The sequence below is a fragment of the Sciurus vulgaris genome (assembly GCF_902686455.1).
Source record: "Sciurus vulgaris genome assembly, chromosome: 12".
NCBI lineage: Eukaryota > Metazoa > Chordata > Mammalia > Rodentia > Sciuridae > Sciurus > Sciurus vulgaris.
Window position 1 is genome coordinate 46068120 of NC_136473.1, and position 72089 is coordinate 46140208.

Below are 72089 nucleotides of genomic sequence, written 5' to 3' on the forward strand. Positions count from 1 at the left end.
ATGAATTACAAATCCATTCAGATGTTCTATTTCTTCTTTGGTCAATTTTGATGTTTTGTCTTGTGAGGAATTTAACCATTTTTCAGCAAAGTGGTCAATTGATTATTTTCTTATTCTTTTGATGTTTCTAGTGATGGTCCCTGTGGAATTCTTGATATTGGTAATTTGTATTATATCTGTTTTATCTTTTGATCAGTATGGCTAAAAGTTATGAATATTATTAAATCTTTCTTTCAAAGAACCAACTTTTGGTCTTTGGGATTTTCTCTGTTATTTCTCTAGTTCATTGATATCTGCTTTCTGTTGCTCCCTATTTGCCATCTACTCTAGGCTAAATATTCTTAAGGCAGTAGATTAAGCCGTTGATTTCAAACCTTTTTTATCTAAGAAAACTTTTAATGCTATAAATTTCCTTCTATACCTCTACACACATTTTTACATATAAATATTCATAATTATTTCAAAATAAATTTAAATTTCCCTTGTGTTTTTCTTTGACCCATGGATCAAAAGATACCTTTATTTTCTCCTCATTTTAGAAAAATTCTTTACCTCGATTCAGAACTTTGAGTTGAAAGGATTTTCTTAAGCACCTTTTAAGATGTCATTGCATTACCTTCTTTATACAATGCTTTGATTATACAGTGCTTTGATTAGAATTCAGCCTCATTCCTACATCATTTCTGTCTATGAAGTATACCTTCATTTTCCTCTAGCCACTTTGACAATATTCTTTATTACTAGTTTTCTGCAATTTGACTGTTTTTCTTTTCTATTTAAACTTCTTTAGTATCTTTGAATTTGTGGAATCTTTGACTTGATAATTTTCATCATTTTTGGAAATATTTCACCCTTCTGGGCATCCAATTGCAAGTATGTTGTTATTTTTACTCAATTCATACAACTGTAACATTCTTCATTAGCAAATTTGAATTATTGATGCATTGAGTAGATTCTGCTACAGCCCATATTTTATTGAAAAAATAATTTTTCTACAAGTGGCAAGATTACTGATAAGCAAAGAAAATTCTGCTATGTGACAGCTATTCATTATGGAATTTTTTGCATTTAAATATTTTAATCATTATGTTATTTTATTGTGATTATCATTTTAAGCAAACCCATCAAATGATTTCTTTTTCTGGATTATCTCAAATGTTTTGCTAAACCTAACAGTGATGCTATAAAAAAAAAATAGGCCTTTTCTAGTTCATTTTTCCTTTAGTACAGAATATAAACCTATTGTTAAAAGTCAAAACTTGGCCAAAAGCTTTCTCACAAGTTGAGAAATCACAAGACACAGTCATAAAATTTCAGAATTAAACTGTGTACAGTGTTTAAACTCTTGTTTAATTTGTTTTCTTCCTCTTTCACTTTTGTGGTGGTAAAAAATGACTGTCATGTAAGCAGATCTTTTCTCAGTAATTCCATTTTGCTGAAGACTTCAAAACTTTTAAGTCTGGTATTTTATCCAGTGACTACTTTGATTAAAGATTTATGATTGATGTAAAACTAGTTGCAACAAAAATGAATAGACGACTCATTTAAAAAACAGAATTCAAATCCATTTTTAAAAAGATTGATTTGCAATGTGATCCTTCAGAGCACTTCTAAAGTCTATTGTCAGACCGCAAAGAGAGAAAAATGCATGCTGCCACACTTAATATTTTAAAATTCAACATCAGCTTAATCCCCACATATTTGTAGTTCAGTTCTTCAAGTACTATATGAAATAATTTTTCTCCTCCCTTATATGTTCTTAATTTTCAATCTTTTGTATCCATTCATACTCACAAATGAAGGGCTCGTCTGCTTAGTATATGTTATTGGTAATTTTTAAATATAATCGTTAACTCTGTCTCCAGCAGCCAAAACCGGTTTTCTACTAATGTCCTGGTAAACAATCTAGATAAAATTTATTCTAGATGTCTTATTTTTAAATGCAGTGTTATTACTAATAGTGGAATTAAAATAAGCCTGGATTGGTTTGATATACCTCTGCTTTTTACTTTCAGATTCTGCCATGGTCTAGTCTAGTGATGTGGATGACACAAGTGCACTGAATTGAATTCTCACTTTAACAGTGGTTAACTCTGAAAACTCACCCACTGACAAACTGCCTTTCCTCTAGATCCTTTACAAATACTTTTTAACTAACACATCCCTTTCAATGTCAGTGGGCAGAGAGGTCACTGAATAAAATGAAGTATGCTCAGATATGGATGGTTAGGGACAAGCTATGTTTTCATTGGATCCTTTATTAGTAAAGCCATACTAGCCATTTTAATAAATTAGGCCCAACATTTAACTGGCTCAGATGATAGAATGTGTTTAGTCACTATACAGTTGTCTTATCCAGGTGATTCAGGAACCCAGGTTCCTGCCAATTTATGATACCACATTTCAAATTAGCTCTCTGTTACCTATTATCTAGGTGGTGGGATGGGACAGAAAACTTCTTAAAAGTTTTTCTCTGGAAGTGACACATCACATCCATTTATATTCTATAGCCAATTACTGGTCACATGGCCATGCAAGGAAACAAAGGACTAGAAAATATCATCTTTGGGTGGGCAGCCATAATTCAATTGAAATTTCATAGTATGGAAAGGGTAGCACAATTTTTGTTTGACAGCAAGCACTCATTATTGATTCTTAACTTCTGGTAATACACTAACATAAATTCCAGATGGGTCTATTATTAATGAAAAATGAGTGGAAAATTATAATCACAAAAAGGGAAAAGTTTGTATTTTATGACCCAAAATTTAGAACTCATGAAAGACAAACAGTAGCTAATATAACAAAAAATAAGCCATGACAACCAGCAAAAAAATGGGTGATGACATGTAACTGTAAAATTAGGAAAAGTGCCATTTTTTTAGTATATGAGTGGTTTCTATAAGTCAAGAAGAAAATCTCAGTGATTTTCCCAGTGATTTTTAATAGGAAAATGAGTAAAAGATATAATAGTTCATCCCAAAAAGAAATAGAATGATACTAAGCAATAAATTCAAAGGTAAACCAAAGTAAGATATCAATGGCACAAATCAAACACTTTGTTGACATCATGGGATATGCTATGGCAACACAAACTAAGATATTGCTTATGAAAATATAAGTTGATGTAAATTCTATGCATATTAATTTCTTTCTTTAATAATTTGTATTCTTTTTTTAATTTTTCACAATGCAGGAAGCACTGTTGTATATCTGTATTTATTTATTTGCATTGCTAAAGATCAAACCTAGAGCTTCATGCATGCCACGCAGACACACTACCACTAAGCCACATTCCCAGCCTGCATATTCATTTCTCAGTAACAACTTACGGGTCCATCAAGAGAATTCTGGCTAACTTGGGTTTCATCCATACATTGAGAAAGTGTGGAGCAATTGAAGAGAATAACATGAATCTGCATGCAGTGACACTTAAGATGCTCTGACATGTTGGATGGAAAATGTAATCTGCATAAAAAGCTTCTGTACTAGTATTTATGAAAAAATTATGTTTGCAATTATCTTTGACGTGCATGTAAATGCATAGAAAAGTATCGGTACAAAGACCCATATTTCACCCTTTGAGAAGTGTTGTGGGATAGAAAGGTTTAGACTTTTGTGCTTTCCATTCCTTGTACTCACTTCTTATTTTTATAAGGACAATGCATATACACATTATATTTGAAACCAGATAATAGTGATGGTAGCTAAGTCAAATGTATCAAGTTACTAGATGAAACCCAGGAAAGGTAAAAGGTGAAGGTGTCACTTAAGTCACTTATCATATCTTTGCCATTTATGTGTGTGTGTGTGTGTGTGTGTGTGTCTGTGAACCAGCCAAATTCTTTCAGTAAATTGTGAGTACTGAAGGTGAGGCATGCATTTGATCACCTTTGTGAAGTGTTTCTTGTATTTATTAAACTTCTAAGAGGATTAAGAAGCTGCAAACAAGATTCAGACCAGTTAGGCAAAGGATCAGACCACATGCTCCTGAATGATGCCTCCATCATCCAGCCACAAGCAGCCAGAACTCAAAGAGACTTCCTAGGATTTCTGCAGGTAACCTTCAAATGGGAAGAGATGGTAGCTCTGTGTTACTGAGCCATTCCAGCTGCTAACCCCTACCTCATAATTAAATCTAGAGATATGGCCTCTTTTTAGAATTTAAAATACCAGGCAAAGGGAGAGGAAGTTAAAGTATTAGGGAGGGGAAAACTTTGTAGAACTCTGCCAAAGACAACTCCCTAAAAGAGCTGCCCTGTTAAAAGTCCAGAAGCTATCTTTTAACCCGCTGTCCTGTGTGAGACTCTCACCTGTGCTTCCCAGGTGAGAAGGTTACTCCAGAGGCAAAGCCCGGGCTGCGGGGAGATTCCTCCTATTGGAGGCAGATCTTCCAATATGGGGCCTGCAGCTGGAAGTCAGCTGGACTTAAAACGAGAAGTGGGGGTAGTACAGGGACCTGCCTATAGCCCAGAGAGGGTTTGCCAGTGACTGTCAACACAAAGGTCAAAGCAGCTGGGATAGTCAGAGATGGAAGCTGCTGTAGCAGGTGCCACAGCCAAATTGTGAGTGTCCCTGAGTATAAGAAGAGGTCCTAACCTAAGTAAAGTCCAAGGTCAGGGTAGGAGCCTGAGATGTTGGAACCCAGGTCAGAACCTGGGCTAAGAAGGGAGTAAGACAGAGTTCCTGGGCTCTGAGAATAGATTTAAGGAAGGGAAAGAAGCTGAAGGTTAGCTGAAGGTGTTGAGTCCTTGGATAAAGAAGACTCCAGCTACTGGTGGTCCCAACAAGTCCCCAGGTATGGCCACTTGTTCCAATATGCCAATCAAAGAGAAAAGCAGCAGTGAAGGTCAAGGAAGGAAATTTCATCAGTGTGGCCACACTGGGGAAACAGATATAGTGATACAGTGACCAAAGGTCTGTCTTCAAGGAAGTGACAGAAACTTTGAGGTTTCTACCCTTTGATAGAAAGGAGAACAAAGGTGAGTACTGGGAGTTTACATGGCTATGGTGTTTGCACAACTGGTAGAGTAAGTCATCCTGGTCAAGCCATGGTTTGGTTCATCACTATCTCAGCACTGGTTTTGCAAGTTAGCCCTGGAGAAGTCAACTCACCTGAGCAGCAACCTGGTTCCCACGAGATGATTTCTCCTGCTTGGCAGGGAGGGCAGCACAAGTTTCTGTCACGGGGGTAATTGTTGCCATTTGGGGGGTGGTAATCTCATCCACGGGGTGATTGATGTGAGGCTCTGCTTTTCCTGGAATCTAAGGTGACTGCAGGTTTAGGGCAATGGCTGGAGACTTCCAGACAGTGGAGTTCTGGCCATTCAAAGTCCCTAGTTACTGTTATATTGGTGTCATCAGTCTTGAAGGGTAACAAGATATGTTAGATGATTTTAGTCTAATAAACCTTGTATTATGCTCCTTCAGTCATTAACACACCTATATACAGAGCTGAGCAGAAACCTGACCCATATTTAAGGTAATAAAAGGAGACAGACACAAAGTGAAGGCAGATATGCCAAGCTTTATCCTTTTTGTTTACCCATTGTGTGGGCCTATATGAGGAGTCTCTGCTTTTAGAAAAAGTAGCCTAAGTCCCTGTAATAAAGGGACTTGACAACAGTGAGTAATTCTGTTCAGTCAATCTCTTAGCTGGGATTTTGGTGCCTGGGACAACCTTTGCAGGGCCTCTCCTATGACTTTTCTTCCTCAATCTTGCTAAAGTGGTTTATGGGTTGGAATATACTCGAGTAGAAGAGAAAAAGGAGCAGGAAAATTAAGTCACAGATTAAGAGTGGTAGTCTAATAATGGATTCTCAGCTTGGATATAAATCTGATTCTCTTGCAGGTTCTTTTGTAGCCCCTGGGTACCTCTCTTTCCTTCTTTTCTTTTATCACCGAGGGTCTTTTATATTTGTTCTGGCAAGAGCTGCTTAGTCTGTAAGATTTTCTCAACCTGTATCTTACTCACACACATGTGAAGGTTGTACCCTACATATACATGCACTGACCTCATAGAGAACATTTATTTAAGCACATTTTAGGGTTCCATTTTATTATCTTGAGGGGAAGTTATTTAAATAATGGTAAGACCTTTTCAGAAGTTTATGCTCTAAATTGAATGTTACTCTATATCAAGTAGTAATATATTGATCTTTCAGAGTATTTCAACACTGATGTTTTGAAAATGATAAAACATACTAGATATTAAATCAGTTTCTAATAAAATCTGGAAAATAGATTATTGCACTTTCACTTTGTAACACTATTTACAACATGATTCAGAAAACAAATGCATAAAACAGTAGTACTGAATCTATGATAATATTTACATAATTTATAAAGATGTATAAAAACAAAGGGGCACAAATCTGGGTAGGTTCAGGGTTTTATATTCTTCTGAAGTTAACTTTGACTTACAATCAGTTCACACTACATTGCTATCAATGTAAGATTATGATGCTTATGATAATCACAAAAAACTATTTTTTAAAAATGTACACAAAAATAAATGAGAAGGGAATCACGAGAACACTACAAAGCCCCCAGTTGAGCCCCCAAAGTAGGCAGGAGTGAAAAGAGTTAGGGGTGGTATGTAGGATACTGAAAACACATGGGAAACTGCTATAAATCCTTATCAATAGTTTGAAGGTAAAAGTTTGAAGAATTAAAAAAATTCCATACAAATAGTAACCAAAAAAAAAAAAAAAAAAAACCTAAGACGGTTATACCAATAAGAGACCAAAGAGACTTTGAGTCAAAAACTATTCCAAAAACAGAATAACAATATGTTGGTGAAGGGTCAATTTGTCAAGAAAATAGAGATAACATATATCCAAAAAATAATAAATATATTCATCAAATATTGACAGAATTGAAGGCAGAAATAGCTCTATAATAATGATGAAAACTTTAATACTTACTTGTCAATGATGGATGGTGCCACATAGATTGAAGGCCAACAAGGAAGCAGAGGACCTAAACTACACAATAAACAAACTAGACCTAATGTATACAAACCACTCAACACAGCCAAAGTAGTTTACACATTCTTCTCAAGTATACATGGAACATTTTCCAGGACAGACCACATCAAAAGGCACAAAACAGGTTTTAATAAGTTTATGATCATTGAAATCATACAAGATAACTTCTGTGACCACAATGAACTAGAATTCAGTAACAGGATGAAAACTGGAAAACTGAAAATTGTATGCAAATTAAGAAGCACATTCTTTTTATTTTTTCAGTGCTGTGAATCAAACCCAGGGCATTTCACATGCTAGGCAAGTGTTCTATCACTGAACTACACCCCCAATCCAAAAGCAAATTCTTAATAATTAACCAATGGGTCAAAATAGAAATTACAAAGGAAATTAGAAAATAATTAGAGATGAATGAAAATGAAAGCACAATAAACCACAGTGGTTTAGTCAGCTTTTTCCTGCTGTGACCTAAATACCTAATAAGAACAACGTAAAGGAGAAAAAGTTTACTGGAAGCTCATAGTTTTCAGAGGTCTCAATCCATACATGGCCATCTCCATTGCTGTGGGGGAAGGGCATGGCAAAGGAAAGCAGCTCGAGATATAACAACAAGGCAGCAGAGAGAGCTCCACTTACCAGGAACATAACCCAAAGGTATGCCATCCCTCCACCTGCTGTAACCCTCCTCCTTCAGTCACTCCCCAGCTGCCTATAGTTACCATCCAGTTAATCCATATCAGAGGATTAATGCACTAATTAGGTTAAAACTCTCATATCCCAATTATTTAACTTCTAAGCTTTCTTGCATTATTTCATATATGAGCTTCTGAGGGACACCACATATTCAAATCATAACACATGGGATGCAGTAAAGTAGCTCTCAGAGGAAAATTATTACTACAATAACCCCCTTTATCTGTACTATCACATACCACAATTTGTTACCCAAGTAAACATTGTTTGAAAACATTAAATGGAAAGTTCCAACGATAATTCCAAGCTTTAAATAACTGTTGGTGCAACATGTCATTATAATTAGTCTACTGTTGGTTATATTTGTTCATCTCTCTATGTGTCTAACAAACTTACCATAGGTATGTATGTAAAGGAGAATACATAATATAAAAAGGGTTTAGCTCTATCCACAGTTAAGCACTGGGTCTTAGAATATATCCCCGAAGGATAAGAGTGGACCACTGTAGTAAGGCTTAAATTTTAAAAAGAAGGAGGGAAAAAAGGAGGAGGGAGAGTAAGAAGGACTTCAAATTAATAACTTGAATACCTTGTAGATTTTTAAAATGAAGAGGAGGAAAATAAATGTAGAAGAAGGGAGGAAATAATAAAAATTAGACTACAGAAATAAAAGTGAATAGGCAAATAATACATAATCAACACAACCAAAGGTTATTTCTTTAGTCAACACACCTGACCAAAAAAGAAGATGAAACTAAGTGGGACAATTAAGCTACATTTAAAGTCTTATGAGAGGGGCAATCCAAGATGGTGGACTAGAGGGTGACTGCAACTTCAGTCGCTCCAGAACCCAGGATTCAAGAAGGGGAGGCATTGAGAGACTCAGACTAAAATAGAGCCTCGGGGTGAGTCTCCCCCACCCGGTGAAGCACTGCCTGGGTGGCAGGCCCGGATTCGGGTGTCTTACTAGAGTAGGGTAGGTCAGCTAGAGTCTTCCGCAGGCGGCCCTACGCACTCCAGCGGTGGGCTCCTCCCACAGGGTCAGATTCTCCAGCATCTTGGAGCAGGCCCCCCAGTGAGAGCCTTCCTGTGCAGAACCAAGCTTCAAGTCCCTGAGGCAGCGCGGCGAGTTCCTGCCTGCAGGTTGCTTCAAGGACCAGGACAGGGCAGCCAGGGACTTCCCCAAGCAGCCTGCAGCCAGCCCCCTCCAGCGGGAAGCGCCTTTCCAAGCTAGCTTCTCGGAGCAGACCCCCCAGTGAGAGCCTTTCCACACAGAGCCAGCTCCAAGTCCTGGAACCAGTAGCGGGCTAGGGGCAGCTTTCCTTGGAAGCACTGCATTATCAAGTTACTCCAAGACTTCAGGCTACTGAAGGGAGGAAGGTTATACACTGGAAATCTACAGGGACACTATAAGCCAATAGAAGAATTCTGCAATATCACAAAGTCCCACTGACATCTGACCGATATGAGAAAACAAGGGAAGAAAATGTCCCAAACAAACCTAGATACTATATCAATAAAACCCAATGACAGCACAGCAGAAGAAATGTCAGAAAGGGAGTTCAGAATGTACATAATTAAAACAATCAGGGAAGCAAACGAGGAAATGAAAGAGCAAATGCAGGCATTAAATGATCGCACCAATCAACAGTTAAAAGAGCAAATACGGGAAGCAAGAGATCATTTCAATAAAGAGTTAGAGATATTGAAAAAAAACCAAACAGAAATCCTTGAAATGAAGGACACAATAAACCAAGTTAAAAACTCCATAGAAAGCATAACCAATAGGATAGAACACCTGGAAGACAGAACCTCAGATATTGAAGACACCATATTTAATCTTGAAAACAAAGTTGACCAAACAGAGAAGATGGTAAGAAATCATGAACAGAATCTACAAGAATTATGGGATATCATGAAAAGGCCAAATTTAAGAATTATTGGGATTGAGGAAGGCTTAGAGAAACAAACCAAAGGAATGAACAATCTATTCAATGAAATAATATCAGAAAATTTCCCCAATCTGAAGAATGAAATGGAAAACCAAGTACAAGAGGCTTATAGGACTCCAAATATACAAAATTACAACAGACCCACATCAAGGCACATTATTATGAAAACACCTAACATACAAAATAAAGACAGAATTTTAAAGGCTGTGTGAGAAAAGAATCAAATTACATTCAGGGGGAAACCGATAAAAATATCAGCAGATTTTTCAATCCAGACTCTAAAAGCTAGAAGGGCCTGGAACAACATTTACCAAGCCCTGAAAGGAAATGGATGCCAACCAAGAATCTTATACCCAGCAAAACTTACTTTCAGATTTGACGATGAAATAAGTTCCTCCCATGATAAACAAAAGCTAAAGGAATTTACAAAAAGAAAGCCAGCATTACAGAACATTCTCAGCAAAATATTCCATGAGGAAGAGATGAAAAACAACAATGCAAATCAGCAACGGGAGGAACTAGCCTAAAGGAATAACCAAATAAAGGGGAAACCAAATCATGTCAAAAAACAAAATGAGTCAAATGACTGGGAATACAAATCATATCACAATAATAACCCTGAATGTTAATGGCCTGAATTCATCAATCAAAAGACACAGACTGGCAGAATGGATTAAAAAGAAAAATCCAACAATTTGCTGCCTGCAAGAGACTCATCTCATAGAAAGAGATACCCATAGACTAAAGGTGAAAGGATGGGAAAAAACATACCATGCACGGACACAGCAAAAAAGCTGGAGTATCCATCCTCATTTCAGATAATGTGGACTTCAAGCCAAAACTAGTCAGAAGGGATAAAGAAGGACATTACATACTGCTTAAGGGAAGCATAAATCAGCAAGACATAACAATCATAAATATCTATGCCCTGACCATTGGCTCATCCATGTATGTCAAACAAATCCTTCTCAATTCCAGAAATCAAATAGACCACAACACAATAATACTAGGCGATTTTAACACACCTCTCTCACTGCTGGATAGATCGTCCCAACAAAAATTGAATAAAGAAACCATAGATCTCAATAACACAATCAAGAATTTAGTCTTAACTGACTTATATAGATTATACCATCCAATAAAGAACAAATACACTTTCTTCTCGGCAGCACCTGGATCCCTCTCTAAAATAGACCATGTTTATGCCACAAAGCTACTGTTAGCAAATACAAGAAGATAGAGATACTACCTTGTACTCTATCAGATCATAATGGATTGAAATTAGAAATAAATGACAGAATAAAAAACAGAAACTTCTCCAATACCTGGAAACTAAATAATACACTATTATATGATGAATGGATAACAGAAGACATCAGGAGGGAAATAAAAAAATTCTTAGAAGTAAACGAGAACAAAGACACATCATATCAAAATCTCTGGGACACTATGAAAGCAGTACTTAGAGGAAGATTTATTTCATGGGGCACACTCAACAAAAGAAGTAGAAATCAACAAATAAACAACTTAACACTACAGCTCAAAGCCCTAGGAAAAGAAGAGCAAACCAACCCCAAAAGTAGTAGAAGACAGGAAATAGTTAAACTCAGAGCCAAAATCAATGAAATTGAAACAAAAGAAACAATCGGGAAATTGTTGGTTCTTTGAAAAAATAAACAAAACTGATAAACCCTTAGCCACACTAACAAAGAGAAAGAAGGAGAAAACTCAAATTACTCAAATTTGGAATGAACAAGGAAATATCACAACAGACCTGATTGAAATACAAAACATAATTAGAAGCTATTTTGAAAATCTATACTCCAACAAAACAGAAAACCTCGAAGACATCAAGTTTCTGGAGACATATGAATTACCTAAACTGAACGAGGAGGACATACACAACTTAAATAAATCAATTTCAAGATCGGGTTTCAAGATGGCGGACTAGAGGGTGGCTGCATTTCATGTTGCTCCAGGACTCAGGATTCAAAATAGGAGAAATTGAGAGACTTGGGACCAACTCAAAGCAGCCGGGTGAGTCTCTCCTGTTGGGGAGGCATCCTGGATGGGGCGGTTGTCCCGGAATGCAGGGAACTTTGTGAAGTAGAGCTGCCTTGCGAGACACCCCCCCCTCGCTGGAGCAGTGAACTCGGACAACTGGGAGCGACGTAGAGGAGACGCTCAGCACAGCGCTGGGACTCGGAGCAACCACTGGGGCTCCGGGCGGCGGCCCAGAGGAGGGGCTGCGAGGAGAGCTGTTTGGACTCAGAGTGACCACTTCTGAACACTGGGGCCTGAGCAGAGGAGGAGGAGGAGGAGGAGGAGGAGGAGGAGGAGGAGTGCGGCGAGGCACTTGGACTTGGAGCGACTGCGCCAGAGCTACAGGCGGAGGAGGAGCTGCTCGGTGAGCTGTTTGGACTCTGAGCGACCATTCCTGAACACCAGGGCCTGCCCTGTGGAGGAGGAAGAGAAGCATGGCCGCTTGGATTCGGAGTGACTATACCAGAGCTACGGGCAGTTGCTGGAGGAGGAGCTGCATGGCAAGCTGTTTGGACTCAAAGCGACCTTTCCTGAACACCGGGGCCTGCCCGGAGGAGGAGGAAGGAGAGGAGGAGGAGAAGTGTGGTGGGTCGCTTGGACTCCCAGTGACTGCATAGGAGCTCCAGGCGGCTGCTCAGAGGAGGAGGCGAGTGGTGAGTTGTTTGGACTTAAAGCGAGCGCTCCTGAACACCGGGGGGCTGCCTGTAGGAGGAGCGCGGTGGGTCGCTTGGTCTCCAGTGGCCACACCAGAGCTCCGGGCAGCTGCCTGGAGGAGGCGTGCAGCGCGTCACGTGGACTCAGAGCGACTCAGAGTGACTCACAGTGACCGCTCCTGAACACCCGGGGTGCTACCTGGAGGAGGAGGAGGAACGGGGCAGGTCACATGGACTTGGAGTGACTGCCCAGGGCTACGGGCAGTTGATGGGAGGAGGAGGCTCACAGTGAGTTGCTTGGACTCCTAGTGACCGCATGGGAACACCGGGTGGCTGTCTGGAGGAAGAGGTGTGCGGTGGGTCTCTGGGACTTGGAGCGATTGTATGGGGCTCCAGGTGGCTGCTCAGAGGAGGGGCCGCATAGCCAGGCGATTAGGTGCAGAGCAGGGTCCCAGGACCTAGGAGGCTTCTTGGTGGAAGAGCCGCACAGAGACACGCTTAGGGCGGAGCAAAGGTTCCAGGACTGCGGGCAGATGCTCTGAGGAGAGGCAGCCTAAGGAGACTCATCTGCGAAGGGTGAGGCTCCCAGGCCCTGGAGGTAGGGCCGGGCCCCTGGGAACGTTGCAGAGAAAGGCAGCCCAGCCCAGGCAGTAGTTGTAGACTGAGGGGAACTTCTAGAAGGGGAACCGACCAGCGAGACCTCCCCACCAGGTGAGTCTTCCCTGCCGGGTGAGGTTTTCCCACAAGGACGATAAAACCAGAGACACAGGACCAAACAGGCCTTGCCTCAGCCTGCAGCCTAGTTACCCTTTGGATGACCATTGGTCAACAAGTGGAGACACCTCTGCCCACTAGCAGGGAATATACCCGACCTGAAGGCCACCACCCCTAGAGAGGCAGCTTCCTTGTGGAGCACCGCACTATCAACTTTCTCCAAGATTTCAGCCTACTGAAGGCTAAGAGGGGATATACTAGAAATCGTCAGGGACATTATAAGTCAATAGAAGAAATCTGCAATATCTCAGCGGTCCACTGATACCTGAACAAGATGAGAAAACAAGGGAAGAATATGCCCCAATCAAATCTAGATGTTACATCAATAAAACCCAATGACAACATGGCAGAAGAAATGACAGGAAAGGAGTTCAGAATGTACATAATTAAAGTGATCAGGGAAGCAAACAATGAGATGAAAGAGCAAATGCAGGCATTGAATGATCGCACCAATCGACAGTTAAAAGAGCAAATACAGGGAGCAAAAGATCATTTCAATAAAGAGTTAGAGATATTGAAAAAAAAACCAAACAGAAATCCTTGACATGAAGGAAACAATAAACCAAATTAAGAACTCCATAGAAAGCATAACCAATAGGATAGAACACCTGGAAGACAGAACCTCAGACATTGAAGCCAAAATGTTTAACCTTGAAAACAAAGTTGACCAAACAGAGAAGATGGTAAGAAATCATGAACAGAATCTACAAGAACTATGGAATATCATGAAAAGGCCAAATTTAAGAATTATTGGGATTGAGGAAGGCTTAGAGAAACAAACCAAAGGAATGAACAATCTATTCAATGAAATAATATCAGAAAATTTCCCCAATCTGAAGAATGAAATGGAAAATCAAGTTCAAGAGGCTTATAGGACTCCAAATACACAAAATTACAACAGACCCACACCAAGGCACATTATAATGAAAAACCTAACATATAAAATAAAGACAGAATTTTAAAGGCTGTGAGAGAAAAGAACCAAATTACATTCAGGGGGAAACCAATATGGATATCAGCAGATTTTTCAATCCAGACCCTAAAAGCTAGAAGGGCCTGGAACAACACTTTTCAAGCTCTGAAAGAAAATGGATGCCAACCAAGAATCTTATACCCAGCAAAACTTACCTTCAAATTTGACGATGAAATAAAATCCTTCCATGATAAACAAAAGCTAAAAGAATTTACAAAAAGAAAGCCAGCATTACAGAACATTCTCAGCAAAATATTCCATGAGGAAGAGATGAAAAACAAAGAAGCAAATCAGCAAAGGGAGGTATTATCCTAAAGGAATTGTCAAATAAACGAGGAACCAAGTTGTGTCAAATAAATAAATAAATAAATAAATAAATAAAATTTAAAAATGAACCAAACGACTGGGAAACCAAATCATATCTCAATAATAACCCTGAATGTTAATGGCCTGAATTCATCAATCAAAAGACATAGACTGGCAGATTGGATTAAAAAGAAAGATCCAACAATATGTTGCCTGCAAGAGACTCACCTCATAGAAAAAGATACTCATAGACTAAAGGTGAAAGGATGGGGAAAAACATACCATGCACATGGACTCAGCAAAAAAGCTGGAGTATCCATCCTCATTTCAGATAATGTGGACTTCAAGCCAAAGTTAGTCAGAAGGGATAAAGAAGGACATTTCATACTGCTTAAGGGAACCATAAATCAGCAAGATATAACAATCATAAACATCTATGCCCCAAACAGTGGCTCATCCATGTATGTCAAACAAATCCTTCTCAATTTCAGAAACGAAATAGACCATAACACAATAATACTAGGTGATTTTAACACACCTCTCTCACCACTGGACAGATCTTCCAAACAAAAATTGAACAAAGAAACCATAGATCTCAATAACACAATCAACAATTTAGACTTAATGGACATTTATAGAATATACCATCCAACTAAGAGCGAATACACTTTCTTCTCAGCAGCACATGGATCCTTCTCTAAAGTAGACCATATATTATGCCACAAAGCTAATGTTAGCAAATACAAGAGGATAGAGACACTACCTTGTATTCTATCAGATCATAATGGATTGAAGTTAGAAATAAATGAAAGAGTAAAAAACAGAAACTCTTCCAACACCTGGAGATTAAACAATATGCTATTATATGATGAATGGATAACAGAAGATATTAGGAAGGAAATTAAAAAATTCTTAGAGGTAAATGAGAACAAAGAAACATCATATCAAAATCTCTGGGACACTATGAAGCAGTACTTAGAGGGAAATTTATTTCATGGAGCGCATTTAATAAAAAAAGTAAAGCTCAACAAATAAACAACCTAACACTACAGCTCAAAGCCCTAGAAAAAGAAGAACAAACCAGCACTAAATGTAGTAGAAGACAGGAAATAGTTAAACTCAGAGCTGAAATGAATGAAATTGAAACAAAAGAAACAATACAAAAAAATTGACAAAATAAATAGTTGTTTCTTTGAAAAAATAAACAAAATTGATAAACCTTTAGCCACACTAACAAAGAGAAGACGAGAGAAAACCCAAATCACTAAAATTCGGAATGAACAAGGAAATATCACAACAGACCTGATTGAAATACAAAATATAATTAGAAGCTATTTTGAAAATCTATACTCCAACAAAATAGAAAATTTTGAAGACATCAACATGTTTCTAGAGACTTATGAATTGCCTAAACTGAACGAGGAGGACATACACAATTTAAATGGACCAATTTCAAGTAATGAAATAGAAGAGGTCATCAAAAGCCTACCAACAAAGAAAGGTTTGGGACCAGATGGGTTCTCAGCCGAGTTCTACAAAACCTTTAAAGAAGAGCTCATTCCAATACTTCTCAAATTATTCCATAAAATAGAAGAGGAAGGAACCCTCCCAAACTTATTCTATGAAGCCAATATCACCCTGATACCTAAACCAGACAGGGACACATCAAGGAAAGTAAATTTCAGACCAATATCCTTATTGAACATCAATGCAAAACTTCTCAACAAAATTTTAGCAAATCGCATACAAAAACATATTGAAAAGATAGTGCACCATGATCAAGTGGGTTTCATCCCAGGGATGCAAGGTTGGTTCAACATTAGGAAATCAATAAATGTAATTCACCATATCAATAGACTTAACGTCAAAAATCACATGATTATTTCAATCGATGCAGAAAAAGCATTTGATAAAATACAGTATCCCTTCATGCTCAAAACACTAGAAGAAATAGGGATAGTGGGATCATTCCTTAACATTGTAAAGGCCATCTATGCTAAGCCCATGGCTAATATCATTCTAAATGGTGAAAAACTGAAAGCATTCCCCCTAAAAACTGGAACAAGACAGGGATGCCCTCTTTCAACACTTCTATTCAATATCATCCTTGAAACTCTAGCCAGAGCAATTAGACAGACCAAAGAAATTAAAGGGATACGAATAGGAAAAGAAGAACTTAAACTATCCCTATTTGCTGATGATATGATTATATACTTAGAGGAACCAGGAAATTCCACCAGAAAACTTTTGGAACTCATAAGTGAATTCAGTAAAGTAGCGGGATATAAGATCAATGCACATAAATCTAATGCATTTTTATATATATGTGATGAATCTTTGGAAAGAATAATCAGGAAAACTACCCCATTCACAATAGCCTCGAAAAAAATAAAATACTTGGGAATCAATCTCACAAAAGAGGTGAAAGACCTCTACAATGAGAACTACAGAACACTAAAGAAAGAAATTAAAGAAAACCGTAGAAGATGGAAAGATCTCCCACGTTCTTGGATAGGCAGAATTAATATTGTCAAAATGGCCATACTACCAAAAGTGCTCTACAGATTCAATGCAATTCCAATTAAAATCCCAATGGTGTACCTTACAGAAATAGAGCAAGCAATTATGAAATTCATCTGGAAATATAAGAAACCCAGAATAGCTAAAGCAATTCTCAGTAGAAAGAGCGAAGCAGGGGGTATTGCAATACCAGATCTTCAACTCTATTACAAAGCAATAGTAACAAAAACGGCATGGTATTGGTACCAAAGTAGACAGGTAGGTCAATGGTACAGAATAGAGGACATGGACACAAACCCAAATAAATACAATTTTCTCATACTAGACAAAGGTGCCAAAAATATGCAATGGAGAAAAGATAGCCTCTTCAAAAATGGTGCTGGGAAAACTGGAAATCCATATGCAAAAGAATGAAACTAAAGCCCTATCTCTCACCCTGCACAAAACTCAACTCAAAATGGATCAAGGACCTCCATCTCCATCTGACCAGAGACCCTTCATCTTATAGAAGAAAAAGTAGGTCCAAACCTTAACTTGTTGGCTTAGGATCAGACTTCCTTAGCAGGACTCCCATAGCAGAAGAAATAAAAGCTAGAATCAACAACTGGGATAGATTCAAACTAAAAATCTTTCTCTCAGCAAAGGAAACTATCAGTAATGTGAAGAGAGAGCCTACAGAGTGGGAGAATATCTTTGCCACTCATACTTCAGATAGAGCACTAATTTCCAGAATCTATAAAGAACTCAAAAAACTCTACATCCATAATACAAATAATGCAATCAACAAATGGGCTAAGCAAATGAACAGACACTTCACAGAAGAAGATGTACAAGCAATCAACAGATATATGAAAAAATGTTCAACATCTCTAGTTAATAAGAGAAATACAAATCAAAACTACCCTAAGATTCCATCTCACCCCAATTAGAATGGCGAGTATCAAGAACACAAGCAACAATAGGTGTTGGAGAGGATGTGGGGAAAAAGGTACACTCATACATTGCTGGTGGGGTTGCAAATTAGTGCAGCCACTCTGGAAAGCAGTATGGAGATTCCTCAGAAAGCTTGAAATGGAACCACCATATGACCCAGCTATCCCACTCCTTGGCCTATACCCAAAGGACTTAAAATCAGCATACTACAGAGATACAACCACATCAATGTTCATAGCTGCTCAATTCACTATAGCCAGATTGTGGAACCAACCTAGATGCCCTTCAGTTGATGAATGGATAAAGAAACTGTGGCATATATATACAATGGAATATTGCTCCGCCATAAAGAATGACAAAATTAAGCATTTGCAGGCAAATGGATGAAATTGGAGGATATCATGCTAAGTGAGATAAGCCAATCTCAAAAAGCCAAAGGATGAATGATCTCGCTGATAAGCGGAGGAGGACATATAATGGGGGATAGAAGGGGTTAGCATTAGGGTTAGGGTTAGGTTTAGGGTTAGGGTTAAGGAGGGTGATAAGAATGGAGGAAGGAAGGACTGTATAGAGGGGGAAAAGGGGTGGGAGGGGTGGGGGGGAAGGGAAAAAAATAACAATGAATCAAACAAGATTGCCCTATGTAAGTTTATGATTTTTAATTAAAATAAATAAATAATAAAAAAATACATATCCAAAAAAATAAAATAATGTCTTATGAGAGAGTACTATTAACAACTACTCACCAACAAATTAGATAACCCAGATGAAATGCGTAATTCCTGGATTAGCTTTACCTTACTGCAACCAAAATATCCAACAAGAACAAAGTAGAAGAGGAAAATTTGTTTTGGCTCACAGGGATTCAGACCTTCCATGCATAGTTGGCCGACTGCAGTGCTGTGGGCTATAGGCGAAGCAGGTGGAAGGGCAATGGTGGAAGAAAGGCTGTCACCCCAGGGCAGCCAGAAAGTGGAGAGGGAGGAGTCTCAGAGACCAAGGTCTTCTGTCTCTACCAGAGTCAGGGGCCCTACACTCCTGTCAAGAAAAAAAAAAAAATGGTGGGGACAGGGCATTCAGATTTGGTTGGTGTTCTTGGACCTTGGAGCCCACATGACAATTTTTCCAGGACCCCTCAGGGAAAAGTTAAACTGATGACATCAGGAGAATTTGGGAATGGATGTGGTGACAACTCCTGGTATTTTTGATACTTGTGGGTGGGTCTTTTGGACCATTTTAGGTGCCAGTAACTATGATTCTCACAGCTGCATGAATTATAAAAGTGATATTCGGGCTCTTGTGGCATAGAACATTTACCACCTGAGGGAAGGTGCTCCCTCACAGCTAAGAACTGGAGCCGTAGCAGTGAGCCACATCCACTCCTGCCTGACACTTTAGCTACAGAAGCCTCAATGGAGTCTTCACCCAAAGCAGTACTGCATAAGTGGACAGCAGGACGTTTGTGCTAATTCCTAACTTGCTATAGATCAAAGTGTTGTAACTCATCCTGGAATAATGTAAAAGAGAAATTTGCCTAGTCAAACAGGCCTTTAGGGCATGGAAACTAACAACACCCTATCATAGGCTGAATGCCAAGGCCCCTTGGGCAGGAAGCTAAAGAAACCATTCCAGATTTGGTCAAACAAAAAAATTTAACCAATGATGACAGGAGGCTCACCAGCTGTTAGGCAGCTTTGGATGCTGGAGACAACATGCACCCCACCTAGCTGTACTTCTGGTTTTCTTACTGATGGTGACTGGCAAAGTCACCAACTCAGGACCTTTGCAGTAGAATTACTTGGAAATCATTCAACAATTCATGGCCTTGGCATTTCCTTTAAAATTTTTAGAACTCACTAGCCCAATGGAATTTCGTTCTCCTTAACTTCATGCACAGGGGTTGGTTTATGTAGCAGTGGAAAACTGCCACTGGGGTATTTGGACACATAAGTTGCCTGAGTTGGGAATTTTGGACACATAAGTTGCCTGAGTTGGGAATTTTGGACACATAAGTTGCCTGAGTTGGCTCCAGACATACCCACTTTGAATGGTAGCTCCTTGCTTGCTGTTGGGCACTGGTGTAGACCGAGACTCTAATAGCCTGAGCACTACATGTGATGCCATGACAAGAAGAGCCCATTCTCACTGCACATGCACAAACCCCACCACTAAAACTGGACAGGCTCAACAGAGTTCAGTTATCAAATACAAATGGTACATTCAAGATCAGGCCTAGCAGGAATCCCAAGGGACCAGTAGACTATGAACAAATGGCTAGCTCACCAGAAGGGACCCATCAATGCTTAGGCAATGCTTTGTATTATGATTTGGATGTGGTTTGAGCTTATATCCCAGGTTCATGTGCTGAAAACTTGGCCCCAAGTGTGGTAGTGAAGTTTTTAAAAGGTTATTCCTATGGGAAGGTAAATAGGTCACTATAATTCCAAGATAATGAATAGATTAATATTGTCTTGAGGGAGGGGGTCAAATTCCATGTGACTGGATTCCTTCTCACCTGAGTAGGTTATTATAAAATTAAACTACCTGACATACTTGGCTTCTCTGCACATGGATATTTCCTTTTCAACTTCTCTGCCATGTGATGCAGTCAGGGAGCCCCTTCCAGAATGCCAACACTATGCTGTTTAGACTTTGCAGCCACCAGAATCATGAGCCAAACAAGTTTCTTTTTATATACTACCCAGGGTGAGATACTCTTTTCCAGCCTCACAAAACAGAATAAGATTTTGGGTTCCTTTCATGACTAATCTGGGGCTCCAGAGTCAAAGATGTGTCTACCATCATCATGGCATGACTTACTGATGGCTCTGAAAAACTAAAAATGGACAGGGTCTCTGGACTGCATCTGCTATCAGGCCAGTGAATGACCATCTGTATTAGTCAGTTTTTTGTTGCTGGGACCAATACACCTGCCAAGAACAAGTCAGAAAAGGCAAAGTTCATTTTGGCTCATGGTTCCATACATTCAACCCATGTTCAGTCAACTCCACTGCTCAAGGCCTAAGGTGAGGCAGAGTATCATGGCATAAGTGTGTGATGGAGGAGCACTGTTGATGTCAGCCAGGAAGCAAAGAGGGAGAGTGAGGACCCAGGGACAATGAATAATCTCCAGGGGCATGCCCTCAGAAACTTACTTTCTCCAGCCATACCTACCTCCCTACAGTTAACCTCCAGTACAGTAAGTCTTTCAAATTATTAACCCATCCAATGGATTAATCCACTGATTAGGTTATAATTCTCATAATCTTAATTGTTTTGCCTCTAACATTCCTGCATTGTCTCATACATGAGCTTTCAGGGGACACTTCATTCAAAACATAACACAATTTTTTTGACTGAGACTGAACATGGATGTTCCTCCCAATGGGCCAAATTGCATGCAATGGCAATGAACATGTAGGCCACCTCTACCACCACATCCTGCTACATTTTCATCAACTCATGTGCCATTACCAACAGTCTAATCATCTGGTCAGAAAAATAGCAACTGATTAAAGGATTTCCTGTGCAGGGAGAAAGACTATGACAAGAGCTTGCTATCTAGAAGGAACAAATATGTGTCACTTATGTGGACAGTAGGAGTACTTGAGAAGTCACTTGAGAAGAACTTATTCCATGTTTTTGGATTCCCATGAGACTTCTCTCTAACCAAGAAACATGCTTCTCTGCCTAAGTCACCTGCCAATGGACCTACTCTGAGATTATGATGGACTACATGACATGTACCCTGTCACCCACAGGCCAAGGGAGCCTTGAATGATGGAACAGAAACTAAGGAAAGGACATCTAGACAGGCTGTAGTGGAGCAGTATTCCCATCCGACCTGGGCAATATGGACACTAAACACTGCACACTTGCAAGGAAAACAGCCCTGCAGCACCTGTTGAGCACACAAAACTTGGGGTGGAGGTGGGCCAGGCTGCCTGATTAGGCTGTGCAGCAAATTCACACTGTCCCCAACCATTCCTTTTCCTTTTTCCCTTTGTAGTGCATATCCTGTGGGTGACTTGCACTTCAGTCTGCCATAGTACCCAGATAGGAACCTCTGATGCTAATCTGGAAGTGGTATTCCTCTCTTTGGGTTCCCACAAGGGTAGGGAAATAGGACCAGAAAATACCAGAATCCCTCTAATGATGCTGGGGACATCCCAGGGACATTTTCAGACATGCCAAGTTTGTACAGGATTTAACCTCCCTTCCTAGACTGGACAATTGAGGACAACAGATCTAGGGCAGGTGACAAGAGCAACAAGTGCCTGCAGAGGTCATTGCCTTGAAATAGAGATAGCCTGTATTCAGTATAAACCTATCCAACAGGGAGGGGACAGCTGGGACAACTAGAATGGAAGGAGGGGAGCTCTAACCTGCCAATCTGCTTTTACCACAAGGGTGGGGTAGCAAAAGCATTGAAATATAATGTGGCTCTCCTAAACTATGGCTGTCACACAAGTAAAGTATTGGAAAATGCCACTCAGATCTCATTCTGCAACAGACCACAGCAACCTTCTTGTCCTACTGGTGTCGGACTATGGCAGTATTGTTAATGCCACACACAGTGTACACCAACAGAATATGAGCCATGGCTTACTAAGTGAGGATCTGGCACTCGCCATGTGTGTGAAAACCCATATAACACACAGCATGGAGTGAACCCTAATGGAAACTGAAATTTGGTTGATAAGGATATCCTAGCATAAACTCCTTGATCATAACAAATGTGTAATTGTAGTATGGAATGTTAATAGAGGTTGTGAGTATGTGGGATGAGATCTATATAAGAATTCTCTGAAATTTGAAACAGGTAATTCATCTTGCAGAGCTAGTTTTGCACATTTTGGGTTTTGCTGATTTTATCTATATTGCATTTAACATTTTCCTCTGACCCTTTTATAAAGATAAACTTAGTCAGAGGGGTGCTTGGTTCTGCATGTATGTGTTGTTTTTATTGTTGTTTTTACAAGGTAGGCTTGTGAATTTTCAATCTATATCAAGAGGTACTTAATGATTGACTCCTATTTTTTGTGATAGTAAAATTCACTAATGTGTTCAGAATTTGTTAACCTGGTCCACCCATTGCAAAATATTTAATCAGTGTTTTGCTCTTTCTTTTAAAGCTTTGATAGGCAGAATAATGTCCCCCAATATGCCCTCATCCTAAATGTCAGAGCCTGTGACAATATGCTCTCACCTTAATTGTTACAACCTGTGACTGAAAATGTGACTAAGGTAAAGGACTTAGATGTGGAGAGACTACTCTGGATTATCTGTGTGGGCACAGTCTAATCACAGGGTTTTAAAGCAGAGAACTTTCCTGGCTGTGGAGCAAGATATAGCAATGAAACAAATAGTAAGATAAGATACCCCTAGGCAGAAAGGTGGAGGAATGCAACCACCAGCCAAGGAATGGAGGCAGCCTCTGGAACCTGGGAAAGTCAAGAACCTCCAGAAAGGAGAGTAGCTCTGCCCTGCTTCTCCCAGGTGATCCAGAGCATCTGGCTGGGAACAACTCCAGCGCATCCTTCTGAGTGAGGTTGTTTTGAAGACTGATTCAAAGACACCATCACATTTAAAGTCTCAGTCTCTTGGCCTAAGCTTGATTTCTATGATCCTGGGCTCAAGATTCAGTCCAGTTTACATTTAAGCAGTAAGAAAAACAACACCCACCATAATTAACTATGTAAACTATATAACAAAACAGAAATTAAATGAGTTAAACACACTAATTTCATTTCTCTTTTCCAGTTGAGTGATTTTTTGTGTTCTGATACAAATCACTTATCAAATTTATGTCTTGCAAATATCTTCTCCCAGGTTTGTTGTTTTGTTTACAAACAGTACCTTTAGAATAGCAGAAGTTTTTATTTTCAAGTCCCATATATTATTTCTATTTTTATAAATCATGCATTTATGCCATGTGTAAGAAATCTTTGTGTACCCAAGGTCATGTAGATATTCTCCTATATTTCTTTTCTTTTTTTTCTTGAAATACAGAATTTTATTTAGAAACTGTTTAAAAGTAGAAAAAAACCCTGTCAAGAAAGACCAGGTGGAAAATGGGTTCCCGACAAAATGGAATTTTAGGGCAACAAAAGTCTAAAAGGCCACAAAAGAGAAATACCACCACTGTCATTTGAACAATGGCTAGTTACTTGCATTTTTGGCATCGTTAATCAATGAGTCTGGGTTTTCCTCTGAATTCCACACAGAGCATGCACTACACAGCAATTTTATCATAAAATACCTGTTTTCTACACACATTTTAGGACAAGCTACCACCATAAACAAATCAATACAAACACATCAGGGGGTTGAACAATCTCAGTAGTGGGTAACATACATTTTGCAGAATTCTGCCAAACAAGGGGACTGAATAGGCCATGGGCAAAGCAAATGAGGGAGAATTAAGGAATGAAATATTTTAAATATTAATTAATTCAGACATGGTACTGTATTTTCTGCAAAAGAAATTAACATTTAGTAACATACTAGTGAATTTTATCTCCAAAGAGATTAGTGTGCTGGCAAAGTATTCAGATAACAGTGGAGAGCCGTGGACAGCAGATACCGAAAACACCCCAGCCTTGTAGATCCCAAGATAACGATGACCTTCACTGATCACTCCCTTTACTAGAGGTCCAACAAGAGCTTGCAGCATGATCACCTGCCTGCTGTACTTCCAATGCTAACCAGCCAACTTAAGGAGCCAAAGAGGAGTTCCCAGTGGGCAAGGGGAGCAGAGAAGAGAAACATGTTAAATGTAAACTTAAGATAGTAAAACGGGACACAATCCCATCCAAATCCCAGGGCAATTCTCCAAAAGTAGTTATTAGATTAAAAAAAATGGACACACCTCATTTTTCAAAAACTCAATACACAGAAATTTCAGGAATAGATGGAAAAATCATCAGAGAAACACTCAATGAAATGCTCTTCACCTCAAACATCTCAGGGCTTAAACACCTTCTATTCATTCAGGCAACCAAGCTGTTTTTAGCGGGGATGTAATTGGTCAAGGACACCAAATGGCTTTACAGAGCAACTTCTTAAACTTTGCTTTTGGGACAAAGCCTCGGCCTGTGGGGATTTAAGCAACCCTTCAAGGCCTGTGACAGCAGTTTCCAAAGATTCTGAGGTCTAGTCCTTCCTTCCCAGATACAATGTCAGACACATAAAATCTCCTGTCATGTTACATTTTATATTTTGAAATATGAAAGCATATTTTAAGTACTCTAAAGGCATTCATTTATTAAAATGTTCTCTGCCAAGATTTCACATTAGCTTAAAACTCAATTCAGTCTTTACTGAAGTCGCCACCTTAGTGTATTACATAAAAATACCTTCTCCAGCAATCAGTGTGACCAGCAGCCACATGGGAGCCCCATGGTCAGCCTTTTTGTTCCCCAGGTGAACGAACCAGATGTTAATACTGCTCTGCTACAAGGTAAAAGTTCCTAACTCAAATTTATTGGTAAAGGAGTGAAACTTCTGCAAAGTGCACTTTTTTAAAAAGAGGTAGTTTTTGCTTATGAAAAGAAACCAGAGAATCCTCTAAGAATAATAAAAAGGAGTATTTTACAGTTAAGCACATGATTTGGAGTGAAGAATTCGGATGTTACTCTGCTGGTCCAGGCTGTTAATACTCTTCTTGTTCCTCCTGTGGGCCCCCTTCATCAGGTATCACAAAGCCTTTGTCTGTGGCATAGAGAATGTCTACAATCCTCTGCAATACAGGGTCGTTTTCCCCCTCATTCTCCTGGCAAATCAATTCAATGTTCTGTAGCTTTCCAAAGTAGAAATCTCTCTCCTTCTCCAAGTCTTGAACAGTAAGTTTCAACACGTTGACCTGCTGCATCAATTCAGCTGCTTCATCATCCCCATTGCCCACACCAGGATTCTTACGCACCACCCCTAGTCCAGCCTTAGGAGTTGCAGTAGTTCTCTGTGTTGAAATGGGTCTCTGTGGAGATGCAGTGCTCGAGCTGAGAGGTTTCTTTGGTTTATTCAGAGCTGGAGCAATAAGGGAGGGAGCAACTGCAGTTTCTTGACCTTGCCTGGCAGCTACAGCATCGTAGTCTTTTCCATCATAGTTTGCATCAAAAAACTTCTTGAACACTGCATGAATTCAAAATTATCCTGAAATTTTCCTTTTACTAATTTATCCACAGGAATTATTTTGTCAACTCCCATCCTTTTAAAACCTGCTTGTAGTATTTTGAAGTTCTGGATATATTCATGTTCTAGTTTAGCTTGGAACTTCACTTTCTTCAAGGCAACAGAGCCCAGAAACAACATGTCCATAAACTGACAATAGGCAGCTCCTGAGCACAACTGTTCGATCTTTGTCAGATTCAACTGGAGAGACTCATTGATCCAGGCCAGCATGTCATGTTGACTTAGGTTATCACTGGTGACTGATGTCGAGTATACGTTCACTGCCATCTTCAGCTCTTGTCGGAACCACTTCCACTGCCTGTGCCCGGCTCTGGTTCTTCTCCTATATTTCTATTAAAGGTTTTATAGTTTTAGATTTTTGTCTTTAGGTCAATAACTTATTTTAAGATAATATTTAGATATAGCATGAGATATGAATCAGGTAAGTTTTATTTTTGGAGTAAGGATATCTAATTTTTCCAGTGGTTTGTTTCTAAAGGTAATGCTTTTTTCCATTGAATGACCTTAGCATTTCTGTACCAAATTAGTGGTCTATATCAAATGAGCCTATTTCTGGGCAGCTTATTCTTTTTTTTTTTTTTTTTATCTATATATATCCTTTTTCCAATATTACACACTTTTATTATGGTAACTTTGCAGTAAGTCTTGAAATTGGTTAATTTGAATATGGCAATTTTTTCTTTTTCACAATTATTTTGTCTACTTCTTTTCCCTTCCCATGTATATTTTAGTTCACTTGTCAATTTCTATAAAAATCCTGCTTTTTTTTTTTTTTTTATTAGAATTACCTTGAAAGTAGATTGGGAAAAATTAGGGAAAAACTCAACACTTAACTTTTCAATCCATAGACACAGCATGTCTCTCCAACTATTTGGCTATGGTTCATGCCTTTCACTGAAACTTTGTAGTTTAAAATGCATGAATTTCACACATCTTTTATTTAGATTATATCTAAGTATTTCATATTTTATAGTACTGTTGTAAATGATGCTTTTCATTTCAATTTTCAATTGAGTATTGCTAGTATGTAAAACATATATATTTGATTTTTATATTTTAGTCATATAAAATTATTAAATTTACCTATTAATTCTAGTAGTGTTTCCTGTAGACACTTTTAGATTTCCTATGTAGAGAACCCTGTTTCTTTCTCTTTTATCCCCAATTTGCCTGTCTCATTTTTGCATTTTTATTGCACTGAGATTTCTAATACAACATGAAATTGGAGGGCATCTATTTTCCAGTTTTGAGGAGAGTGTGTTCAGCCATTTACCATTAAATGTGAGGTTCACAGCAGGTTTTGTATAGATGCTATTTATTAATTGAAAAATTTCCATTACAGTAGTAATTCCTGAGAATTTTTATCTTAAATAGATACTGAATTTGATTAAAGTTTTTCTTTCTTTGTTTTATTCTTTAAATGGTTATTCTTTCATTCAGTGAATTGCCCTGATTTGTATTTCCCATTCCTAGCGAAAAGAACCCCTTGATCATGAAGTATTATCAATTTTTGTATTCTGCAGGATTCCGTTTGCTATTATTTTGTTGAAGATTCTTGTGTCTGTGTTCTTGAGTGATATTGACAGTCAGTTTTCTTTTCTTGTAATATGTGTTTTTTGTTGCCAGCATAATGCTGCCTAGTAAGAGCTGGGAAAAGTTTTCCTCCTCCTATCTTGTAGGGAACATTCCTCAAACTTATTTGATAGCAGTTGCTGATACAATGATTTAAATAAATCCAACAGTCTGGATGGGGATACTGAGGAAGTGGTAAAGACTTGCCATGGACTGCAGGCCTTGGCAGTTACTGAGGCTGAGCTATGAGCTAAGGGAAAGCCTCACTCAACAGGCATCATGGCAAGCTGTGATGTGAGTTCGCCCGTACTGCCTCGCCTCATTCTGTGTGCTGGAGCCTTGCCCTTCCCCCAGTCTTTGTCTCAGACTTGTTGCTGGACAAGACCACCTAAGGATACTTGGTTTGTTTTTATCAATACGACATATAACTTACGATAGGTTGATTCTGTTATGTTTAAACAAGTGTCTTAACCTGATTGGATAATGTGCCTATACATGTCTTGTACAATCATAAGTAAAATTAGATCTATGCCTTCCGAGCCTGGTCTCCGATGTCTGCGTTCTTTGGGTGACATCGTCATTCTCACTCTCAGCTCCACCCGTGTTCGAAATAACTTCACTATCTGTGTAAACTTTCCTTACATGTTTGATATAATTCACCAATTAAACCATCTCTGGACCTAGATTGCTTTTTGGTACTATTTCAGTTTTTTAATATACATAGGACTAGTCTGTTATTTATTATTATATAGTTTTCAATTTCTTCTTGGTTGAACTTTGGCAGTTTGTGTTTTTTAAAAGACATTTGTCAGGTTGGGGACATAGCTCAGTGCTTGCCTACCATGAGCAAGGTGCTGGGTTTGATCCCCAGTACTGCAAAAGCAAAAAGTCATCCATGCCATAATTATCATTTTGACCTTATACTCAGTCCATGACTGTATTTGTTATTGTTTTTAAATATGTTATGGATAAAAAATAAAATACTATCTAATACTGTGCAGAGGGGAGCTGATGTTCCTGACAAGTCAAGTATAGATTTGAAATTATTTTTCTAATATCAGTAGAGAATAACAGTTCATTTAATGGAGATAAATGAAAATACTATATTCTTTTCTCTGTCAAGAAGTTTTTGAGAGATCAAAATTGAAGATTTTGTTAGAGGTTTTGATGGAACTCTAGTCACAGACCAGAAGCTCCTGCAGGTCTCATCACCTCCCCTCCATACAGATGATGCCCTGAGAAACAATCCGTCTGCCCAGGCTTTCTTCAAGAAAGGGGCAGAATAGGTGCTGGCAGATGAAGTCACCATCCACAAAGAGCCATTAAAACCATATTCCTTGCAGCCATTTCAGTCCTGCTAGGAAGAGTAGATTCTAAGAACACCCAACATGAGAAGAGGGAGGGCAGAAGCGGGCAGTTGGTAAGTTTTTAAGCATAGTAGTGGTAGTTATAAATATTCCTCAAGCATTTGCCTGGTGGCAGACTCTCTTCTAGGCACTGTCTATACAGCACTGAACAAATTAAAAAAAAAAAAAAAAACCTCTACTCCCAAGAAAGTTACTGCCTAGTGACTAAAGAATAAAATATACAAGATAAATAAATACAATTATATTATGTTAGGAGGTGATGACTATCCTGATGAACCATAACAACAATTAACCTGAAAGCCAGCAAGATAATGTAAATCCTTCCCACTGAATAGGAAAGTGTGTGCATGGACTTGTGCCAGTGTCCACCCATGGTCACTGCAGTATGTGACCACTGAGGAGAAATGCAAACATCTTCTCATAAGCAGTATTAACATTAACCTGGAGACTAAGGTAGGGTAAAGGCAGTAGAGCACTCATACATGTTATCAATCATGATTATTGTTTTATTTTCAGTACTAAAATGACTTGGGGTCAGCATCAACTTTCTGGGTATTAAGAGAATTGATTTTGAATCATAAAGTCTTAATTAATTTAACAGAATTTATTTTATTTCAGGTTTCACTGTAAGGATTTTCATTTTTAGTAAGTAGAAAATAATAAAGAGAACTGATATTCCAGGGGGTTGGTAATAAAAAGCCAGCACCTCGTTACTTTGCCATAACAGATTTCTTCACTCACCAGACAATCCAGCCAAGCCCTCTGGACCTTAGGCACACTTGCTGTGTTGGAAGATTTGCTTGTATGTGCAGAAATCATTAAACATGTTTTACAGAGAACTATCTTTTTGAAAGACCACAAAAGAGAAAAATGAAGGAATTCCACAATGTGAAACTAAAATCCAACTAAAGGGATATTTTTCTCAACCCCAATGTGCTCCCAACATTTTTAGGGAATCATTGTACCAGACACCACATATCACAGGGAAGTAGACTGACTTTTGGAATATACAAAATCAAATAGCTAGAAATAGATATACCTAGTAAAAAGTATAGGATTATGCTTTGAGGGACAATAAGTGATTACATTTTGCACAGGTGTGCCAGCTATCCAGAGGCTTCCTTAACATTCAGAATAGTGCAATTTATTCCTTTCTTTGTTGTAATGCTGATCCAACAAAAGGAAACACTTGATATTTCAGGCTGAGTAAGCCCATGGGACTGTCCAATCATTCAAATAACTATCTTCAGTAACAAGATGAGGAAAATCATAGAGGTCATGATTTGTAAAGATCTAGAAATAAATAAATGAAATGAAATAAATAATTGAGTCTTCCTTCTCCAAAACTAGAACTGCATTCCAGGTGTTAAACTGCCATGGAAATCATAAAAGAAATGTTAATAGGAAAAACATGCACTAGTCAATAAAAACCTAAAGCCAACTAAATTTTGAGCCAGGAATCAATTGTGGACCATGAAGAAGTTATTGAGGTTTTTTTAAAAAAATCATTCATTGAATAAGCAGACATTTGGAATAAAGCTGGTTGAGCCCAAGACACTCTTAGTAGGCATACATGGTTTTAAAATAGATGTTACCAAGTCAGGTGGCAGTTACTCTTCGTAGACACACACACATACAGAAGGATGCAATACCAGACCAGATTCCCAGATTTATTAAGTAATAAGATTAATGATTCCTTAAGATTTCACTTTACTCATTTCTCTTTTTACTGAGTTGTTTTTTCCTTATGATGCTTTCTCTATAAAGAATTCCTTTCTCTGACCTAGGTAACTGGTGAAATCATATCAATGTATGCCTACATAAACAAACACATTTTCCTTTCTCAGGTCCTGTCTTCTTCCCATGCTGAATATGTCTCTAAAGCAGGTTTTTAAAAATGATGTTATTCAAATAACAGGCTCCAGATATTTTTCCCTCTAAAAATGCACCTGTGTCTTTCATCAACCTGAACAGAAATTATGTGTGAGCAATCTCCCACTGCTAGGTTCAAGTGTCAAGGAGGGGACAGGGTATTATGAATTTTTCAGATTGCTTACCAAGAAATGTAGTTCATTTCCTCTATTATCAATATTATTTAAAAGGCATGTCATGATAGTTCTGAAATATACTCAAGAAATACTCAAGAAATATGGTAACAAGAAAATGAACAATAGCTTATTTCATAACTCAGGGTAAGGTATTTTAAAAAAAGGGGAACAAATTACTGAGGATTTTTTGCCAAAAATGTGTTAGAAATAAAATCAATTAAAGCTAAAAATTTGTAGTAAAAAAAAAAATAAACAAAAACTAGTAACAAAATCAATAGAATACAGTAATAAAATCAATAATTTATTTGCCTCCAAGTTATAAACAAGCATTATGTATAATTTCAATATTCTTTTCAATAATATTTGCAATTTCCCGCCCAGTCGATGGCTTGTTTCAAGCCGTGTTCCACCAGCTCTCTCTTGTCTCCTGGCTGAAATGTGATAATGTGCTTACAACTTCAGGTTAACTTCAGGAATGTTAACAAATATACTGCCCATTTGCTAAGAAAGAGCTTCATTATTTCCTTCATATGAATTCTGCTCCCAATTCATTCACCCTTGGAACATCATTCTGGGACCAAAAGCTTTTCAGCAGATTGCTTCCTAGGGGAAAGCTCAACACACCACACCTGTTTTTCTCACTGTTCCCATTGCCTCTGGCTGAAGGAAAAGGCAAGTTTTGAAGTTTACTGATTAATAATGGCTACTTGCCTTAGTTTGGATAAGTCATCCTCAATTGACCAAAGGAAGAAATCTTCAAATTATCCACGGTTGGCAACACAGAAGGGTGTATATGTGAAATCCAAGTTCAACTTAGGGCAAGTCATACTGAGTACAAATAGATTTCTGTCTTTTTAGAAATACTGAATAATATTACATTTTGTATGTGTGTGTATGTATATATCACATTTGTCTCACTGGTCAGCCCAGCTTGGGATTCTGGGAGCTAAATGGCAGGACCTGCTCTTGGAATCTCCAGGGTCTGTGATCAGGTGGGGCGATTTTGGTAACATCACCACTACCCAACTGACTTCTCATAAGACCCCTTTTGTGACTCACTCCACACAGTCTCTTTCCGTTGAGGTCCCCTTGCCCTCTAGAATAGAACCAGTCAAGTTCATTTAAGCCTAGCCTAGGTCCTCTTGGAAATATTTACTTGATCTGGGAGATCATGTATTTTTAACTCCCAAATGGTATAAATAAATCCTTCTGGTATTCTTCCTCCTGGCCTTGATAGTGAATAATTCCCATCAAAGTCCTGTCTTCTGAATTCTTAAGGCATTAGTCATGCATTAGTCTATGGTGGTTAACGAGTCAGATTCAAGTCTCTGCTCCACCTCAGCTCTGGTAGCAGCAGCATGGGGAAGACCCACCAAATTTGCACATCTTGGTTGGCCATCATCTAGTTAGGGAGTAAGGCACCAGGTCCTTCACTTGAAGACCATCAAGGTGCCTGTGACCATGGTCTCTGTGACCTTGTAATGGAAATCTCACACAGCAAGAGACCAAGCATCACTCTTGTAACTGAAAGCTGGGTTCTTGTCCCTGATGCCAATGTAATACAGAGGACACAGTTTTGAGAAAAAGGAAAAAGAAGTTTCACTGATTTGCTAGCAAAGGAGAAACACAGGGGATTCCTGTCCCAGAATCTGTGATTCTGCCCATTAGCAGGAACAGGGAGATTTTAAAGGAGCTATTCAAAGACCATGTTCCAGGTGTGCCTTGACAGGGGCAGGGGTTCCCAGGGCACCCTGATGCTGTTTTGACATTCACTTGTTAATTTGGAAGATATTCACTTCCAAGATCCTCTGGCAGATATCTCCTTCCTGTGGAGCACAGATAACTTAAGGTAATCTTGTTTTGCACCCAGGTTAGGGGGGGAAAGAGCAAGAAAAAGAAAAAACATGCCCCTTTTAAGAATAAGCCTCAGAACTATGTTCGAAAGGTGAAGTGGACCACTGTTAGACTCTGAGGGTTGGAGAACTCAGGTTTATTTATGCCTGTGTACCCAGTTGAGCTAGTGCTCTGATGTTCTGGACCCCAAGCTGAGGTTACATGGGGCTTTTATAGGAAATTTGACATTTCTTAATCATTAGAACATTGGTGGGTTTGAATTCGTGGCCTACATGACCAAAGACCATGCTTAGGGACTTTATGATAAGTAACTCACAGGTGTAGAACCAAGACAGTAAAATACTTGGGAGTGGTATTGTGAAGTGACTTTCACCACAAGCAGAAGTAACCCAAGATGACTTGAGTTTATCTCCCTAAGTGAAAGCACCCAGAAACCACTCCGGACTCGAGAACTCACACAAGAAACTTTATTAGCAGACAAAGTGTCTTCTCTTAAGGGTGAAAGAGACAGAGAGAAAGAGAGAAAGAGTGAGAGAGTGAGAGCGAGCAAGAGTGTGAGAGAGAAAAGAGAGGAAACAGCAGGGGAATTACCCTTAAATAGTGAAAGCCCACGAGCTAATTGGACCAATGACTGACAAGAAAGTTGACGATCTAGATTATAAAATGGTGTGTGGGGAGGGGCAGAATGAGGGGAGAAATAGCTACAGCCTTGTTCCTTACACTAAGCACTATATTTCTAATAACTAAGTCAACAAGGTTATAGTTTGAATGAATTTAATTGGCATAGCAATTAAGTGATGTAGCTACATTTCTACAGAGTTCAGAAAGTTTCAAAGTATAAGAAGAAAGGACTCTTTATCACAGGCACCTGTTGAATCTCTGGCCTTGAAAGCCTATCACAGGAATGTTTACATTTGAAAAGGGAGACTCTCAGAGACAGCTGTTTATAGTCCAATTGAGAGGGACCCATGGTTACTTAGGTTCCCTGAAGAGAGGCTGAAATAGGGGAGGGGAAAAAATTAACCCTTTTCCAGGCATTGGTTCTTCATTATAATGTTCATATGATTTCATTTTATAATCAGGTCTGATTCCTCCATCAATCTCATCTTGGCCCTTAAATAAAAGTGAGGTCTATTTTTAGAAAACAGTATTTAGGTTTAAGTATAAAATGACTTGGAATATAAGGAAGGCAGCTGAAGGGGAGAAAAACATGAAAAGTTACAAGCAGTTAACACTGGAGTGTAAAAATGAACAGCCCCTTGACAAAAAGGAGATGGGAAAGAAGGCTCCCCCACCCCCACCTGACCAACAGAAATAAACTGTGTATGTGCCAAAAGGCTCTCAACCCAGTGAGACTTTCCTGCCACAGGAGAGCAAAGGGAGATAGAGACAAGTAAAGGTATTTATTTAAATAACCCAATAGGAGACAGTAAAACCTAAGTGACATTTGGGAAGATTGTATAACCCATAGTACTCAGCCAATGAAGAACTGGGGGAGGGAATTTGCACTTTAGGGAATAAAACACTGGTTGTACCCAAGCTGGTGGTTCCTGACCATCAAGAACCCAATCTTTCAAAACTGTCATTACAATCTTGCTTTTTGCTAGTCCTTGTGTCTCTCAGTCCATTCTTTGGACTTGGACAGGTGAGTGTGTTTCTCACAGCTCCAATGAATGAGAAGAGTGAATGGTCAGCACCCGGAAGTTATGGGCCCCAATTGAGATCTTGTTCAAATGCAGAAACCATACCTGGAGGCTACTGGTAGACATATTCATGAACACCATCAAGGCCTATTTCAAATGTGAAAGACCTTGAGACTCCCCTGTGAGACCACCTCCAGCCAGCTCTTCTGTCCCAGAAGTGGGGAAAAAATGAAGGTAGGCCTTGATACTTTTTCAATGCCTGTTTTACATAGATTTTGCTCCATGTTCTACTCAGAACCATATATAAACTCCTAAGCTAGCACACCAAAATGTGTTTTTCTGCTAACAGGCACCCCCCTGCATAGCGGGAATTCTCTTTCTTCTCTTCTCAAATATATCCTACTGCAAGTATTCTTTCCTTCCATGATTGTTCATGGATTTTATTCTTCAAAATTTGTGAAACAAGAATCCAGAAGGAAATTGGTTAAGCGGGGAATCTAGTCTCACCCCAAAACTTCCATTTCACCAAGACATGGAGATGATACCGCCAGTTACCAGTTACCTTGACAAGTGTTGCTTCCTCAAATATTGACGTATAACACCAGAAAAGCCTGCCAAAGGCAAGTGTAGAGCAAAAAGTAAAAAGCTGCCTTAGAGGATAGTAAAACAGATGTCTTCCTGGTGGAAGAAGGGGACCCAAAGGTGGAATCTGTGGGGCGAGGAAGTCCTGTTCCATTTATACATCTAAAGTTTCCTTTGTTCTGCATCCTTCTCCCTTATTTTGTTTATTTCCCCCCATACTGCATGATGACTGGGAGATGTCAGTGGAATGGGCAGGGAGTGAGTGGTGGGCTGGAAGGGCCAAAGTGGAGTGCTAGACAGGAAGGGAGCGGCAGCCGAGGGGTCATTGATTAGTAGCTCTCTGCTCTGGAGCTGCTTCATTAACCACCTTTTTGGAAGGGGTGGTATCAAAGGGCTCTGGAGAAAGGAACATTCCAATCTCCCAGGGGTGGTTTCCAAGTTCCCAGAATTGGCTTCCATTTTCTCCATTTCACCTGATTACCTATTCTACACTAACTGCCTGTCTTGAATTCTGGCTTCAGAGAGAAGACTCGGCACAGCACTCATTACACCCCTTCAAAGAGTACTTCAATAAATCTCTAAGTTTCTCTTCTTACACTGTTGTAGTTGACAGTCAATGAAACTTGTGATTGCAAGAAGGGTTTGGTCATCTCGAATATTGGAAAAGTAAGAAAATTAAAATTTTCATATTATCACCCTACCTTTCTAGTTTTGTGTCTGGGTGTAACTTTACTTCCGTAAACTTCCAGTTACTTATCTATAAAATAAACACACACACACACACACACACACACACACACATAACAACTCACATAACTGGAATTTCTGGAGCAGAATAGAATGTATAGGACATTTAATTTATTAGGTGATTGCATTAAATTGAATGCCACAAACTATGACATTTTATGAGAAAGATGACTATATTGAGACAAGGAAATAATAGGATTGCTACAGTTGTGTGTTATGTAGTAATAATAAGCTGTATTTGGTATTTTCCTGAACTTGTAAAACTAAAATCATAAAAGGTGCCGGGTGACAAACTTGCTGTGTGGCAGGATGACACTCTGGAACAATGCTGATATGAATCTTTATCTAAGAATTGAGTGGTGGATCCTAGTATAGTCGTGCTCTGTTCTTTCTCAATGAAGATCAGAGCATGACTGGGCTGAAAATCACTACTTAAACCCCTGGACTTTTGGAGCAAACTGTCAGCAGCACCCTGACCAGAGGACTCCACATCACTGTCTCTTGACTGCCCCCACTGCTGTCCACACTATCGCTGATCGACCGTTGTCACGGAGGCCAGATGACTGACCACCACTCCCACGATGACGACTGCCATCCAGTCTCCGACTCATTGGACACCAGAGGACATCTGAAGACACCTGAGGAGCTGAGAGAGGCTACGGCTGAGAAGAATCCCCTTGGTCTTATTGACTCACGTCTTGGCTAAGAGACATTGCATTAAGTCCATGGGGATTGGACTCAAGGTGAATTAGGGGGTGAATCTTCAATGTATTTATGACTTGCTATTATTAGGAATGTTAAGTTGAGTGTGTATTGCATGAATAAAATCCACTTGTTGGAACCAAACTTGATTCCTCTCTTACTCACTGCTTGTGACACTAAATTATCAGTTTCTTAAGTGCAGGGATCATGTCTTATTTATATATTGATAGCAAGTGCTCACATACTTATTAAGTGCACAAACCTATGAATTAATTTAAAGTGAAAGTGGTGTGATGGAAATATGAAGACCACAGGTAATTGTGATAGGTAGAATGGTCCTGCAAAGATTTCTACATTTGCACCCCTGGAACTTGGAAATACATTATTTTACATGATTCAGGGAAATTATAATTGCAGACAAAATTAAGAATGTTCCTCAGCTGACCTTGAAATAGAGTATCCTAAATTATCCAGGTGGATCTAATATAATCACAAAATTCTTAAAAGTGAAATAAAAAAGAAGAAGAGGGACAACCAGAGACATGGCAGCATGAAAACTGCTCTGCTTGATGTTGTTTCCTTTGAAGATGGAGAAATGGGGCCAGAAACTAAGGCGTGCAGGTGTCCCCCAGAAGGTAAACAAGGTAACAGGTTCTTCCTGAGTGTCCAAGAGAAATGTTGCTTTGCCAGAACCTTGAGTTTGTCCAGTGAGAGCCACTTCAAATTTCTGATTTCCAGAAGTAAAAGATAAAAAATGTTGTTTTAGCTACAAAATTTGGGTAATTTGTCATAGCATAAATTGGAAACTAACACAGTATATAAAATTAACCATTTGTAAAGATGTCAGATCTAAGCTGGCATTATAAGCACAAGCTGATATCAAACTTATATAATTATTACAAAAAGAAAGAAAGAAAGAAAAAGAATATAAATGTAAAATGAAGAACTCAATATCTCTACTATTAATAAAAGAAACATCAGTAAACCAGTGTCTATTAATTTATACAATCATTTAAGTTGTCATAGTTAAAATTCTTTTGACTTTGTTACCAAAAGCCAGTCCTTGTCCCTGATGTCAATCCAATAATGAGGACACAGATTTGAGAAAAAGGAAAAAGAAGGTTTATTGCTTTGCTAGCAAAGGAGAAACACAGGGACTCCTGTCCCTGAGGCTGTGGCTTTGCCCATCAAGAGAAACAGGGATTTTAAAGAAACTTCAAGGGTTGCATTCCCGGTGTGCCCTGGTAGGGGGGTCCCAGGGTGTCCTAATAATGTGTAAGGGTTCACTTGTCAATTTGGGACATATTCACTTCCTAGATCCCCTGGCACACCTTCCTGTGGTAGGCGTGTTCCAGGACAATTTACTAGGGGAAAAAAAGATAATGCTGTCTCCCTAATCTTGTTAGGGAAGAGGAGAGGGGAGAAGAGAGGAAAAAAAGATAGCCTTTTAAAAATAAGCCTCAGAGCAAGGAGGGCTATATTCAAAGGGTAAAGAGGACCACTGTTACAACTTTACATTCTGTATAGCAAGTCAGAGAGAGTGACAGAGATATAAAGAGAATGAAGATCTTCTCTGGGTGGGGAAGCAGTAAGACTAAAATGATGACATTTTTTAACTTTCTGAGCATGAAATTAGAAATCCCTGCATATTTTCTTTTTTCCCCTCTCCTTCTACCCATCCCCCTACATCTCTCTGTCTGTTTCTTGATCTTGGTTTACTTTTTTGTGTGTGTACCCAAGACCCAAAAGTCATTCATGTTTTACTTTTCAGAGTATCAGAGAATGCTGAAGCCACAAGTCAATCTGGGTACAGCAGTAAGTCTGTTACACAGATTTGGGAGAAGCTCTGAGCAACAGCAGAAACTATGACTGCTATCTGTTGGTCTGAAGAGCAGAGAATAGTGAAAGGTGCTTTCAAGTATACTCATAGCAAATTTATTCATAATAGCTTAAAAGCAAAAACCATACAAATCCATCCACTGATGAATGGATAAACAAAATGTGTTATACTAATACAATAAAATATTATTCAGCCATGAAAGTAATGAAGTATTATTACATGTAAAGCAAGAGTGAAAGAACTCAGTCACAGGAACATATATTAAATGATTCAATTTATACAAAATGTCCAGAATAGATTAATCCATATAGGCAGTGGATTGGTGGTTTCCAGGGTCTTGGGTTTGGGGAGGTCAGGAGCAAATAGGGAGTGACTGTTAATGGCCCTGATGTTTCTTTGGGTTGAACAAAATGTTCTATGATTTATTTTGGCAGTGGTTACACAATCCTGTAAAGATACTATAAATATTAAATTTTACATTTTAAATGGATACAGCGTGAAGCTGTTTTTTAAAAAAGGCCATTAAAACTGCCATGGGGACATCCATCTTGGGGAAAAATGACACCTCAGCATAGTAAGAGAGTAGAATGTCCAACCAGTACCCTGGAGTGTGGCAAACATAAACAGACATGAGGAGTAAAAGAAAAGAACAGAAAAAACTTATACTGCTGAGAATGGTAATTACAAGTCACATCTGGTTTGCAATTTGAAGCAGTTTCACTTAAATAAGTTAAATCAGTTCCTCAGTAACACTAGCCACACTCAGTGATCAATTACCACATATGGCTGGTGGCTACCATATTCAACAGGGCAAATGTAGAACACTTCCACCATAGAAAAAAATGGTGGACTAGACAAACCCACTGTATGGTTGCTGCTGTCTGCGAATGAATCAAAACAATAGTTCTGCAGTGCCACAATGAGGTAAGAAAGCAACTCAGAGAGCTATCAACCAGGTGAAAACCAGAAGCAAAAGTTTGTAGAATAGAAAGAAGATTAATAAAAGAAGTAGACTGTGGTAGCACCAGGCATCTGGTGGCTCAGTGGGAGATGGGAAACTCCAACAACTAGGGAGAATTTTTTCCAGTGAGAATAAGAAAAGCGGACTCTGCTGTCCAGCAAATTCACAATCTGAGCAGGGAAAACAGATACTGTGAAGTGAGTCAAGGTGTTAAGAGAATCCTGGGACTTCCTGCTGGATTTAGTAAAAGGAGGAAGAAGTTCCAGCCTAAAAACATGCTTGCTTTGAGTTTTCTGAGCAGATTAGAAATTCCCCCAGTTTTCCTTGTCTCCCACTCTGTGCCCCACTGCATCTTGTTCTTGGTTTGCTTTCTTTTCTTGTACTCAAGACCCCAAAGCCACTTACATTTTGCTTTTCAGTGGATTGGTGGGTGCCCAAATCATGAGTCAATATGGACACAGGAGTGAGACTAACACAGATTTAGGGGAAACATTGGGCAATGTGGGTCTGTAGAGAGCATAGTGGGGGCGCTTTCACTTGAAATTTGAGATCTGAACTCTTTGGTAAGGAGCAAGGCTGACAGCAAGTAAAAGTGGTTTGGGTCAGCGTTGGGTGGAAAGCTACTACCTGCAGCTTTCTACTATGGGCCTGGTCACCTCCCCCATACTAGAAGTGTCTGGAGGATCTGCTATTGTGACCTGAATGCTTCTGGTTTAGTCAGCTTTTTTGCTGCTGTAATCAAATGATCTGACCAGCACAATTATAGAGGAGGAAAGGTTTATTTGAGGGCTCAAGGTTTCAGAGGTCTTAGTCCATAAAAGGTCAGCTCCATTCCTCAGGGCTCAAGGTGAGGCAGAACATCATGGCAGAAAAGCATGGCAGAGGGAAGCAGGTGGCATCACCAGGTAGCAGAGAAAGACTCCACTCTCCAGATGCAAAATAAATACTCCATAGCCACACCTCCAATGAACAACTCCCTCCAGCCACACCCTAGCTGCCTCCAGTTACCACTCAGTTAATCCCATCAGGGATTAATTCACTGATTAGGCTAAGTTTCTCACAACCCAATCATTTCTCCTCTGAACCTTCTTGCATTGTCTCACATGTTGGCTTTTGGGGAGGACCTCACATCCAAGCCATACGAACTTCCCACACACCTACTCCCATCATATGAACTGAAGTGTTCTGTGTTAGTTAGCTTTTCATTGCTGTGACCAAAATACCTGACAAGGACAATTTAGAGGAGGAAAGCCTTATTTTGGTTCATGGTTTCAGAGATTAAGTCCATGGTTAACTGGGTCCAAGGCAGAAACCTCTGGCAGGAAGGCATGATGGAGTAAAGCCACTTAGCTCATGGCAACTAGAAGAAGAGAAAGAGACAGAATGGGGCTGGAGAGAAGACAGACTCTTCCAGGTCATGCCCTCAACAACCTATTTCCTTCAACTAGGTTCCACCCCCAGTATTCCTTAAGTCATCAATCTACTTGGTGGACAAATCACTGAAGAGATCAGAATATTTACTATCCAACAAGTGCCTGGAAGTCCCATCTAGTATCACTGAAACTTCTGTATGCTTCCCAGTGTGTAAGGAACAATATCAACTATTTTTCCATAGTTAATCTTAGATTATTTAAACCATCCTCTAATGCTATCCTGGTTCCATGTTTAGTGTGTCATTCTACCTGAAAATGTTCTAGATTTATTTCACTTAATCTTCTTTTCAACTTTTTATGGAGTAAAGGAAGTGGAAGCAACTATCTATTCTGGGAAATTAGACAGTTGTCTTCAAAACCTCCTCTAATAGAACACACACCATGGCCTGCTATTCTTCCTTCCTCCTGTGCCATGAGTTTCTGCCATCCATTTCACAATGACTCCCAAGTCTAAAAGTAACTGTGCATGACTTGGAAAATGACTATAAAGCAATATAAGCAAGATTTTAGTTAACAAATATTTACTATGTTTTTTGCCTTGGCATTGAAGTTTAATTATTAGCAAAAGTGACATAATTCATGACCTTATGGGGCTTATGGCCAATAGGAAAGAGATATGTTGGCCAATATTAACAAATGCCAATGTAAAATTATAACAGTAATAAGTTCCAAGAAAGAGATGCAATCGGTGGGGGGGGGGCTTGTCAGGGAAGGATGGTCTGAGGAAGGGAGGTTTATGCTTATATTGAGCAACCCTAGTGAATACAAGGGACAGAAGATTGTACCAAACAAAAGATGAGAGAGGAAGAGAGAGAGATTCCTCCTGAGAGGAGGGAGTTCAGAGCTGAGTGAGGGTGTCTTATCCCTTTGTAGATTTTATATTTCCTTTCTTCCCATGCCTATATGACCAAAAGTGATCAAAATGTGGGAAGAGAGTCATCTGCATGGAGATGATTGCAAGCATTGGAAAGTGCAATCCTTTCCTTCACCAAGAGGCTGTTCCATGTGATGGGGAAGTGCTATCTTTGATAATCAGTTACCTATCCTTTGCTCTGGTCTCATTTCCTCCCCTAATTAGGAGAACAATTACTGCCATAAAGGGAAATGGACAATAATTGCCCTGGCTGCTTCAGGTTGAGAGGGGTGGGGCAGCAAACAGTTTGAGTTTTCCTTTGAGGAATGTTTTGGGTTGGTCAAGAGGTCTGTGGTAAAAGTCTAGTTTGAAAAGAAGTAGTTATTAAGTTACCTGAGAGGTGGGTGCTTCTATGAGAGAAGCGAAAGACATGAGTACTGGAATGAGATTTATACTAGCAAAGAGATCAAGTCTGATACAAATGCATATCTTAAGTTACATTAAAAAACTACTGTCTTTCCTTTTAAATGCTCAGATATGGCTCTGTTTTGGTCATAACCATTTTTGCTAACTGTTTTGCCAAGCTGGTCAAATTGAACTTGTTCCTATTGTTAAGAATCAGCTGAGTTTCCTCAGGGTGTCACTCTTGGGAACTTGAGAGATGCCTCTTAGCTCCTCTACTGTTATTTTCCCAGGATACATCAGGGTCTTGTTGACCATGTGACTTCCCTTGGAAGCATCAGGGACATTTCCCTCTCCAATGCCCATCCTCTTTGCAGCATGTGCACTGGTTGGTTTTCTGTCCTCTAGAGTCTCATTGATCCCCCTGTTTGGGAGGTCATGTGGTTCAGAGTTGCAAAGCCCTTAGAGACATGTCCTAGTTCCTTGGGTTCAAGCTGATTTCAGAGGGTAGGAGCAAAATACTATTTTCTTCCTTTTATTTCCTTAAATTTAGTCTCCGAATTTTGGTCTTAAGTATTCAGCAAGCCAGTTTTACCAGTATTAAAATAAGAGTACTGGATTTTAATTTTAATGTCTATAATTTTACAGTTATTTATCCATTTCATTTAATTGGGGTCAGTATTAGTACTTGAAGTTAGCCTTATATCCTGTCTGTCCTATGGGTGATGGCCTGTAATCTCAAATTAACTCAGGTTATTGTGTTAGAAATTGTACTTTAGTAAGGCCCTAACAGACAATAGTCATAAGGTTTACAAGAAAAATATAAAATATAAATATAAAATATAAATACATATAAATATAAATAAATATATATAATAAATAAATATAAAATATAAAAATATAGAATATAAAATGAAATTAATGGAGTAAAAACATATTAAATTTATATAATAGCTATGAACCAAGAAATGTAATTTTTGTAATCCCAAATCTTACTTCAATCTTTAGTTTGACAAAATGTTCTTCTAAACCTTATAAAGATTTGTATATTTAGAAGAAATGAATACATCTAATATACACAGGAGCCAGTAACAGCACCACAATTAAACTTATAAAAGTTTAACTTTTAAAGACAAATTCAAAAAATGTAGTGTAATGTAATAGTAATTGTTTAAGCAGAGTTGTATAAACCCTGATTCCTTTAAGACTAGTTTTCTAAATAATAAAACTTAGCAGACATAGAAACTATCTTGATAGATAAGAGCAGATTAACATTTTTAGAAACTTTTATTACTTCAACACATAGAGGATTAAATTTTGGTTTATATCAATACATTAATATTTGACCTTAGGAAAAAAACCTGGAATAACTAACAGATTGTGCTAATTATAGCCAACTTAGTTACACACAAACTATTTGAAATGTACCCACCACAACCTTCTGCAACTTACTTAGACATTCTACAACTTTTTACTTTATCATACAAAGACATTCTCATCCAGAAACATTTTTCCTTCTCTTTTCCACACTAAAGTATATTTCCATACCTAGAACCTTCTTTTATCTCTTTCCTAGCTGTTGACCTCTTTTGAAATTCCCACTGCGAAACAATCCTTATGAAATTTCTTGGTGCATGGGGCTGCAACACTGGAGGCCTTAACTTGAACCTTTTAGGAGCATAGGGACAGAGACCACACCCTGAAATCCGAGGAGAAGAGCTTTATTTGGGAGAGATGGAGCACATGTTACATAGGAAGTTACTTCTGTCTTTTCTGTGTATAACAGTGTCCTTTATATGCTTGCACTTAAGCCTAGCCATGCATCTTAAAGGTCAAGCCTCGCATAAACAGTTATTAACCTATTTGGCAGTTGGTTGGTAACAGAAAGTAATAAGCAATTTTGTAAACCCAGGAGGTGACAGGCTCACAAGCCACAGAAGGGCTATTTTACTGACCACAGAACATCCTATTCACAGAACACAGGATAAGGGGTATAGGGCCCTAGTCCCCAAGTGGCCTGTTCAGCATGTCTGTCTCCCGACAGAATGTCACATAGGCCTCCTTCCAGGAGACAGGTCCCACAATTTCTGAAGTCAGGAGTACTTGATTTTATATTCAGCATTTGAAGTTTTAGCATTTTAAGTTTTTAAATTATCAGATATCTCTGCCAACAAATATGTTTATAAAGATTAATCACACTGATGTTAAATCTAATTTACTCATTTTTAACTGTAAAACCAAGATAATCAGACAAGTATAGTTAACAGCATTAGCCATCTCTTCCCTGTTTAAAAAAAATCCTAGAAGCAATGGATACTACATTCTAGACATTTTAAAGAAATCAACACTCTGTTAATTATCCGACCACCCAGAAAAACTTTTTAGTTAGTAATTTTAAAGACATCTTTACTCTCATCCATTTACCCAATTTAAATTGAATGTTTTTTGAAAGTTACTTGAACTAAAATGTATTTGGATTCATTTCTCTTTAAATTTTAATTTATGAGTGCTCATTTATCTACATGCTAATTTTGAGTCTATATACATGATATATGGACACAAGCACATATATAGACCCAATAATACAATGCACAGGCATGTACACATACATAAAACAGACAGGAAACAAAGTACTTGCAGCTTTTTGTAGATAGATCTCCACAGGTAGAAGACAATGCTACAGATGTTTATTAAAGCCTCTATGGAATTTAATCTGATAGAAATTAAAATAGAGCTGATCAGACTTTTACTTTATGACTTAAATATAGGGTAGGCCTGTACCATTAGAAATATTAGGTGTAAAGTCTAACAGTCAAGGTGGACACTGAAATTGAAGGTTCAGGTAGCCACTTGTCCTTGATGGTTATCAGATTTAGAGATGCCATGTCTCTGTCCCTCTTAGAATTTGGTGAAAGGATATTTTCCAATGTATTGAAACCCTTGAAAAATTGGCCTCTGAACAAAGACAGAGTGTAGAAACCTCTCTAGTTAGATAAAATAAGATGGATCAGAAAAATATATTAATTTAGGTGTGCAGGATCAAATATGAATTTACCATAAAACTATGAGCTGAAAAATATAGAAATTTAAAAATATAGGAGTTCTTAAAAAATGGCATGGCTATAATTTCTCTAGTAAGGGAGTCTGCAGAACATCTTTATCAGATCAGAGTGTACTTTTGGTTTGAATTAGAGGCAGTCCAGATATTTTAAGAATGTGAGAGTACTGAAATCTTCACATAAAGAAGACTTGTATATATGAGATCATTCCATTTTTCCTCCCTGTTCTGTAATATATAGGGAGAAACTTGTTAAGAAAGCAGGGTGGTAGAGTGTAAGAGCAAATAAACTAGCCAGCTATTTATGTTTCACAGTAGCCTGAATTTAAGTTTGCCTTTTTTCCTTTGGCCTCAAACCAGTTTGGGCTAATCATCTCTGCAATTTACATTTCAGATGCAAGCCTTGGAAAGATAAAAGAGATCTGGCAGAAGCTAAGAAGTAAGGGAAGCTACTGTTCTGAACTTGATAGGCATTTTAATCATTTTTTTCTTTTTGTAAAAGCAGTCTCTTAAGGTGTGGTGTTATAGTTTATGTTTCCTCTGGAGACCATTTTTTCAATCCCCCAGTTGGTAATCAGTCTAGATTTGGATGCAGAAAATTATGAGACACCATCTCCCATAAATACTTTTGAGTATGAGAGTACCATTTGAACAACAACAACAAAATGAAACAAATAAAAGAGAACAGAAGCCCTGAGGTACTGTCTCTGGCTAGGGGGTGTCTTCCCAATGTTGGAGCCTCTAACAGCCAGCAGTTTCTGACCCTCCTCCCATTCATGACTTCTGGATTTAGCTGCTGCATTACCAGTGTGGTAATTGCCCCTGTGCTTGTTCATGGGTGATCATGAAATGATGCAAGCCTCTGGATTTTCCAACCTTTCTATCTGACTTGTAACCCTGGGAGAACAGGGGACCTTTTTGGTAATGAATCCTGATCTGTCTGTGTTGAATAGCTAATAAACTTTGGGGTGGGGGTTGGGCCTCACTTAGAATGGAGGATCATAGCTCAATCTAATTTATATTTTGGCACAATTTGGGTTTTTTAAACAAGGTCCGAGAAGTCCATAGTCCTGCACATAGGAACCCTGGACTATTTCCTTCCTTTTTACAGAACAGGCTAAGTTGTAGAATGGTATTCAAATTTATATTTACCTCTGATGGCCATGATTCTCTATCAGAGAGTTTGTATTGAGACCATGTTTGGCAACAGAAGAACATTAGGGGTAAAGTCTGGAATAACGTTTGTGCTCAATATGGGCCAAAGGATTCCCCAGAGGGCAAAGAGGACATCTGTTCTTGTTGAATGTTTAGCACCTTTTTCCCAGAGGAAGCTAAGCCAAAGGTGAATTGAAAGGTTGTGGGTATAAATCTCCCTTTTTGCAGTCAAAGAAGCTAACACAGCCACACAGGTGCACAGAAACTACAATGGGGACAATTCCTAAAGGCTTGTAAAGGCTTAATATGTGAACAAAAGCACTTCCTTACAAACCACTCCATGTAAAATGTCCCTCTTTCAATGGTTAGAGTCTGATCAGTGAGGGGAAGGGAGTGCTTGGGAGGGGCAAACACAGGAAAGTGCACTTTGGCTCATCCAGAGGTATAAGTCACTGGGGCTTTGGCTCAGCACTATTAATTCAGTCAGTTACCACAGGATATCCTATTAGGGCTGTCAGAAGAGGAGGTCAGGGGAAAAACTTTTGAGATTCACCTAGGGAGTGGCCTCAACCGGAATCTTGCAGTTCTTTCAACCCCTTATTCCTCTTCATGCATCCGTAGGCAAACCAGGATTAAGGGTCATTGTCTACCAATGCCAGACATGTTCCAAACCTGGATAGGACAGTCAGAAATTGCCAGGGTCCAGCCCTAGCAGGGGTTGTAGTGGTCACAGGTGATGGAGTAGGCATCAGCGAGGTGGAGAACAAAGCAACACAAACTCAAGGAATGTATGCTAAGTTCTAAATTTTATTTCTCCCACCCAGCTTTTTATACATTAAAAGGTTGACAGTTACACATGTTTTTCCAGAACAGAAAAGGATCACAAGGAAAAATAACAAAAATATCTTGTATAATCATTACTCGAGCAGGCAATGAAGTATTCTAATTATTTTTAGTAATTGCTTACTCGGGATAACCTATAACTAAACAATAAGACATATTAATATTGCTTAACTAATCATAAAGGTTAAAGCAAGTTCAGCAGGGTTGAGTAAATGTCAGTTGTGTGGCTACTGCTGTGGTTAATAAGTGCTAGACAGTTTAAGCTAACAATAATATGACATCATCTTCTATTGTGTGAATTTAACATTAAGGAACTTTTTTTTTCCAGGGGATAGGTGGCCAATAATATTTACAGCATTTAGTAAATCCTAATCTTTAAGAAATGGAATATCTTGCACTCTTGTATGTATACTTTCAAACCAGATTATAACATGTCCTGATTTTACATCTAAATAGCCTGTGGGAGATAAAGGAGGGTCTAAATCCAGGGGCTTAAGAGGCATCCCTCTGTAGGGATGTCATGGCTTTCCATTAATTAAATAAGCATTGTCATAAGGTGTTTTAAATGTAGGAACTCTATTCTTTATTTCTTCTGTTCCTGTTAATCATTTCTGATGGGGTTGGAGTTATTTGCCTATATACTTCAGGTCATCTGAGAGTAGTCAACAGGGGATCAACAGCTAGAATCTATTTTTGCATTTTCTCATGACATTCTTGGTTACTCAAAGTTTCATAGCAAATGAGTAAGTCTGAAATCACTGTTCCATTAGAAGTCTGGTTTTTATGTTTTAACCCTGGTTCTGTTAAGACCCCTGTTTTCAGGGAAAACACATAAAATATTAACAGTAAACCTGCACATATTAAGCAAGCAAGGAATGAAAGTCCACAACTGAATTCCCAATATGATGAGACTTTGCAAATACCTTTATTACTCAGTGGAATCCTTGTCAAGCACTGAGGAGAATTGCAGGTAGCATAACAAGAAATGACTTTGGCAGAACCCAATATTCCTGACCTATAGGACAGGTGATTAGGAGCTGCCAAGACCACAAATCCTCTCACCCAAGTCTTATAGAATGGCACCTTGCACTAACTGCATTTAATTATCCAGCAGGTGCCAATTATTCTCTAAAAAGAAAGAGACAGAGGGGCACACCTCAGAAAGATGTGGGGTGTGGAGGAGCTTAACTGCCATGATGATCCCAGAGGAGCTCCCAGCTGATACTGGTCTTGAAAATCAAAATGAGGTCCTTGTTCCCCCAGCATTGAAGATTAAACACCTGAGAAACTCTGAAGCAAGAACGTGAATTTTATTTCAGAAACAGAACACATAAACAGAGCACAGACACACACACACACAAGAGAGAGAGAGAGAGAGAGAGAGAGAGAGAGACTCCTCTGGAGAGGAGGGGATCCAGAGCTGTTGCCTGAGGCAGTGGGGGTGTCTTGCCTTCTTTTAGATTTTAGGTTTCCTTTCTTCTCATACCTGCATGACCAAAAGTGGCCAAAAGGCAGGAAGAGAACTGTCCAGGGAGTGATTGCTTGTAGTGGAAAATGTGATCCTTCCTTTCCCCCAGAGGCTGTTAGAACTGGTTGATGGGGAAGTGCTGTCTACCCATTTCCTTTTCACTGATCATCAGTTACCTGTCCTTTGCCCTGGTCTCAGTGCTTGGCCAGTGTGGAGAGGTAGGAGGTGGGGGTGGGGCAGGAGAAGGTCAGTCTTCAGTAGGGACTAGAGTGGGCAGGCCTGGGATTGTTAAGTTTAGAATTTTTGTCTGAATTATGTGTGTAGAGGGGGCAACTGAAATGTTTTGTCTGGGGGATAGCATGATCAGATTTATTTGGAAGTGTCATTCTCCTAAGAAGTCAGATTGGATATAGGAAGACCCCTTTTTAAGACTGGTAGACTATATTACAGGTGAAATAGCCCTGTCTTGACTAGTATTAAAACTGAGAGACTACACTAATTCAAAGATAGTAAGGAGGTAAAAGTTCATAGATTCATAGAGGAGTAAGCTGGCATAGACAGATGAATGTTGGAACAAGTCCTTTGGAGAAGGGAACAAAGAAGTATAAATGGATTAGGGGCTAAATGATACGTTTTAAAACTGCAAATCTTAAGGTGCCACTGAGTCATCCAAGTGAAAATGTCAAGATAGCAATTGGATATATAGGTCAGGTTTCAGAGGATGAAAGAAGACATCTGTCTGTGAGTCATCCTAACATAGGTGGTTCTTGAAACATTGAATATCTGAAAATTTAATCAGGGGATGAACAAATCCAAACAATGGAAAGTGAAAATCCATGGGCTGAGTAGGAAAATAAATCTGCAAGTTAGATTGAGAAATGACAAAGAAAAAAGAATGGAATAAGAAGGTTAGGTCACAGAAGTCAAGGACAAAAAGGATGACTCAAGGACAGCGAGTGGTCTTCCACATTGGGTGACACTAAGAGCTCAAGCATGATTAGGGAGAGTGCTTTGGATTTAACCACTTGGAAGTAACAGTGACTGTAGTGAACAGTGTTGGGAATAGGCAGAGGCTTAATGGGAATGAATTTTATAGCAAATGGGAGATGGGGAAATGGTGCTGTGTCCAAATAATTTTGCAAGGAGTTTAGATATGGAGACGAGTAATACAGGAAGGAGTGTTGCTAGGGCAGGCTATGACAGTCAGAGTGCAAGTATCTTTAGTGGGACAGTCTTTAATATGCTTTTAAAAAAACCTAATGGAAAGATACAGGCACTAGTACAGATGAAGTTATAAAACAGAGAAGGGATTATTATTATTATTGCAAAATACTGAGGAAGGAAAAGGAAAAGAGAATCCAGAATCCAGAAACAGAGATTGACCATTAAGGAAAAGGGAAATCTAAACTGGGAATTGTAAACAAAGGAGAGGTCAATACACTGGAGCCTGCCAGTACTAGTGAGGTTGAGAACTGCAGGGAGTGATAACCATGTGATCTGGAACAGAGGGAACTTGTGGTCACAGGGTAGAATGCTAACTTTTGTGACCTTGAGAATAACATTATGGATGGTGGCAAGATGCAAGGTGTGATCCTGACAGTGACTACAAGGTACTGGGAAGGACAAGCTATATTGTTATATTGTGTGCAGGTGTAAATAGGTAACTGCCGGGAGCCAGCCCCAGCAACTTGCGGGTTCCCCGAAGGATAGGTGGAGTCGACACAGAGGAACAACATGAACCCCTGGAGCAACTTGAAGTAAGTGCTGCTCAGATTTATTTTAGCTCTTCTTTTATAGTATTAAGTAAAGTTGATTAAACAAGATACAAGTTATAGAGAAATTACCACGAGATTTGTCATTAACCACACTTTCTAGCAGGTGTCTAACACAGAGTGGGTACATTAAAGTCAACTTTCTATGTTTACTTAAATTTACTCACATAAGCATATTACAGTGAAAGATATTTTCCTCTTTTCATTCTACTGGCCTTTGTTTACCCTTTGGTGTCAGACCTATTGTCAGCATAATGACTCTATTTTGTTTTAAGCTAATTTTAACAAACTGCTAAGCAAAACATGCACTTACGCTTTAGCTCATATTATTATGTTTTTGATTTAACCTTAAAGGTCTACTTAACCTAAACAAGCTCAGTTAAGACTAAGTTAGGTTATTTACTGCCCAACAATCAGTGTGAGTACTTAATTTTATCCTATTATTCTTTATGTCATTGATTCATCCTCTACCTATTGTAATACATATGTAAGACCTAAGCCAGCATAAACTATTCATAACCAGTTAACATGCAATGAAGGTATTTGATCTTAAGATATTTTTCTAGTTGTTTGCATATGCTGTTTCTTTGTTCTTTAGTCCTACATTTCCAGGGTGGCCCTTGACATCCAAACCTTTGAAGGAAGGACAAATATTGGACATTTGTCCATTACCATTAATATTAATTATTCACTTACCATTTTCATTGTACACTCCTGTATAGGGAAAAGGTGGATCTCTGGGAGGTGGTACTTATTTGCTTGTTTCCCTCTAGGTGAATACCACGAATGTCCCCCAATCTTGTAAGCTAAGTAGGGTGGTCCTAGTACTGTGAGGAAAATAAGTCTCCTGTTCCATTTGTTAGGCTATTTACTGGTAAAGTGTTAACTGGGGCAGGTGTGGTCAGCATAGGAGCAAGCAATTTCGGTAACTGTAGTTTTCTGAAGAACTCCTCAAACTCTGTACTTTCAAACGTATGTGTGATATAGTACATTTTTTAAAGCATTCCTCATCCTCCCCCAAGCTCCACAGACTCATTGAGGCTAAATTCTTATCATAACAATCCAGGGAATACGATTTGCAGTTGCATAGTTATAAGTATGATAATTACAAGAAAACACCCAATTCCTAGGAGAGATGACTGTGGCCATTTCCTGGGATGGTGGCCTTGCCAAGGCCTTCCCCATGCTCAGACTTTGTCAAACAGCATGGCGGAAATGGTCCCCATCAGGTAACAAAAAATTTCAACCCTGATGTACCATTAAAACATATTTTACAGGCTGGGGAGATAGCTCAGCTGGTAGAGTGCTTGCTTTGCAAGCACAAGGCCCTGAGTTTGATCCCCAGTACTGCAAAAAACAAAACAAAACAAACAAACAAAAAAACCCATATTTTACCAATATGCTTTTTAAGGAACATTCCTTTGTCAATGTTCATAATTGTTTTTGTACTAGTCTGTTTTATGTTCTAATTGTATGAGACAGAAACAAATTTCCAATGATAGTAATAACTTTTCAGATATCTCTCTTCCTCCCCAAATGAGAATGGATTGCTCATTAGGGATTAAATTAAAACTACTCTGAGATTTTATCTCAGACCAGTCAGAATGGCAGTCATCAAGAACACAAACAACAATAAATGCTTGAGAGGATGTAGAGAAAAATGAACACTTTTACACTATTGGTGGAATTGTAAATTAATACAACCACTTTGGAAATCAGTATGAAGGTTCCCCAAAAGACTAGGAATGGAACCACCATATGACCCAGTTATATCACTCCAGAGTATTTATCCTTAATAATTAAAGTCATCATACAATAGTGATACATGACTATGGAACCAGACTAGGAGTCCATCAATGGATGAATGGATAAAAAAATGTAGTATATATACACAATGGAGTTTTATTCACCATAATGAAAAATAAAATGTTATTGCAGGAAGGTGGATAGAACTTGAAAACATTATGTTAAATGAAATAAACCAAACTCAGAAGGGTCATATGTTTTCTCTCCTATGTGAAATCTAGAAATGAAAAAGGAAAAGAAATGTGGAGGGGAGTAGTCTCATGATAATTGAAGGGAGATGAGGAAAGCAACCAGGAAGAGAGAAAGGGGAAATATTGGGGAATGATATTGGCCAAATTATATTGTCATGTTGTGTGTAGGTAAGAATATGCAACAATAAATCCCACCATTACATACAATTATAATGCACCAATAAAAAATACAGGGAAAAAAGAATGTAATGCTCTAAACAGGTACAGTGGCACACTTCTGTAATCCTAACTCCAAGGGAGGCTGAGGAGCACAAGTTTGAGGCTAGCCTGAGCAACCTAGCAAGATCTAGTTCCAAAAATAAATAAATAAATAAATAAATAAATAAATAAATAAATAAGAAGGGCTGGGGATGTAGGAGTGCTAGACCCTGGGTCCAATCCCCAGCATTATTTGTTGAAACAAATAAAACAACAATTATTTTCTATATAATTTCCCCACAAAAGAATTAGCAGGACAGAAATTATACCAAAAAGCCTGGATTCTAATCTGATACTTGGTTCAAAATCACTTAATCAGATAGAGCCTTTTTCTTTCCACATCTTTGTTTCTGAAGTAAAAATATCAAACTTCTTGAGAATAGGGTAGGAAATGTCCATGCAAGGTAGTAATAAACCGGATTTTCATTCTCTAAGAACTAAAACCAAAAAAGTTTTCAGAGTGGTAGGAGCAGATCTATCTTTAGTCTATTTCCCAAGTATTCCCAAAGAGAAGCAAAGTTCCTCTGTCAATACAATGGGCTTAATCTTTTTAAAAATACATTTGGAAATCCTGAAATATATAAGTATGTAAGTAAAATTTGCAGTATGCTGTTGAGTTCTATAGCAGCTTCCAATACCTGGCAGCAAGAAGTTTTTACCTATATCTCTTCTCTTCTCTATATATTTTTCTTTGACTAGAGCCATCTTGCTAGATGTTATGTGTTCATAGCATTTACTTTGTGAAACAGAAGTTAATGAAGGTCCAGTGTAAAGTAGATACATCTAGAGGTTTCACTATCAGCACAATTATTTGACCATACATCAGTATGAGCAGCATCCTCCATCCCCACTTTGAGCAGAGATTTTAGCCCTAAGATTTCTTTTGAATGCCCCATTTCAGGCTTCTGGGTAATACACACAATGGGTGAAGGACAATACAGTCATCTTTGGTGAGAAAGATGTAGGTCGAGAGACTAAACTCTGAAATTCTGAAGTAAACCTGTCAACCTTAAAGCTTAATCTCAGAAGTAGATGGAAAGAAGAAATGGGATACTGGAGGGAACAAAAGGTCAAGCATGCAATTATGTACATGAAACCTCCCCCACAAGTTGAAGATCTCTGGACTCTGAATCTAGCCCTTGTCTGTAGTTCCTATGCTGTGTATTTAGTAGAAGAGCTCTTACTGTATCCTGAAGCTGAGCCTGAGGACATGAGCAGTCCTGATCCTTTCTCAGAAAGATATAATGAACAGGGGTTTATATTTTCAATCTGCACAAAAATCTTTCCTATTGAAAATTGCAACCTCATGTGGTCCATGTGATGCTTATGGGACCATGCATGAGTCAAGTGGGCATATAACCCAGAACAAGAAATTAAGACCCTTTGCAGGAATACTGGAAGAGAGAGACTGATGAATTTGGAGACTGATGGTTATAAAAATCTGCTGGGGCCATCTTTCCTATCACATGAATAGATGAGGGTGAGAATGAAGACAAGAGAGGAAAACAGTGGAGCACCTATATGCAGCTGTTTGAAGTTATTCGAACACTGAACGTTTAGGCCTTGTGAGTTAATAAATTCCCTTTGACTTCCCCTAGTTTTCCCTGAGCTCTTGTCACTTGGAATCAAAAGAAATCTGACAAACAAGAAGAGGAAAGCAGGTGATACAGAGAAGAGCAGAGAAAGTTCTCATGGCTGTAGTTTAGCAAGCCTTAAAACAGCATTCATAATAGGAAGCTTTCTGTTTTCATATTAGCTCATTTCATTCAGCTTTTGAAGGCCCTGGACTGTTTGCCAAACCAGAATATGTTAATAGTCAGACCAAAGCTGAGAAGTAGGCAGAATCGTCTCTATTTTTTGGTTATGCTTTGGGCATACTGTAATATAAAGCTGATACTCTGCCTCCCAACCACTTGTCAATCTGCGCTCTGCCGGCCTCTTACCTTACAGGAATTTCCGGCTTATGCTGCTGCCATTTTCCTGCTTCCCACCTTACATCCTAACATGCTAAATAGCCATTGGTTCATCAGTCAGCTTGCAAGTATTCTCCTCCGCTATTGCTTCCTTCCAGCCCGTGAGATTCCAATATCTGGAAGAAGCTACATGCCATCTTTCTCTTTTTTCCTTTCTTTTCGCCCTGAGCAGACACGTTAGTCGTCCGCATAATAAAGTCTCTTGCGTGAGACCTTGTGTCTGCGGTGCATTTTTCTGGGAGCTATTGGCGAGCTGAGTGAGCGGCTGGCAGTTCAGCGGGATCGCGCAGCAGCGGCTATCGCCGCGGGTCCCAAGCTGCCTTACACATACTTCTCCTCCTCTATTCTCTATCTTTTCTCCTCAAACTCCCAGAGTATTTCCCTCATTTCAAAATACTGTTTCACAGAGACCCTAACTCTAACCATGGCTCTTTGACTTTTTACCTCCTCCCCTGTCTATAGGCTCAGCTGACTGACCTAGCCAGGGACCTGACCTACGCAGGGAACTCTGAGCCAAAGCCACTTTTACATTTGACTTCTCTCTGCAAAACCCTCTTCTGTTTGCTTGCAAAACTCTCACACATACCATTTTCTCTCCCATTGAGGTTCCATCCATTTCAATCCCACCCTTGTAACAAAGGATGCTTCTCTGTGCTCTACATTTGCCTTTACAGTATAATCTTTCTACACACATGAAGTAGACCAAAACATTTGCATGCTAAGAAAAATATAACAAAGAGATTATTATGACCCTTGGACATAGTTAAGAAAACAAAACTCATCTCTAAACACTTTGGTTGTGAGCTGGGGATTAGCTCATTGGTATGATGCTTGCATAGCATGCATGATGCCCTGGGTTCCATCTCTGGCACTGGGGAAAAAAAAAAAAAAACTTTTTGGATAAATTATAGACAACATTGACTATTCTATTTTGACGTGTTGTAAATTAATTCAGACACTTTCTATTAATTCAGTCATATGTCTTTTAGAATCAATCATACTTCACTTAAGTAACCCTCTGTTCTCTTTACCAGGCAGGAACCATTTAATGCCCACATTTACTAATAATCTTAGTCAATTAATTTTCAGCTGTGAAGCTCCTTTCTCCTTATGCAATAAAAGCAATTATTTGGTACTCTATTTCAGAGAAAGGCAAATGCAAAGATTATTACATATTGCTCTGTGTCAGATTATTTTTGTGAACAGCTAATGCTGTCTGTCCCCTCTGAAAAATGAACAGAAGACTTTAAAAGGGTTATCATGAATCTGGTAAGGAGATACCATTTGATAAGCAACAAACACAATACTTTCAGAACTACCTACCTCAGAAGGGCTACAGTATTGACCTTAACCATGGTAGTGAAGCAATAATTAGAGAGGCAGTCCATGTAGATAAGTAATGGGGTGGAGTGGAGGGCAGTTTGAGTTCCAGAAGTTGGAGGCAGCCCCTGAGAGATTGAAATATTAATGCCTCCAGAGTCCTTTGATTACCAAGATTACCTGCCTATACTGCCCCTCCCAGAAGGTTGTTAATGATCGGACAAGGAGCTGCTGATTAATGCCCCCTAGGCTGCTACCTGCCTGGATCACTCCATTTGGCCCTTCCCCCTGCCCATCTACTTCTCACCTCTTGGCCATCCCACTGGCATCTTTAGTCACATATGCAGGAAGGAGAGAGATAAGGGGGAAGAGAACAAAGAAAATCTAAAACATATAAAAGGGGCAGGATGTTCCCACTTCTTGGGATACCAGGACACCAGTTGTGGCCCACTTCTCCCTTCAGGGACAAGTCTGTGTTACTATCTTTAAAATAAAACTTGCTTACTACACTTGCCTCAGTGCACTTCTCTAAAGTTCAAACTTCAACATTTGAGAAAGCAGAACTCATTCCTGATAACCAGTGGTATCAATATGTGGTAATGTTTTAAAAGCTGTGATTAGGCAGGAAGATTAGAAATCTTTGTCAGAATAGGCAAATGAAAAGCTTATTCCATATGCCCTAAGTTTCAAATTTTTGCTGTTCATCCCCCCATTTTAAGAATATCTATCAAGAACTAAGTGTCATTCATAGAGATGAATAAAGCATGTTGAAGTACTCAATAAATTCATAGCATAATACATTATACTAGCAGACATAGAATTAATTAATTTTGCCAGTCATTCTCTGAATTAAAGGACTGAAAATTTAGTGGGTAATGTTGATACCGCCGTTTACCGGTGACGAGTTCTGCTCCTTCTAATGTTGAAGATTGAAAACTAGAGAAGCACGCCAAGGCAAGCAGATTAAGCAGGTTTTATTTAAAGATAATAATACAGACTTCTCCTGGCAGGAAGAAGAAGGCCATGGCTGATGTTCTGAAGTCCCAAGAAGTGAGCGCACCCTACATGTTTTATAGGTTAAAGTCTCTTTTGTTCTCCAGTTCTCTCCCCCTTTATCTCTCCTTCCTGCCTAGGTTTTACATTAAGTGTGACTAGGCCTGGTTTTGCATTAAGTGAGAAGCCATGGGCAGGGGGAGGGCCAAGATGATTCAGGCAGATAAGGGCCCAGGGGGCATTAATTAGCAGCTCCATGCTTGCAGTCCTTGATAAAGGCAGGTAAATTTGGTAATCAATGGGCTCTGGAGATCCTTGACATTCCATTCTTCCAGGAGCAGTCTCCAACTTCCAGAGGCAGATGGCTTCATGACTTCATTTCCTCGGTTTGACCCGATCCCCTATTTCTACACTAACTATCTGTCCTTAATTCTGGATTCAATGTCAAGCACTTCAATTACAACAAACTGAATGGTATTCAAAAAAGGTGGGTTTTGGGCTGGGAAGATATTGCTCAGTTGGTAGAGTGCTTGCCTGTCAAGCACAAAGCCCTGGGTTCAATCCCCAGCACTGCAAAAAAAAAAAAGGGTTTTGAGGCAGAGTATAAGAAAGTTCTGGAACACATGGGAATAAAGGAGAAAAACTGAAAAACCAGTATCTCGACAGAGAGGATACAGAAAAGATATGGGAGAGGGCAATAAAGGAGGTTCTGTCTTCATAATTTTATCAGTGTTTTCCTAAGAACGCAAGTAGATACCTAGTCACAAACTACTTCAATTTGCCATTTTCTAAAACTTTTTAAATGCTCATTCAAAAAAGAAAAGAAACATTTCAGAAGTACAGAGAATCCCTCTGAATCCAGTAGTCTTATTCTTAGGCCAAGGGCCATGTTAAAAGTTTTCTGTAGCAAGAGCCCTTTGCCACACCCATTCTCATATCAGCCTCCCTGTTTCAACTTGGTGATTACTCCTCCTCCATTCTAGTCCATGTGCTCCTGTGGGCTCTACAGCTGCTCTACCACATGTCTCAGGCCCACACCAATAAGCACAGTGCATTCTCCTGGATGTGGAGGTTGGTTCATGGGTGTGCATGTGTGAGTGGAAGGGCTCACTGGTGTAAGGCAACTTGGGACCCACGGGGATTCTAGCCGCCACAGAACAATCCCGCTGAACTGCCGCCTGTTCACTCGTCCCAGTTGCGGCTCGCCAATAGCTCACGGAAAAATGCACCGCAGACACGAGGTCCCACACAAGAGACTTTATTATGCGGACAACTAACATGTCTTCTCAGGGAGAAAAGAAAGGAAAAAAGAGAAAGACGGTGTGTAGCTTCTCCCAGATATTGGAATTTTGTGGGCTAGAAGGAACCAATAGTGGAGGAGAATACTTGCAAGCTGACTGATGAACCAATAGCTATTTAGCATGTTAGGACATAATGTGGGAAGCAGGAAAATGGTGGCAGCGTAAGCCAGAAATTCCTGTAATGTAAGAGGCGGGCAGAGCGCAGATTGACAACTGGTTGGGAGTCAGAGTATCGGCTTTATATTACAACTGGTTTCCACTGGGCTCGATTCAGACTCATCTTAGACCAGAACTTCTGTAGTTATTTGCCATTAAAGCACAGACAGCCTCAAAGTTCCAGGAGTTCTAATGAGAAGCTTTTACTTCAAAGCCTTTGGGAGGCAAAGAGGAGAAATGGAGAGGAAAAAAAAAAAAAAATCAAGCACTAATAATATTTTTTGAGTCCAGAATCTAACTATACTGGGAGTCAGATTACCTGTGAACTTTTTCAGTTAAATGAGAAAATAAATTCCATCTTTACCTTAAGTTCTTTGGGCAGATGTTCTGACATTTGTAAATACAGAAAAAATTATTATAACACATGCTTCATCTAATGCCATCTTATTTCCAGGCCCTGTCCCAAACTCACCAGGGGTTAAAGTCTCAGAACTATAAAACCGACACAGCAGGATTTCATGATTTCAAGTCAGTTTGTTACTGAAAGATTGGTCCTCATCCCTGATGCCAATTTATGCCATTTAATAATGAGGACACAGTTTTGAGAAAAAGGAAAAAGAAGGTTTATTGCTTTGCTAGCAAAGGAGAAACACAGGGACTCCTGTCCCTGAGGCTGTGGCTCTGCCCATCAGGAGAAACAGGGATTTTAAAGAAACTTCAAGTGTTGCATTCCAGGTGTGCTCTGGTGTGTGTGTGTGTGGGGGGGGGTCCCAGGGTGTTCTAACGATGTGTTAGGGTTCACTTGTCAATTTGGGAGATATTCACTTCCTAGATCCCCTGGCACACCTCCCTGTGGTAGGCGTGTTCCAGGACAATTTACTAGGGGAAAAAAAGATAATGCTGTCTCCCAATCTTGTTAGGGAAGAGGAGAGGGGAGAAGAGAGGAAAAAAAGATATCCTTTTAAAAATAAGCCTCAGAGCAAGGAGGGCTATATACAAAGGATGAAGTGGACTGCTGTTACTCATTCAAAACCAACATCACAGAAAGTGTAATCATAGAATGTTTAGCCAAATTCCATTCCATTTATAGAATAATCAAGAATAACCAGCAGGAGAGTAATTAGATGCAAATTTGCTTTGATTATTGGTCTTGGCTATCAAAACTCACAATGCATTAAAAATCATGCAAGAAAGCAAGACAAATAACCTGATCCTGAAAGAGCAAGTAGATATCCAAAGTATTTATTGCTTTTTATTGGCTGATTCATGAATAACTATAGTTACATAGCTCTTTTTTGTAATAAAATAAAATAAATTTGATGGATTTGTAAGAAAGAAGCCTCATAAAATTGCCAATGTGTGGATTTGAATTTGAAATTTACTTGGTAATTTATTTGTGAACAAAATTACTAAGTATTCTGATACTGCCAGTTATCAGTGATGAGTTCTGCTTCCTCAAATATTAAAGTTTGAACATTAGAGAAGCATGCTGAGGCAAGCATACGGAGCAGGTTTTATTTAAAAGTAGTAACACAGACTTCTTCTGGGAGGGAGAAGGGGGCCACAGATGGTATTCTGGTATCCCTGCCCCTTTTGTGGTGGGCTGACAGATCTGGCTCCATGAAAATGTTACAGGCCAGACTATGAGGGAATTGACTAAACAGACTCCATTTTGCTCTGAGACTCCATGTTATGTAGGAACTAAGTTTCTCCCATGGGAACACCCCGCCTCTGTCCCCATCATCAGTTACTTAGTGTGACATGTTTAACAACACTGAATGACAATTCCTATGTAAAGAAAAATTGCTCTCTTTTGATCCCTATTGCTCCTAAACACTGTACTATGTGAACAGTGATTGTGTGGATGTTAGTAACCATTCTTTAGTTTATACTGAAGAAAGGGTCATTTTGACCCGCTTCTTCCTCTGTTGATGATCTCATGATATTAGTTTGTAATTTCAAATCATAGCAACACACACTTATGATTGATGTGATTTTTGGTATAAGAACTCCTACAATGCGGCACCTAGGTTGTTACCATCACTGGTTGGTCGTAGTCGCAGAGTGTTGGGGGCTATGCCATACAAACTACACCAAGATGGTTCCTGGCAGCCAGCCAGAAGTTGTTTTGATCACATTGGTAGTGAGGTAGTCGGTTAACATAAACACACCCAGGTGCTTTATCATCGGCCGTATTCAAATAAGTCCACACACACAATGTGTGCACATGTGTTCCCAAGTGCTCCTGCTCATGCCTGCTTGTTTTGACCTTTACCATGATTGAACAGCTAGCTCCTCGCCTGATCTTCACTTAACTAGCGTTGGCCCTACTTTTCACCACCTGGAGGGAATATAAGCCGGCTCTTCTCGAGCACTGGTGTTCCCAGGTTCCTGAACCATCAATAAACCGCTTAAAATTCAAGAGTCTTGCTACCCGTTTGTCTCCCATGCCAAATTGACTCTGCTGGATGGCGTCAGTGGAACAAGCTGGTGGGTGAGTCAGGCCACCTACTTCGCAGAGGTAGGTGGCAGGCAGCTAACCCACCCAGCCAGCAGGCCAAGGACAGATGTCATAACTGAGCGACCCAGCCTGACCCCTGCACCTAGGTTGGTGCCATTCACTGGTTGGTCGCAGTCGCAGAGTGAGCTGGCAGGTGAGTCAAGCCATTTGCATAGCAGATGTAGCAGGTGGGCACCCAACCCACCTGCCTTGTGGAACTGGGTGGTGGGTAGCCAACCCACCCAACCACCAGGCCAAAGACAGACACAATCACTGAACACCCCCGCCCGACCACCACGCCCAGGTATGTCGCCATCATGGAGTTAGGCAGAGGCTTCTTTATAGGCTGGTGCAGGCATTTTGAATTACTCCTGAGGGCATGGCGATCATCATTGGAAGGGCAACTCCCTTCCTGAGATACCTACAGGAGGATAGAGGACCTTTGACAAGACCCAGGAGCCAAGAAGAGGAGGTATTGAGAGACTTGGGACCAACGCAGAGCCACCAGGGAATATACCCCACCTGAAGGGCACCACCCCAAGAAGGCCAGCTTCCTAGTGGAGCACTGCATCATCAAGTTCCTCCAAGACTTCAGGCTACTGAAGGCTAAGAGGTGAGTTATTGGAAATCTACAGAGACAATATTAGTCAATAGTGGAAATCTGCAATATCCCAGAGTTTCACTAGTAGAGGGGTAGATACATGAGCAATATGAGAAAACAAGGGAAGAAAATGTCACAAACAATAGCAATAATGGTATAGCAATAATATCCAATGACAGCATGGCAGAAGAAATGTCAGAAAGGGAGTTCAGAATGTACATAATCAAAACGATCAGGGAAGCAAGTGAGGAGATGAAAGAGCAAATGCAGGCATTAAATGATCGCACCAATCAAAAGTTAAAAGAGCAAATACAGGAAGCAAAAGATCATTTCAATAAAGAGTTAGAGATATTGAAAAAAAATCAAACAGAAATCCTTGAAGTGAAGGAAACAATAAACCAAATTAAAAACTCCATAGAAAGCATAACCAATAGGATAGAACACCTGGAAGACAGAACCTCAGATATCAAAGACAAAGTATTTATTGTTGAATACAAAGTTGACCAAATAGAGAAGATGGTAAAAAATTATAAACAGAATCTATAAGAACTATGGGATATCATGAAAAGGCCAAATTTAAGAATTATCAGTATTGAGGAAGGCTTAGAGAAACAAACCAAAGGAAGGAACAATCTATTCAATGAAAATTTCCCAAATCTGAAGAATGAAATGGAAAATCAAGTACAAGAGGCTTATAGGACTCCAAATACACAAAATTACAATAGATCCACACCAAGGCACATTATAATGAAAACACCTAACATACAAAATAAAGACAGAATTTTAAAGGCTGCGAGAGAAAACAATCAAATTACATTCAGGGGGAAACCAATACGGATATCAGCAGATTTTTCAATCCAGACCCTAAAAGCTAGAAAGGCCTGGAACAACATTTTTCAACCAAGAATCTTATACCCAGCAATATTTACCTTCAGATTTGATGATGAAATGAAATCCTTCCTTGATAAACAAAAGCTAAAAGAATTTTAAAAAAGAAAGCTGGCATTACAGAACATTCTCAGCAAAATATTCCATGAGGAAGAGATGAAAAACAACTGTAAACCAGCAAAGGGAGGAACTACACTAAAGGAACAACCAAATAAAGGAGAAATCAAGTCGTGTCAAAAAAAAAAAAAAAAAAAAAAAACTCCTACGATGCTATGGTCGGGGCTGTTCTCCCAACACCCATTTTTTGGGGGCATTGTGTGAGACAGTCAGCCGGTTGGCTTAATAAAGACTCTCAAATTTGGACTTCTCAGTGGTGATCGGTCTATTCTTAAGATGTGCCCCATAACACTTTTATATACTAGAGTTTCCTTTGTTCGTCTGCCCTCTCCCCCCTTATCTTTCTCCTTTCTGCCTATGTGACTAGGCCAGGAGATGCAGGTGGGATGGCCAAAAGGGAAGAGGATGGGCAGGGGGAAGGGTCAAAGGGCAGGTATCAGCCTGGGGGCATTAATTAACAACTCTCTGTCTGCAACCTTTTGGGAGGGGTAGTATAGGCAGATAATCTTGGTAATCAAAGGACTCTGGAGACATTGACATTCCAATCTCCCAAGTTGATCTCCAACTTCCAGGACCCAAACTGGCCTCCATTTTCTCAATTCAACCCAATCATCTATCTATCCTAACTGCCTGTCTTTAATTCTGGCTTTAATTCCACCTTACTTATTAGAGTTATTCTTCCCACATTGAACCCATGATAGAAACAATCCTAATAACAAATCTTATTCCTTCTATGGATTTTTATGTAAGGCAGTGACCCTACTTTTATAGTCCATGAGTCAACAATTAAGTCAAATTCTAAAGGCAATTCCAACTAAATGCCATGACCTACCCAGTTGGTTAAGACCAACATTAGTAATGTTCACTGCATAAAAGTGACCACTTGCCAAATTTCACCCTATAGTTTATGATCTTGAAAAAAGTGTAAAAAATGGAAAAGTGTATCAAACTTTAACAATGGGCAATTGGTGCCATCTTGTGGTTATGAAGAAGTAAAAATAAAAATTTCAACTTGTCATATTTTAAAAATCATGCCCAAATCAGAACCACTCCAAGCAATCATTTCATTTAGTGTTCTGAAACACCCAAATAGTCTCTTTATTCCTCCTTTAGAATATTGTTAAACTATAGACACCTTCCCCTGACAATCACACATACTGTTTTTTTGGAGAGGAAGTTTCAATTCCCTAAGAAAATGGTTTTCATGATTATACCTTTTTTTTTTTTTTGTATCTGAGATAAATCATAATTCCAAACACTAAGGTGATATATTCATGGAAAAAGCTCAAAACATTTTTTTTAGGAATTAACAAAGTCATCAGCAAATCTCTTTGAGACATGGCCCAGAACATTATAATCAGCATATATGTTGCCTTCCAGAAAGCACCGTGCTGTAAGAGAGACCAAACTTCTTAGAAATTGCTGGACTGATCAAAGAAATAAGCCCAGGTGAGCAAGAACTAAGATGTCATCCAAAATTTTTTCCATGTTATAGAAATTCTCCTACATAAACTACAAATGCAAACTTGACCAAAGGAAAATGCCAACAGCTGACTCATAAGGATCCTTAATGCAAATGCACACTGGTGGAATGTAAACAGCACAAAACAGGACTATCCAAACCACACCTGCACACACAATTTAAAGCTCACTTATTCACTAGTTCTTTGGTTTGTACATGGAATCCGTAGGCCTGGTTGAAAGTCTGATTATCAAATCCACAAATAATTACCCTGGTCCCATCTCCAACTAAGATGCTCATGTCCTTATAAGTGGATCCTTTTTTCAGCTGCACTTGTTACTGCACTAAGGGCCCATGTGAGGCTTGTCAAATATCAGTGTTGTTCAAAATAAAACTAGAAATACAAATTCTAAAGGCAGTTCCAACTAGATGCTATGACCGACCCAGTTAGCTAAAATCAGCATCAAAGTGACCACTTGCCTATGGTCAAAGAAGCTATAAATTACAGTGACTCACTAATGCCAAATCACATATTTTGGAAGGCTTATACCTGTATGGGTCACAAGAGTAGGAGCAACAAAAATCACCACAGTCACATTGTACAATATAGGTCACTGTGAATTTTTTAGGATATGAAACCATATGGCCTGGCACTAAAAAAGCCCCAGTCTATGAATATTATTTCTCTTTTGATGTGTAAATGTTAGGCAGTAGTTAACCATGAGCAGTGAAATGCATAACAAGGTCATAAGTGTTCTTTACTTCAGAGTCTTCTTTAAACTACTCTCAAAGTGGATCAGAAAGCAAATGGTGGCAGTTAATTTGTATAAAATAAACAGAAGCAAAAAGAGCTAACACCCACTACTGACCCCAATGCCTACACTAACTTGGGATTTACTTATAGATAAAACTCCTGTAAATAGGATGGGGTCGCCATGACAGGTCTGGAGAGGACTAACTAAGGCTGAAAACTCCTCCACCCAATGCAGAGGAGAAGTTGAACACTAAATTGGCAAAGAGTTCAGAAGGTGTTCCCCAGCTCTCAAGGCAAACATCAAATATTAATAAATTTGAAAGCAGCATTGTTTCCTTTTTTCATTCTCTGCTCAGAGATGATCCGGTTTCTCCTTTGAGAGTGCTCTCTGCTTGAACCTTACTTTATCTTTACATTACTTTCACTTTACTGTCTCCTATAATAAAATTCTCTTTCATGATTTTTAGTGTCTGACTTTAAATTTTCTTTGATAGGAATACAAGAACCGAATTTTGGAGTTTCAGCTCCTCACTCTCCTGTGACATGAACAGAAACAGGTTACTTGTAACTTTCTACATAATCTCAAATTCTCAAATGTTAACTTAATATAAAGCTCTTGTATGTAAAATGATATCAAAAGTTTTAAATATATATATAAATACCAAAACCTATACTTCAAAAACAATTTTTGCAAAAATGATAATAATAACTACCTTTGAGTGATAGAATAATGAATTATTTTTATCTTGTATTTTTTAATCTCCAAAATTTTTTCCCATAAATATTATAAACAACCAGGAAACTTCCCAACTGCCAACTGTATGTTAGGGAAGGTCACACTTCTTGTTCTTGTCTCCAGAGTCCAAGGGACGGTTCTAATTCTGACACACTTTCTAGTAATTTTTGCAGCCTCCTCACATTCAAATGAATCAAGATCTCACAGTTGTATCACCACTAGCCTAGGAGCCTCTATTTATCTTATAACAGAATTCCTGAAATGATCAGCAAAACAAAATACGACAAAGTGACTAAATACTATGTTTTTATCTTTGTGTACCAAATTGTAAGTTCAGAAAAACATTTGCTGTCTTCCAAAGAAAGTTGTAGAGAACATGCCACATTTGCAAAGAGCCCACCTTAAATAGCCACACAATGGAATATTATTCAACCATAAAGAAGAATAATATTATGGCATTTGCAAATAAGTGGATGGAATTAGAGAATATCATGCTAAGTGAAATAAATAAGCCAATCCCAAAAAACCAAAGACCGAATGTTTTCCCTGATAAGTGGAGAATGATGTATAATGGGGGTGGGTGTGGAGAGTGAGAAAAGAATGGAGGAACTTTGGATTATGTAGAAATGAGGGGGGGTATGAAAGATGGTGGAATGAGACTGACATCATTGACCTATGTACATGTATGATTGCATGAATGGTATGAGTCTACATCGTGTACAACCATGGAGATGAAATGATGTACCCCATTTGTGTACAATGAATCAAAATGCAGTCTGTAAAAAAATTAAAAAATAAATAAATATGATAGACAAAAATAAAGGAAAATAAAAAGAAATAGGTCACATTAAAAAGAAAAAAAAAATAGCCACACAAGTCCACCAAATGCAGCTATGACCTTTTTCAAATTAAAATATTCTCTGTACCAGGAAAATAAGTATATGCAGGTTAGACATTAAGCAGATATTTACTGTATGGTGAGTTCTAAACATTTTAAGTTAAAAGAATGTTTTCATGAAAAAAGTTGACCATCAGCATGATGGAAAACATGCCAACATATATAATTCCATACTCATAACTAGGTAGCTAGTTAGCCACCATCAGGGAAGAGACATTGAAGGTGCACTGAAAACCTCAGGGAGGCTTATCTGACAGAAAGTCACCTGGAAGATGGGGGCTTGGTATGTTAAAACCTCCCCCAGTCATACTGACATCCTCTTAAGAAAAACTATTGTTTCAAGATCATGTCACAGCTTCCAGGTGGCCTGGAACCTCCCTTATCGCTGAAACAATCACAACCACAATCACGTGGGCAAAGCATCAAGACCCTTTCAAAGAAAGCTTGCTGCAGGCTATTCAAAGGATAGTAAACCAGCAGGGCATGGTAGTGCATGCCAATAATCCTAGTGACTCTGGAGGATAAGACAGGAGGATCACAAGTTTGAGGCCAGCCCCAGCAACTTATTGAGGCCCTAAGCAACTTAGCAAGTCCCTATCTCAAAAATAAATAAATAAATAAAAAGGGCTGGGGATGTAGCTCAGTGGTTAAGCACTCCTGGGTTCAATACCTGGTACCCTCCCCACCAAAAATTTAAAGGGTAGTAAATTGATTTTGGGGACAGAAAATTGAGGCAAAAATGGAGATTCACATATGATCAAAATACAGCAGCCCTTCATGTTCAAAACACTAGAAAAAATAGGGATACTAGGAACATAATGCAACATTGTAAAAGCTATCTATGCTAAGCCCACAGACAACATCATTCTAAATGGAGAAAAACTGAAAGCATTCCCTCTAAAAATTGGAACAAGACAGGGATGTCCCCTCTCACCTCTTCTCTTTAACATCGTCTTTGAAACTCTAGCCAGAGCAATTAGATAAAAGAAATTAAAGGGATATGAATAGGAAAAGAAGAACTCAAACTATCACTATTTGCCAATGACCTGATTCCATATTTAGAGTATCAAAATAAAAAATTCCACCAGAAAACTTTTAGAACTAATAAATGAATTCAGCAAAGTAACAGAATATAAAATCAACACCCATAAATCAAATGCATTTCTGTATATCAGTGATGAGTCCTCTGAAAGAGAAATTAAGAAAGCTATTCCATTCACAATACTTTCAAAAAAATAAAATACTTGGGAATCAATCTAACAAAAAAAGATGAAAGACCTCTACAATGAAAACTACAGAACACTAGAGAAAGAAATTGAAGAAGACCTTAGAAATTGGAAAGATCTCCCATGTTCTTGGATAGGCAGAATTATTATTGTCAAAATGGCTCTACTATCAAAAACATTATACAGATTCAATACAATTCCAATTAAATTCCAACATCTTTCCTCATAGAAATAGAGAAAGCAATCATGAAATTCATTTGGAGAAATAAGAGATCCAGAATAGCCAAAGCAACCTTAGCAAGAGTGAAGCAGGAAGCATCACAATACCAGACATTAAAGTATACTACAGAACTATAGTAACAAAAGTGGCATGGCATTGGCACCAAAATAGACAGGTAGACCAATGGTACAGAATAGAAGACAGAGACAAACCCACATAAATACAGTTATCTCGTACTAGACAAAGGCGCCAAAAACATACTTTGGAGAAAAGATAGCCTCATCATCAAACGGTGCTGGGTAAACTGGAAATCCATATGCAGCAAAATGAAATTAAACCCCTGTCTTTCACACTACACAAAAATCAACTCAAAGTGGATCAAGAACCTAGGAATTATACCAGAGACCCTGTGCCTAATAGAAGAAAAAGTAGGTCTAAATCTTTATCATGTTGGCTTGGGACCTGACTTCCTTAACAAGACTCCTAAAGTGTGAGAAATAAAATCAAGAATCAATAAATGGGATGGATTCAAACTAAAAATCTTCTCAGCAAAGGAAACAATCAATAATGTGAGAAGAGAGTGGGAGAAAATCTTTACCACACACTTCAGATACAGCACTAATCTCCAGGATATGTAAAGTACTCAAAAAACTTAACACCAAAAAAAAAAAAAAAAATCAATAAATGGGCTAAGGAACTGAACAGACACTTCATAGAAGAAGAAATACAACCAATAAACAAACATATGAAAAATGTTCATCAACTCTAGTGATTAGAGAAATGCAAATCAAAACTACTCTAAGATTTCATCTCATTTCAGTCAGAATGGCAATTGTCAAGAATACAAACAACAATAAGTGTTGAAGAGGATGTGGGGAAAAAGGTACACTCAGAAATTGGTTGTGGGACTGCAAATTTGTGCAACCACTCTGGAAAGCTGTATGGAGATTCCTTAGAAAACTTGGACTGGGATGGTTTGACCCAGCTATCCCACTCCTTGGTCTATATCCAAAGGACTTAAAATCAGCATACCACAGTGAAGCAGTCACATCAAGGTTTACAGCAACTCAATTCACAATAGCTTAACTGTGGAACCAACCTTGATGCCCTTCAATCGATGAATGGATCAAGAAACTGTGACATATATACACAATGGAATATTACTCAGCCTTAAAGGAGAACAAAATTATGGCATTTTCAGGTAAATGGATGGAATTGAGAATATCATGCTAAGTGAAATAAGTCAATCCCAAAAAACCAAAGGCTGAATGTGTTCTCTGATATGTGAATGCTGATCCATAATGGGGGTGGTGCAAGGAAAGAATGAAGGAACTTTAGATTGGACATAGGGGAGTGAGGGGAGGGGAGAAGGCATGGGGGTGGGAAAGATGGTGGAATGAGATTGACATCATTATCTTAGGTACATATATGGTTGCACAAATGGTCTGACCCTACCTTGTGTACAACCTGAGAAATGAAAAGTTGTGTTCCATTCATGTACGATGAATCAAAATGCATTCTGCTGTCATGTATAATGAATTAGAACAAATAAAAATAAAAAATTAAAATTAAAAAATGGGGATTACATTTCTTTACAATCTCCCAACACTATTGCACCACACCATCCTCTCTCGAATGTGGTCCATGCAGGTACTATGCTGTCAGTCAAAAGTCCTGGGACCCATAATAAAATTGAAGAGCAGAACGGGCTCCATTACTCTCCTCTTTGAGAGGATCTGGCATTTCCCTTGAGAGTGTCCCCCTTTCCTCTTTCCTAACCTTTCTAATAAAACTTCTATGCTATGTAATACTCACTATCCCAGAAACCCACGGCATATAATGTTTAGAAATGTATGGGTTAAAAAACAAAAACAGTAAACTACCTCCCTTCCACTTGATAAAGTAGGCAGTGTGGTTTAGGTGAGTAGAAATTATTTAAAATTCCTTCCCCTCCATCTTAAGAGTAAACCAACAGTCCCTCTGCAGCGAGGATCTTGGAGGAGATGACCCCACCTGCCAGGAGCAGACCTGCTTTGGGTTGTACTGTTCCTTTGTAAGGGGAAAGATAGATGAGAATGATAAACATGTGGTTTAAGTGAATAATTCTATACAATGAGCTACTGAACTGACTCCCCACATGCTTTCTTTGCCTAAAAGCAACCTTCCCGCAGCAACACTTGGCATGAAGGGACAGGATATGTCACATTCCTCAATAAACGAAGCAGGGGCAAAGGTCTGGAAGTCAATGTGGGTAATGAATGACGGGGGTTGAGAAGATGAGGACTGGTTAGCAAAGAAAAGACGACGGGCTGCCAACAGCTAACTGAAGGGTACAAGGAATTGCTAAAGGTTACCCCTGTGCTCCTGCTCCTTCCTGCCCTTAGGCACTTACACAGAGAAGAAAGAGAAGGTGGAGTGTTTTGGGGTCTAAAAAAGGGCAATACACTCCCACTCCCACAGGAAGCCCAGCTCTGGCCCCCACTTCTCTCCGAAGAAATCTGTTGCTCTTTTCTTAAATAGAACATGCTTTCTATACTGACCTCTGTGTTTCTAGGGTGTTTAATCTTAAACACAGAGGGAACAAATGAAACTGGTCTTGGAGATCAGGAACTGTTTTCCCCAGCATTGAAGATTAAACACCTGAGAAACACCAAGGCTAGCATAGAAAGCAAGTTTTATTGAAGATAGGGCAGAGGCAGAGGTAGACTTCTCCAGAGGCAAGGGGATCCGGAGCTGGGTGACCCTGGGAGTGGGTGTGTCTTGCTCTTTTATAGACCCCAGAACCCCACCTTCTCTTTATTCTCTGTGAAAGTGCCTTAGGGCAGGATGTAGCAGGAGCACAGTGGGTATCAGCTGGGGACTTGTCTCTGATCATCACCAAGGTAAGCTTCTCCACACCTTACATCTTTTGGAGATATGTCTTTGCATCTTTCTTTCTCTTTCCCCATGGAGGACACAGACTTTGCAAAAGTCACTTCCCACTTTTCTGTCCTGTCTCAGAGTATGTCTGGTGCTAGTAAACAGTGGCCCCAAATCTTGGTTTGCCTGTGGATGTGAGGAGTTGAGCAAAGGAGGGAAGCAAGTGCAAGATTCTATCCAGGGTCACTCCCAGTGAACTTCAAAGGCTTTTCCCACCTGAAATCCCCTCCCAATAGCCCTCTAGATATCCTGTGGTTGATTAAGTGGTGCTGAGTGAATGCCCTAGTAATATATATACCTCCATATGAGCTGACCACATTATCCTCCCTCTGCTTGGTCCTCCTGAGCACTCTGTTTCCCTCACTGATAAGACTCTAACCCTTGAGAGAGGGACATTTTACATAAAATTGTCCATGAGGAAAAGCCTAGGTCTTTCAATTGACCTCTTCCCTCGATTCCTCTGGGAAAAGGGTGTTAAGCATTCAACTCCTAGATGTCCTCCTCATCCTCTGGAGATTCCTTTGGTCCACAGTAAGCATAAACTTTTTATTCCAGCCTTTACCCCTAGTGACCAGGAAAGGCTTAATTTAACCCCTGTGGCACTTTCTCATACTGTGGGGTTCTACTATTGGCTTGTCGCTTCTGAAATGCTCAAGCAGTCAACAGGATTTCCATACGTGGGGGTAAACATAGTACAGAGTAACAGGGTTTCTCTCTTTAAGAGAGAAGGAACAAAAAGGGAATTTTGGGGTAATGTGTTGATAAGGAACAACTAAATCCAACCTGCCCAAATCCTAGTCAGGCCTCAATACATGGTTGCTAACATTTTTAGGATCACAGGAAATAAAGGAAACCTGACTGAGGGGACTTTGAGGAATGCATTGGTAAGAGGCGACTTATCTGACCTACTCAGGAGTCCTAGTCAGGCCTCAAAGGGTGGTCACCAAAGATTTTGAGGTCCAAAGGAGATAAGAGATGCCTTGATCTGGTTCAGACAATGGAGGGATGCCAAGGGATGCCCTCTTCCCCGTCGTCTTTCAGATGTGTAACACTCCATCTGGCACAAACACACACACACTGGAATTCCTTTGACTTCCAAACTGGAGGGAAAATTGCTTGATCCAAATAATAGTTGGAGGGAAAGATAAGTCTTGAGGAAAACATAAATTTTAATTCCATCTTACAGCTAGACTTACATGAAAAATTGCCCAAAGCAATTCAAGGCCAGAGGAAGAAAGTGTTATTTTAAAATTAAGTCACTTGGGACCTAAATGCCTATTTTATCTGCTTTTACACTCTGTGACTCTGCTGCCTTAACATGTTCTGCCCTAAATGCTACAGCACAGGGAAGGAAAATGGAATGATTTCATATGTACAAGTCTTATTTACCTTGAGAACATTTACTTGAGGATTTCAGGGTTCTCACATTCTTTAAATATCC

General features: G+C 39.1%; 1 pseudogene across 1 annotated transcript; it reads right to left on the reverse strand.

Annotated features, from left to right (window-relative positions):
• Window positions 1–23831: 23831 nt before the first annotated feature.
• Window positions 23832–26340, reverse strand: LOC306641646 (microtubule-associated protein RP/EB family member 1-like; annotated as a pseudogene). The gene has a single exon. The product of its transcript is annotated as a microtubule-associated protein RP/EB family member 1-like (transcript).
• Window positions 26341–72089: the final 45749 nt, after the last annotated feature.